The sequence below is a fragment of the Panthera leo genome, chromosome C1, assembly GCF_018350215.1.
Source record: "Panthera leo isolate Ple1 chromosome C1, P.leo_Ple1_pat1.1, whole genome shotgun sequence".
NCBI lineage: Eukaryota > Metazoa > Chordata > Mammalia > Carnivora > Felidae > Panthera > Panthera leo.
Genome location: NC_056686.1, coordinates 152,696,406 through 152,762,986, shown reverse-complemented (window position 1 = coordinate 152,762,986; position 66,581 = coordinate 152,696,406). Strand labels below are relative to the sequence as shown.

Below are 66,581 nucleotides of genomic sequence, written 5' to 3'. Positions count from 1 at the left end.
ATGACTTTTATTAGGTTTTTAAATCATTAACTAGCCTATAATACTTAACACTGGTATTGTACCTATTAGTGGCACATTATTGATTGTGTTTTATTTCATTCACTTAAATACTAACTGGAGCTATCTTTTTAAAGAAAATGATCAGGATATGGAAGGGATTTATATAATTAGCACATGCTTTTGTGGCCTGTCATCAAATCTGGTGAGATCAAAGATTCAAAATCTATAAAGATCCTAATAGGCAAATTCGTCCTATTCTCTGTCTGCTCTCTTTTCAGTTGGCAACATCATTATGGAAACCAAAGACTTTGGAAACTTGAAACACTTACCTCCCTTATCGCCTCTCTGAGGCCATCTGGGAAGTTTTTGTTGGGATTCTGTGATTCTTTTCTTCCCACTTTTTGTGGATGGCTATTCATTGTTCACGAAAAGAAAAGAAAAGAAAAACACCAAGTTAAAATCATTCAAAATGTGCCATCTCCTCTGATCCTATAACAACACTGTAAGAAAGTTAGGATGATTGTTTTAAAACATTTCAAAAATGCATACTTTGGTTTTAAATATAGGCTATATATTTTTGGCAACAAAGCATCTGAAGACATTTATGAAATGGTAATAAGCCAATTATTACTGAAAAAAATGCTGGAATATAGAAAATATTCAGTTTACTTTCAGCCCAGGCAAACCTAATTCTTAAAGCACTGAAACTTAGAACATGAATCTGATGTTATAAAATAGCCATCTGGTGGTGTCCATGGGGCTTAGAAGACACACAGGATCTCTACGTGGAAGAGTGAGAGGTCAACACCCTGGCCCTTTCAACCTTTCAGAAGAGTCCTGTGTATTTCTGACTTATTTCCAATTTATAAAAATAGTTTGTGTTTTGAATTGAAATGCATTTTCTCATTTTGCACCCAGTTAAAATTTACAGTATCAGAGAATGTCCTATTTTAAAGACTAGACTCTCAGAAATTGACCAATCTATGCTTGTCTTTGTTATTTGTGTCTCTGACTTCATTCATAATCTAAATTTATTGTGGAGCCCAGATGTTGTATGTAATTGCTTACTTTGATCTTAAAGCATGAGTCCAGAAAAATTACTGAGGAAAGGTAGACATTATCTTTCGTGATTCCTTCTGATAAATAGGGTTTTAAATGTGTATGTTTGTGTGTACATGTGTGTAAATCTAATACGAAATTAAATCCAAAAATATCAGACACATTCAGAGTTAGTACAGTATTAAAATGGATTTCCACGAGAAATGTGAATTATCTTTGGATTATTTTTCATTTGATTCAGCCAAGTTTTATTATCTTACACCATTTCGGATAAGGATTGGGACAAATCAGCTCTATTTTCTTCTTTTTTCTTTTCATATGTTGGAATGAGTATGCTTCACTCTCCTAGAAAGAAACTCTGCAGACTGTGTTGTTTTTATTTTCTTTTATGGAAGAATTAAGTAATCATTGTGAAGCATTCAGGAAACCCAGTGAAACAAGATAAAAATTATTAGGAGTCTTTCCCAGAAAAGCTACTCGCTTCACGTGTATAATGGTGTAATCCCTGACTGATTGAGTATATTAGATGGAGATTTTTGTGTTAACTTTATTACGGTGGTCAACATCAGTTAATCAGTGTCCCTGTGGGGTCACTGGCTTTTGATCACCAGCAATGCCAACTCTACATGGTAGTTGTATTATGATAATGACATTAGACTATTCCCTGGATTATGGCTTCTCTGAAAAGGAAAGTTTGTCCTTGGTAATGGTTACAACTTGGTGGTTCAAGCTGGCTCCTCTATTTACAAAGCTGTTCTCTCTGTTGCCCAGCATTATTAAGATTTCCTATGCCTTGGATCTGTCTAGCAGCCTGATGAAACGTATGGACCCCCTTCCCAGAATGTCTTTTCATGTATAAAATAAAATAGAATTTCGAAGTAAACTAATTATAGAAACATAGCTACAGTTTTATATGTACCCCAGTTGGAAACGGTGCTGTAGTATGGCCTGCGGTGTCTTCTGGCTTTGTTGACTTCTGCTCATGGAAGGTCTCCAGTTTTCTGTCTCGTATTCTCCAGAGAACACAGTGGGTGATTCGCAGTCAGTGTTACCCACCCCCCCACCTCCCCACCCCCCCCACCCCCCCCACCCCCCCACCCCCCCACCCCCGCCGGGGAGGCATAGAATAGTTTGCTTGAGATGCAGGGTTGTTGTAACATTTATTGAACATTCAGCCAAACTGTCATACCTGCCTCTTGTGGGATGGATCAACTCCTGCCTGACCTGCTCCCAGATTTTTGCTGTCTGTGACATTAGGCATGCTTGGAACCCAGACACTGTTTGTGTTGTCTTTAATCACATATACCATAGGCCACAAATTGTAGATGTGAACCAGAGAAAAGCAAGACTCTTGGCTAAGCACATAACTATACTCACCCCAAAGTTCATGGCAGAGATCCCCCACCTTGAGAAAGGGCATCCAAGAGAATGTCTAACCAGCATCAGTATTTGCTTCTGCAGTTGGAGTATCAGGTGGCTAGCCCTTTCCAAGTCAATTTCCTTTATAATTATAAAAAATTCACCACTTCTTTTTTTTTTTTTAAGTTTATTTTGAGAGAGCAAGCAAGGAAGGGGCAGAGAGAAAAGGAGAGAGGGAGAGAGAGAGAATCCCAAACAGGCTCCATGCTGTCAGCACAGAGCTGGACATAGGACTAGATCCCACCAACCATGGGATCATGACCTGAGCTGAAACCAGGAGTCAGATGCTTAACTGACTGAGCCACTCAGTTCCTCCCAAACAATCACCACTTCTTAATTCAATCCCCCATAATACACAAGGCATTAGAAACTAGAGTTAAGATTATAGCCATGAAGTCATACGTTTTGGATTTGAATTCCAGCCCCTTTCATAGTAGCTATGTAGCCTTGGTCAAATCAGTTTCATTTCTAGAGAAGGGATCACCATCATCATTATCAGCACTTTTTAAAGACATTTTTTTAATGTTTATTTATTTTTGAAAGAGACAGAGACTGAATGCGAGTGGGTTAGGGGCTGAGAGAGAGGGAGACACAGAATCGGAAGCAGGCTCCAGGCTCTGAGCTGTCAGCACAGAGCCCCACGCGGGGCTCAAACTCACGAGCTGTGAGATCATGACCTGAGCCGAAGTCAGATGCTCAACCAACTGAGCCACTCAGGCGCCCCAATCACCACTTTTTTAAAAAAAAATTTAAATGTTTATTTATTTTTCGAGGCAGAGAGCATGAGCAGGGGAGGGGCAGAGACGGAGACATAGAATCTGAAGCAGGCTCCAGACTCTGAGCCGTCAGCACAGAGCCCAACGCCGGGCTCGAACTCGTCAACTGGTGAGATCATGACTTGAGCCGAAGTCAGACGTTCAACTGACTGAGCCACCCAGGCGCCCCTTATTGTCACCACTTCTTAAATTGTTGGGGCGGTTAAATAAAATCATTCATGTAAAGTGCATAGCTATCCGATTCTATCTAAGATATTGATATATATTTTTTATTACATTAGTGATTGTACTTTTAGGTATTCTACCTCCCTGGAGTTTTGTCCTTTCCACCACTGAGTGCCTTTGCTATGCTACCACTTGATTGTCCTTCCTGCCAAGAAGGCACATTATGCATATATTATACATTGTGCCTCTGCACTGGTTTTAGTCCTTCATGTGAGACTTTGTTAATGGAAGTAGCCATGGTTACAGTACAGTAGGGGTGTGGGTGACCAGTCCATCTACAGGGACTCTGTGGGCTGTCCCTGCCTGCACCAGAACTCACAGATTCCCATGCTTTCTTCCACTTGGCTGATTAACAATATAAAGTGATATTCCATCTCTCTTCTCTCAAATGAAAGTGATTGGTAGGATGGGAAGTATAGAAGATGGAAAACTTGCTTTAGAGGTCCTGCCTGGACAGCACAGGAAATGGGCTAATGCACATCTGAGTGGAGGAAGATGAAAAGACTCCTAGGTCATCGGTGCATCCTTGAGAGATTAATAACGTTTCACCGAATGGATGTGTCCCTATTTGTACACGCATGGATTCTGCTACCCTCAGAAGCTCTTGTCATGTTAGCAATCTGATTAAAGGCTGAAAACGGTGTTCTTACCTCGTGTGCTTGTCAAGTTCACTTCAGTATGTACAGAGTGCCTATTATGTGAAAGACACTTTTGAGATGCAAAACTGAGTAGGGTATAGATAGACAAACATCTGTCCTGGAAGCCAGGCTGGGTAAGTATTATACAGTTAATACACTGGGAGAGAAACATTGATTATACTTGCCGGAAGATGGGAGGAGTAAGATGGGTCCTGAGGCTGCAGGAGTTAACATTTACAAAACCTTGGAGAAAGGAGTGTGTGGTGCCATCAAAGAGGGAATGGCCGTGCCAGGTAGCATGAGATTGAATTTAAGAGTTTTCCTTTTTGTCTTTTGTTAAGATTTTATTGTTCTGTAATCTCTACACCCAAATTGGGGCTCAAACTTACAAATCCGAGATCAAAGGTCACATGTTCTACCAACTGAGCCAGCCAGGGGCCCCTGAATTTAAAAGTTTTTCAGCAAATGATAGCTTCATTGTAACTGAAGTATACACAGTATTGTGACCGAGAGGGAAGTCATGGCAAATAGGACTAGAAAGGCAAACTGTTACAGCATTAGGGAGAGCTTCGGTGCCCAGCAAAATGGTTTACATTTTAGTTATAGAAAGGTATAGTCAGGTACCTTAACGTATCACCCTATTAAATTTTTACCTGGTTGAAATCAGGAATGGGCTCCATTCATCCTTTTACTTTGCCTTGTGTATTGGAAATTCCCAGAAATGTTTGTTAAATAAATGAATAATTAGAGGATAGAAGTACCCTGATGATGTCTGGATTACAGGAGCAGCTGTGTTTAAGATGACTAAGATGGGGCAGGGTACCAAAGAATGATGACCCTTTGCAATGATCTTGGCAATAATCATAAAGCCTACTCGAGAGTCATGGCCATGAAAAAAAATTATTTTATGGAGGAGGAATGATCAATGATGTCAGTGATGGGATGAAAAGGATGGGGAAGAAGTAAAGAGAGGAGTCAAAACATGCTTAGTAGGTTTAGGGCCGAGGAGAGTAGGAAGACGGTGACAATTACGATGGTGAAAAAGTTATAATTTTAACAGATGTCATCAAAATTCTTAGAGAAGGATTTGTCTTTATTTAGAACATCTTCTTTTATAGGAAGGTAGGCCTGAAGCTTTGATGTTGAAGGAAACAGTTAAATACCAAGAACTTCATTTTGCACAGGAAATTAAGAATTTGGGCATGAAAGCCAAGACAGGAGGTGGTAAGAGAATGAATCCAGGGACCTAACGGACAGTGGGAGGCTGGAAGCTGAAGAGGAAAATGGTCACTGAGGAAGTCCAGAGGCCAGGTGGCAAAAAGAGCTTAAGAACATGGATACAGAGTACATATTTTCCAGGATGCTTGCTCTGTGGATCTACAATTTAACAACTTCCGTCTTCCCAAACCTGGTGTGAAGTCTCCATACGTACAATAGACTTGGAAGAGTGTTGTAGAAAGTCCAGAGAAATGACTACACTACACATCAAGTTTTAGGTGGCTTATAAAGGTGGACCACCACTAAAATTGGGGCAGAAACAGGAAATTCAAACTATAGGACCGAATGTCAGAAACTTTGAGTTGGGCATTGGTGGCCTTTTGAGGGGAGGTAGTTTGTTATAGAAAAATGAAAAGGCAGGCTACCCTCAGCTAACAGATAGTTTGAACTTTTTATAATCTTTTTTTAAGTCACCCCTTGGTTGCTTTAGTATGAACCCTAACTCACTCCCTGGCCTTGTCTTTTATAATATACCTTCTTGCACATCACCATTTCTTCACTTGCTATTATTCAAAATCACTGACCTCTCTCTACCTCACTGAAACCGCAGGACCACTGAAAGGGGAACTTTTCAGGCCGTTCTTACGTGTTCTTTCACCAACATTGGTGCTATCATTCTCTCCTTGAATCACTCCCTTCTTTTGGTTTCCATGTCCACAGAATTCTTATATTCTTCCTATCCTTCTGGGTACCTCTTTTTGGTCTTCTTTACAACTCATTTTCCTTTTTGCTCACCCTTAAATTTTGCTATGCTTAGCTAGATCCTAGGCTTAACCCCCTCCCTTCTTATTTTACCCTGTCCCTGAAGACTCTTTCCTTTAATGTCATGACTTCACATACTAAGTGGCTTTAAAACCTGTGCCTTCTTTCTGAAATTTAGATCCATATATTCAGCTGTGGTAGGGTCCCTTCCCTTAAGGAAAGGGAAAAAAAAAACAACCTCAAGGCAACCTGGCTATACGTGTACGTGACAACATCCCTCATGACCTTGTAACATGAGACCACTTAATCAGACCACGTATTTGTGTGTCGCCATATATGGAAGACAAGGAAGTAGAGACATATTTAAAAACTACACCACATGGCATTCGGAAACCCAGTTGTTCGGGTATGAACCCAGCTGAGCAGTGCTGGCACAAATAAAGATGCTTCCTGGAAAGAAAAGCCTCAGTGTCATGACTCTCTGTGCAAGAATCCTGCTACACAGCTACCCATTCAACATCTCCCTTTACACATCTTATAGTTACATCAAACTCCACATTTCCATGGATCTCTTTATCTTCCCCCAAGACCTGGTCCCTACCAGAGCCTCACAGCTCAGTAAACATGGTGCCATCATTCAGTTTCCCAAACAATAACCTAGAAGATATTGAGAAACTGTCACCTTCCACATCCAAAGAACACCAAGTGTATTTCTCTCCACTTCCATTGCCATTACACAAATCTAGACTACTTTCTTTCCTAGACTACCAGAGCAGACTCATGAATCGTGTTTCTTCCTCTGATTTTTCTCCACACCTACTCTCCCTCCCCAAGTTCATTCTGCACTCTACTGTCAGTCATCTCTCAAAAATACTGGTCATAGAACTCTTCTACTTAAAAGCTTCACTCGCTTCTTATTGCCCTTGGATAAAGAATCCTAACAACTATGAGGCTCTCATATTTTCACCTTTGTATTTCTAGCATAATCTTTAGCCACTCTCCCTTGCATTCTATTTTCCAGACAGTCTGTTCCCTGAAATAGACTCTATTCTGAAATGTTCTCTTTAACTTCAGGTTTTTGCACGTACCATTCCCTTTATGTTAAACACATTCTTTTACCCTTCTCTCCAATTCAAGTAACTGTTTTGCCCTTTTAGAGCTCCTGTGACAATATTACTTTCTTCAGGACAATTTTCTTGACTATGGATTAGATTAAATTATCCAACAATATAGTCCTTCAACTTTTCCATCTTAACACTCATCACTCTCTGTTGAATTATTCATTGATTTTTTTTCCCTATTAAGTGTAAGTTCCTGGCAAGGAAGGACTATGTTCCTCTTGGTTGTAGCCTCAGAATTTAGCAAAGTGTCTAAGGCTGATATTAAGTGCTCAGTAGAGACTTGTTGAATGAACTCAGTACAATCATGAGGAGGAATTGAATATGAGATCAGTTTCGGAACTCTTAGATCCTGAGTTCCTGTAACACATCATGAGAAAATGATTCCAGACCTTTGAAAAAAATATATAGATATAGATATAGATAGATATATCTACATATCTATATCTATCTATATCTATATGTATCTATCTGTATCTATCTATCTATCTATCTATCATCTATCTACTTTAACTCTGGAAGAATAAGCATACAAGATATAGCCAGGAACACTTAGAAAATGGTGACGTGTTAGTTACTACAACAGATATTAAACCATAAAGTAACAGTGATTGAATAATTTTTAAATAGACTGATGTGATCATTGTATAATTTAGTTAATCCCACTTATTTTTGTTGTCTTTGCTGAAGCCTCACCAGAGAAGAAGAAAGCTACTAATTTTCCTATTATTAGTTCGGGAAGCAGAGACCAACCTTGTAAGTGTAAACATCTAAGCTACTCTTATACATTGTATCCTACACATCTGGAAAAAAAAAAAGGTGCTAACATCTTGACTATTGAAGGGTAGTAAAAATAGATTATCCAAAGAGGAGAAAAGGAATTTCTATGTTGCAAGAAGTAGAAATGGCCTAACCAAAGGAGAGAGAAATATAGGTTAGCTTAAATTAGGAAGGAGATGATTGTTTGGGGTTTTCCTTGAGGAGCAGAAATGTGTGTTCCTTTTACAGCTCCATGGATGGGTGGGTGAGTCGAGGATGCCTAGGACACTAGACTGAAGCATTTTACCTCTGACAGCAGAGATGAGGGCTTTTGTGGCAGAACCTGTAGTTGGGAATAGACTTCTCAGAGCACCAAGGGGCCTTTTTTCTGATGTCAGAAGATCCATTTCACAGCAACATTTTTAGCTAGAGGATCAAATGGCACTAACCACCAGATCAAGCCACAACCCTCATTGCCTAGAACCATGCCTTGAATTTCTATGAAGATGAGGTTTGTTGCACTCAGGTATCATTGAGCAAATTTGTATCTCTTTGATAAGAAACCAGAAAAAGAATCAAGAATATGCATGGAAACAGATATCAATGAGGGAACAGTTGCTTTTTTAGGTTTAATGGGACAACTAGCATCTCATGGCTCCTTACTGCTCTCTTTATGCCATAATAAATTTCAGATAGTTCAAAAACCTTTAAACATAAAATATGAAATCATAAAACATTAGAAAAATTATGGGGGAATATTTTTGTAAAGTCATGGTTGTATTTAATCATGGTATTAAAGCCAGAAATAAAAAAAGGCACTGACACATACAAAATGAAAACCTATATAAAAGAAAAGGATACCACTCTATGTAGGGCATGGTAACAAAAGAAAATTTGGATAAAATATTGATACTGTTGTCATATATCAATAAGTAAGACATACATTCCAATGGGACAAAAAACAAAGAAATGAAATGGCAGTTAACAAATAGATAGGCATCCTGGTACCCTATGTCTTTTGACTGGAGCATTTAATCCATCTACATTCAGAGTTGTTATTGATAGATAAGAATTTAGTGCCATTGTATTACCTGTAAAGTTGGTGTTTCTAGAGATTTTTTCTAGTTCCTTTTTTAAGCCTTTGTTGCTGTCACTCTTTCTTTTCCACTCAGAGTCCCCTTTAATATTTCTTGCAGGGCTGGTTTAGTGGTCACGGACTCCTTTAGTTTTTGTTTACTGGGAAAGTCTTTATCTCTTCTATTCTGAATGACAGACTTGCTGGATAAAGGTTCTTGGCTGCAGATTTTTCCCATTGGGCACATTCGATGTTTCCTGTCTCTCCCTCTGGCCTGCCAAGTTTCTGGGCTGCTGCTAACCTTGTTTTCCTTTGTAGGTTAGGGATTTCTTCTCCTTTGCTGCTTTCAGGATTCTTTCCTTATCTCTGTATTTCGCAATTTTTACTGTGATATGTCTTGGTGTTGATCTGCTTTTGTTGATTTTGATGGGAGTTCTGTGTGCCTCTGGGATTTGGATGTCTGTTTTCTTCCCCAGATTAGGGAAGTTTTCAGTTGTAATTTGCTCAAATAAGACTTTTGCCCCTTTTCCCCTCCCTTCTTCTGGGACTCCTATGATATGAATGTTATTAGGGAGGTAAGGAAGGGATGGGCTAAATGGTGATGTGTATTAAGGAGAGCACTTGTTGTGATGAGCTCTGGGTGGTATATGTAAGTGATGAATCACTAAATTCTACTCCTGCAACAAATATTACACTATATGTTAACTAACTAGAATTTAAATAAAAACAAAATAATAATAAAAATAAAATTTTGAAAATTATATAAAATGTCATGAAAAATTAAATATAAAAAGACAGGAAAAATACAACATTTAGAAAAATAAGTTTCACAGTGTTAGAGATTAATATAGTTAAGAAGTGAAGGATGTGGATATTGGAATCAAAAAATAATAATTTTGCTTCTCTTATTGAATGGTCAAGTGGTCGTTATGAAAAATAGACAGCCAGTAAACATATAAAAAGATGTTCAGTCTCATTAGCATTCAGCAACTAAAATTTACATTTTAATCGGTTATTTCTTTTCCTAACAGATTGGTATCGAGTGTTGTCAAGGATGTGGGGGAAGTTAAACATTCCTGTCGTGTTACTGGTGGAAATTTTGAGGACTCCATACTTTAGTAGAAGAGTTAGGCAATATATATATATATATATATATATATATATATATATATATATAGTGATTAAAAAATTGAGATATAATTGACATAGAGCATTTTATTAGTTTTACGTGTGTACAACATCATGGTTTGCTATATTTATATTTTGTGACATGATAATCACGATTAACTTAGTTAACATTCATCATCACACATAGTTACAATTTTTTTCTTGTAATGTGAACTTTTAAGATCTACTCATTACTATAGTCACCATGCTGTACATTACATTCTCAGGACTTACATATATTTTATAACTGAAAGTTTGTACTTTTTGATCACCTTTACCCATTTCACCCATCCCTCACCCCCCACCTCTGGCAATCATCAATCTGTTCTCTGTATCTAGGAGTTCAGTTTGTGTGTGTGTGTGTGTGTGTGTGTGTGTGTGTGTGTGGGTGTGTGTTTTAGATTTCACATAGAAGTGAGATCATACAGTATTTGTCTTTCTCTGTCTGACTTATTTTGTTTAGCATAATGTCCTCAAGGTTCACGCATGTTGTCACAAATATCCTTCTTTTTTTATAGATGAATAATATTTTGCAATATTTATAAAAAAATAGAAAATGTTCATTCCCCTTTATCTGGAAATTCTATTTCTAGAAACTTACTCTAAGGAGAAAATTTGTCAAGTAGAGCATCAACATGTACTCATCAATCCATTTGTTCACTTATTCATTCATGTGATACACTTTGTTAGTGTCTACTATATGCTTGATTATGAATTGATGTACATGAAAGACACAACCACTGATCTTGTCGAGTTTCTGTTCTCTTTGAGAATACAGACAAAAACAGGAAAGCAAATTTTAAAAATGTTTTCAAGATACTTGGAAGGAGCTCCTAACAAGAACAAGAGGATGGGTACTGTACGTTTAATAAGATAGGTAGAGAAGATCTCTGTAGGGAAGTTATCACTTAAGGAGAGACAAACAGTTTAAAAAGTAACCATGTAAAAATCCTGTGGAGAAGAGCTTTCCAAGCAGTGAAAAGAATATGTGTGAAAGCCCAAAGCAAAATATAATACAACATGCTGAGGAGCACAATGATTGAACATGGTGTGTAACAGGGGAGATAGCAGAGAGACAGGTACCGTTTAGACCACCCAGGCCCTTTGAAGCCAAGGAGAAGGATTTGGGTTTTATTCTAAGGGTATGTAGACAATGGATTGGAAGGTGGGCAAGAGTAATTGTTTATTGCAGCATCATTTATAATTGTGAAAAACTGGAAACAAGAAATACCTAGGGGATTGTTCATAATGATCATAATGAATGATCATTTATCTATATTCACTGATATGGAAAAAAAAAACCTCCACAATTTTTGAGAAAAAAAAGTGTGTGTGTGTGTGTGTGTGTGTGTGTGTATGTGTGTGCGCGCACGTGCACATGCTGAAAGGAAGTTCACAAAATGGTAGTACAAGTAGTTGACCCTGCTCTGCCTACAATATAACATTGGTGAGATTTTGGGGTGACTTTACATTTGGCTTTATTTTTTTTCTTTATAATTTTTTTATGCATGGGTATACTTTTTATAATAAGAAAGATAAATCTCTTTTAATTTTAGAGTCAAAAGGCATGTCATTTTATACTATTTTTTTCAGTTTGCTTAAATGTGAACTGGCATTTTTGTCTATACAGTAAGATACACGTGTGGATAATTGGGTGTCATGTCCATCCAGTGTTTCGATCTGAGCATGTTACTCTTCTGTCAAAACATGTGGGATGCCTGCCTGCCAATTTCTGAAGGAAAGAAGAGAAATCTACATTTCGGCTCTCTCCGTAGGCTCTGGTCTTTGTAACTCAAAGAACTAGAGAATTTTCATTAAAAGAGACCTGTTTGGGGGTGCCTGGATGGCTCAGTCGGTTAAGTGTCTGACTTCAGCTCAGGTCATGATCTTACATTTCGTGGGTTCAAAGCCTGCGTCGGGCTCTGTGCTGACAGCTCAGAGCCTGGAGCCTGCTTCCGATTCTGTGTCTCCCATTCCCTGCCCTTCCTCTGCTCATCCTCTCTCTCTGTCACTCAAAAATAAATAAACGTTAAAATTTTTTTTTTGAAAAGAGACCTATTTGTATCTTCCAAGTCTAGGCTAACTTTCAGGTTTTATCCTGAAGGACTAGTAAAGATTCCAAAGCAGCTTTAGCATCAAACTTCTCAGTCCTCTTACAGCAACATTATCCCAAACACACAGGAGTCCTACCCAGGGCCTTGGGAGCCTGCAGGTTTTTGAGCATGTTTTCTGAAAGGACATTCCTTTTTTCGGTGTTGCTATACATTGTAACATTGTGACATTTTACTACAGTAAAAAGAAATAACTTACCCAGAATTGCAAGCTCCCTGGTTAATTTTCAGTCTCTTCCCCAAATGGAAAATAATAGTTTTCTTCCTTTTAACTAAGTACTAGATGCTGTCTCTCCTGCTAGTACTAGATGCTAAGTACAAGATGCTGTCTCTCCTGCTCGTACCATTTTATAACCCCGTGTCTCTAATACCTTTTCCTGGGTTTTCATAGAAAACAGCTTAGCCTTCGCCTTTCTTGCCCTTACATCTCTTAACTTCTTGGTCTTTCTCAAAACTGTTCTTTACCCCAAGTCACAATTATTAACTTAAAGTTATTAAATTATAGCTTCCAAGTAAATAGACAAACTCTTTGTGCACTAATTCAATTCTTAAAATCATCCTCAAAGCTTCTGATTGATTGAAGGTTTAGTCATGGGATTTAGGGGGACGATGATGAAAATAATGGTGATGAGGACGATTGATTAAATATCATAGGACTGCTGAATTTGCCCCGACTCCTTCCTGCACAACCATAATTTCCCCAGAACATGTAAGGGATGTTTACCTAAACTTAAAAGAAATATCATAAATAACACATCTTCATTAAAGGAAAATCAGATGACAGTAGGGGAAAAAAAGAGAAAAATCACCTATAATTTTACCACCACTAATATAGTACTGCTAACACATTGATATGTATCGTGAGTATAAATTATGCATTGCCTTTGAGTGTTTCACACTAGTTATCCTCCACCCATTTAACCTCATTTTTTCTGGGCATCTGACTTTTATTTGTATATAATCATAAGTGATTTCTGTCTTATATGCCCTGCCTGACAATTTGAAGAAATTAAAAAATAATAATTTTTTAATGGTTTGATGATCACATTTTAGAAAGTAACAGAATACAAAAAAAAAATTTACAGAATTTGTTCCAGGGGTGCCTCGGTGATTGGTTGAGTGTCTGACTCTTGATTTGGACTCAGTTCATGATCCCAGGGTTGTGGGGTCAAGCCCCGGCGCTGGGCTCCCTACTGTTTGTGGAGCCTGCTCAAGATTCTCTCTCTTTTCCTCTGTCCCTCTACTCTGCTCATGCTCTCCCTTTCTCTATAAAATAAAAATAATTTAAAAAAAAGAATTTGTTCCACTGACAAAGTTGAACCTCTTTTCTGTGTTGCCCCCAATAGGATGACCAAAATAGTACATGATCTGCGTGCTGTATCGAATTGGAGCATTAGGAATAAGACAGTCTCTCTCTTAGTGCAGTGTTCTTCAAAGTGCGGTTTTGAACAAACTGCATTAGAAACTTCTCAAAGATTCTGATGCAGTTCTGCAGTGGAGTCCAGAAATCTACATCTGTAATAAGCAATCCAGATTCTGATGCTTATTACCCGTTCAGAGCCTCTATGTTAATGCACTTGACCATTCCTCCCTAGTGCTCATCTTTGTCAAATGTTTCACTGCTTTCAAAATTACAGCAAGGCAATTTACCAAATTCTTTGCAGTATAAAATGACAATATTGATATTTACCGATCATATAACAGGTGAAGATATTTTCTCCTGTCACTATGTTTTAGTTTGTCTTCTTTCAAACTCACAGAGGTAAGGAGCTTCATCATTGTCCTCTAACTCAAAATATACAGAGTGATTCTCATGGATTATTGAATTTCAAGCTTTTAAAAATTATAACCCATGATGTCCTAAATGTAACGGACATATTAATCCAAATAATGTGAACACTAAAGAAAGGCATAAGTATGTAAAACCCACAGATTTTCACCCCCAGTCTTAGACTAAAAATCCAAAGAATCTGGACAATGTCAAAGGACAGCCAGTGGATGTCACCAGTGCGCCATGAATTTGTGGAACCAAGAGCTCTTTTGCTGTCCCCTCTTAGAAATAACTGCAGCTGGTGGTCTTATACCTTCGTAACATCCAATATTTTTTTTCCCTTTCCTTATAAATTATTGACTGATTCTGTACCAATTAGTTCTACCAGTTGGTAGGTTTGTTACCAAGTTAAGCTTCAAGACAAGAACCTGGACTCAAATGATTAAAAATTTAGAGGCAGTTGATTAAATATGCAGATAGTCTGTGAAGCTACTTCTTGAAACCATTATATTGTCTTTTAATACTAATGATTTGTATAATTAATAAAAAAACAAGCTTGAAAGCATTAAAGAAAGAAGTGAAACATTAAAGGGAATGGGGTTAAATGCCAAGAAGTAAGAATATAATTCGATCAGGACACATTTACCCTATAAGTTAATTCTGGCTGTTTTGTTTTAATAATATGGTTCCATTTTTAGCGAAGACTATGTATAGAATTGTGCAATTGTTTGGGAAGTTATGTGTTGGATCAGTAAGTGGTCCGAGGGCTAATTATATACATTTTGCAAATTGTATACTTTTTCTTCCAATTAAAAATCTTAATTACTTCAGTGAATTTTCCAATTTGAAGGTTTGTTGTGAAGTATAAGCAGTGAAGCGTAGATGTCCGGATCAAATTGGGACTGCTGTTGAGATCCCCTGGCATATAATAAAGCTATTTTTAGTTAATTATAAAATTATGAAATTGCCCTAGCAACTCTGACCCCTAAATTCATGTTTTTAAAATGCATTTTTCTCCAGATCATAGATTCTTCTCAGCTATGAACACAAATTTGGAGTCAGTCCAGGTCTTTTCACTGTACGATAGCAGAAAAGACATTTAAACTCTTCATGCTTCTGCTTTCTTAGCTATGTTACAAGGCAAATCAAACAATATCAGGAATAACTATTATTTGCAGGGGCTCTGCTAAGTATCAGGTACAATCATAAGCTCTTTCATGGTTTACCTCATTGAAATCATTGAAAAAAACCCAGATGGGAACTTCTGCTAGTCTGATGTCATAGAAGAGAAGGAGGAGAAATAAAGTACTGGAACTTGCTTTCAAATCATAGAGCATCTGATTCAGAGGCCTAAGATCTTTTTCAACATGGCTCTTTCAGCAGATGCTCCTGCCGCCATGCTTTCTAAGGCCAGGCGTTGCCCAGGCATTGCATCGAATATGTTCCATGGGTTGATTAAAGGACTGGCAGTGTGAACACACACCACTGATGCCAAAGTACTATGTTCCTCAGCAGAAAGTACCTGCCAAGCCTCTTCCAGTGCCCCATAGGATTGAATCTAGTTACTTACTTTTTGGAGACTATGGAGTCAGATTCCCATAGAACATTCATGTTTATTGTTTAATTTTGGTGCATTATCATAAAAGACAGGAAACTGAAGAAGAGATTTTGGACCTTAAGTTAGAGATGGAAAAATCATGGTGAATGCAAACATTAGGCTGAAGACCATGTCAAGAGTCTGGATTTAACTCTGGGATTGATCAGTTCTTCTTATGGTAGGTCCTGGACACCACCTGTTTGAGGGCGATTATCAGTCCTGCGTCTGTTGGAGAGATTTTTCTGAAGATTACTCACATAACTCCAATTTTCGCTGAGTTATGTGCTCTAACATCATCCCAAACTCAGCATGACACAATTATATCTGTGGGTAAACATTGTAAGTGAATAAAATAGCAGTTGTCAGATGATTCAAAATAGCTTAAATGATTAAGAAACTGAGATTCTGGATTTGTAGATATATGTATGGATGTATGGATGTGTAAGTTTGTTGGTGAAATAATTTGTTTCCTGTTTCTCCAGCATTCTTTTGCATGTTTGTTTTGCCCAGGAGTTTGATTAAACTCTTCCATTTTGCAATTGCCTCTGTGTCTTGCTTTTTCACTTGCTATTTAATGGTCCTATTTCCCTTTGTCTCCCTCTCTCTCTCTCTCTCTCTCTCTCTCTGTCTTTTATGTCAGACTATAAGGGGCAGGGGATCGGGAATGAAAAGACCATAGGTATTTGGCACAGAAAGATTCAAGTACACTTAATAGATCTGTGACTTTGGGACAGATAACTTCACTGTACTTCACTTTCCTTTTGCGAAAGGAATTACCATAAAGCTTGAGATAATATATGCAAATCACTGGGCCTGGCACAAAATAGCTCAACAAGTGCCATTTAAAAAAATACTATTTCTAAAATCCTTTTCTTTCCCCTTCTCTATGTGAACATAAAAATCATTCAGTAAAGTTTGGTCGAAAGGGTAAATGACTGTTATTGTTTGAATCACCTGGAAGCCCATTTCCTGATTATTATTTCACTCTTTATCATAATCTCCTAATGTCATACGTTCCAAATTGTCTTAAATGGGAACCTGTTGTCTCCAAAACCTTTCTGGGTTCTACTTTTGCTGATCATAGTTTGTTTGGGGCAGGCTCTCATGGCCTCCTTTTCATATCTACTCCCCTAGAAGCAGACTTTTATTTTCGCCCAAGGCCTCCTTCACTTATTCACCATCTTGCTACACTTCAAAGCGCAACTTGAAATACGCTTTTTCCATGAACTCTTCCAAGAGAAAAATATTCGATTCTCACAGCACGCAGTTCTCTCAAAATTTTACACTTCTGAGGATATGTTGAAATGGGCTTTGTAAAATTAGCATGCATTTGAAACAAATGATATGTCCTCATGAGTAGGGAATGTATTTCATATATTACTTTCTATCATCTTGATGCTACCTAGTAAGGTAGACATTCAAATATTTGCTGATTTGAATAAGGGATACATTTCCAACCAAACCATATCAGAAAGAAAGATGATAAAATAATCTTTCAGGATTTTAGAAAACACATTTCTGTCTCTATCTTCATCAGTACCGCCTTTATTTTTAGGAATACGAAAATAATTTTAAATGAATTTGTATGTAAGGAAATTTCCAAAGTTGTTTTTTGGCCATAATTGTTTTCTATATTTTTAATTCATCTACTTAACATTTACTGATCACCTCTGATGTGTTAGATACTTTTCTAGGTTCTAAGGAAATGAAACCTGAAAAAAGGCAAGGTCATTGACCCCAAAGAACTCATGAAAAGTGAGAAGGGCAAATCAGTAATGAATAAGTATAAAGATGTGGTTGGTGCAGAGACAGAAGTCAAAGGTACTATGGGAACACCCCAAATTCAACCTGATTTGGACTGTCATTCCTTTCAAAATAGAATATTCTTACCCCACAGCTTGCTCATGAAGATTTTAATGGGTCCACACTCTTTCTGTTGTTGCCACACCTCTCATTCTTATTGCATTGAACATTTTCATATTCCATGTTGGAAATTACATATATCACATAAGTTTGTGGGGGTGTGTATATGGACACATGGATATTTCATGTGCAGGCCTATACACATGTATATTTCATGTGCAGGCCTCCTCCATTCTGTGCATAAAATTACTCTCTAGACTTCCTCCTATGGCAGTATTGATAATATATGATATATTCCTATGGCATTTACCTATTACCTTTCAAAATCATCAAGAGTTTGGCAAGATCTATTCTGACTGTCAACATCTGTAAAGATAATATCATAATATATTTCTATGTCATTGTACACTTTTCAAAGCATTTTTTTTATGGGGAGCTGAGCCTTGGGAGTGATGTTCTCCAGGAAAGATGAACTGCGTTTGTAGCAGAGTACAATGGACAGAATATTTGGCAAATGCCACACGTGGCAATTCTTTCCATTCAAAAACAGTCCAAAATGTTGAAGTAATTCTTGTCATGTCAGAGAGTGCAAATGTTCTTCGGGTATGGTTGGTTGATTTTATAAATGAGTTTTTCCACTTTCCAAAATTACGTCAACAGACATTTCATTAAATTATATTTAAAGATTCGACAAGACAGGTCCTGTGGAAAGCACGTTAGCTCTCGTCACACTATGATTGGTCTAAGTGTGGTAGAGCCTGAAAGGGTGGGCTTTAATCAGCATGAACATTTGCAGAAAGTAATGAAATTTAATAATAAATAATTCCAAGAGGCCTCGTTAAGCTGGAACATTATTATCAAACTGAATATACATGTTGACAGCTATGCCAATAAATTTGAGAGCTGTGAACATTTACCACATAAAATAATGAAGGTTCTTGAAAAGGCTCTGCTGCTCTTGTTCTAAGAGAAGGATTACTCGCTGACTCTGTTTTCTTTCTTTGTCAAAAAAAAGGGAAAGATGAGGGGGGGGAAACAACTTCTGGCTTTGCTATCAGAGACATGCCTGCAAAGAAATGCAGTAGGTCTAAATGAACTGTAGGAAAAAAAAAATCATACAGAAGTTTATCATATTATCTCTACCATCAAAATTAGAACTACAGATCTGGCTGACCATAGCAATTTCCTTGAGGTTTTACATCTTATCAAATGGAGATAGTGCTTTTGGATTTTGGTTATGAATACGAATGTAAGAAGATTACTTAATCCCTAGATCTTGATTCTGAATGCAGAATTGAACACAAACTCATTATAGTTGCTGCATTGAACTTAATAATATTATGAGCCAATAATTAAATACTATGCTTGAGGAAGATTATGTTATTTTTTGCAACTACCGATAGTTTTTACAAAAGATAAAAGAAGCAGACAAGCTCTGTAAGATTTGTTTAGAATTTCTTGTTACAGAACATGGATACATTTTGGCATTAAATTGCCTTGGACATAAAAAAATATCTAGTATACAACTTCACTTAGAGAACTGCCAGCACAGATAATTACAATTAAATGATGGCCAGAAGAGAATCAAATATATTAGGGAGGCCATAGTATAATAAATAAATTTGGTAAAGACACTCATCCTAATGAGATTAATTTTAGGTGTAATTGCACAAAGCTCTAGCTTCATTGAAGATAATAAAATGCCCTTAAAACATTTTTAAAGATCAGCTCAAAGTATTTCTGGAACGTCAACAAATTTTCATTTTCTTATGTTGGATCCAATCCACAGAAGTAAAAGAATGAGAATGAACTACTCCTCTTTGCTTATTGTGTTTTCTCACAAGCATATTAAATCATTAAAGACCTAGCACCTATTTGTCAATTGCAGGCATCGGCAAAATAGAAGAGACCTTGCTTGAATTGTCTCTAAACACGGAAAAGTCCTGAATGAGCCCGTCTTGTGTTTCTGATTCAGGGCATCTTGCACATATTACACTCAGGTCTACATTAAAAGCATTAGGCTAAAACTACCCCCCCCCCCCCAATTTCTATGTGTCAAACAACTATTTGGATCTATTAAGAGATACTTTTAGGTAGGGATTGGGAGTCTACTTCTCTGTACCTCTCACCCCTCCTTCCAACCTTGCATTGACTGTCCTTTCTGACTGTCCTCTTTAGGCCCCAGCCTTAATGGTGGCCTACGCCTTGGTAGGTTTTACTAAGTGGTCACCAACATTCCATTTTCTCCCCGTCCAGCAAATGAAAAACAAATCCCTGGGGTTCCTGGACCCTGTAACTTTTCCTGAACAATGATGGTGAAAAGCTTGTGTGCCTTTATTTGCTGTTGACCCAACAATGGTACCGAGAAGGTAACGTCTTCCAGATAGTTCAGCGAAGAACTATCGAGACTTTTGAAGTTGTTTTTGAGTTGTTCTCCACTAATCCAAACTTAGTCCAAATTAATTAGTAAATGCTCTGACACAGGGTATTTCTCATTCCCATTCTTCTTATCAAAACTTTCTGCATCTTAGCTGGATGTCCTGTTAGATTAGAAAGGTGTTAAAAATTCCATGTATATTAAAATATTAATAGGTATAGCTACCCCTTGATAGTAGAAAAGAAGGCAATGAGAGGACAAGAATGAGAGTGGTCAGGAGGAAATAACGGTTGGTGGAATATCAGAGCTCTGTGGCTGACTGGGAGGGGAAGGAGGATTCCAAGGGAGAGCCCCTCCTGATTTCTGCCTGCAGTTCTAATAAAACTGTTAGTGATTCCAAATACCTAAATCTTCCCTACCAGTTTATGTCTGTGTAAGCTCAGGAGTCAGTTGCTTCTTAAATGTAGATATTTTAAGTTGTTTAAAGTAAAATTTATTCCAATATTAATGTGAAAAATAACCATAACTCAAGTTCAGGAAGGTAAACTTGTGTGAAATGAGATATGACATTAACTCTTTGAGTGTGTAGGAAGCAGAAATATTACATAGCCCCTCCTTATAGCTTTATTTTTCCATGGCAGACAACACTCCCATCCCGAATTAATGAATAATATTTTGTCATATTTGCTTCATACTTTTTAAATAAATAAAACATTATAGTCCCTCCCTTTTGTCCCCAAAGGTAATTACATTCACAAATTGTACATGTATTTTTTATACTTTTACTGCATATATAATCATAAACAAGATATGCTATTTTCAGCTTATGTGTTTGAAAAAATTACATAATGCTATCATCCTATACATATTGTTCTATAGCTTTCTTTAAAAAAAAAACCTACACGTTATATTTTGAGATCGATCCATGTTAATCTATCTATTGATCTATCTATCATCATGGTATATATCATTTTATCTAGCTATGTGTATGTGTATTTCACTTTTACTGCTTTTAAAGTTTATACCAAAATGTATCCATTTCTCTACATGCTATTTTTTTTGGTTGTTTCAAAGTTTTCACTATTACAAATAATGCTGCAAAAATATTTTAATTTGTGTCCCCTTATGAGAGTTTTGTTTGTGTGGTTTATGTTGTTGTTAGATATATACCCAGGAATTGAACTGCAGGATTTTAAATGTTGTACGTTTTCTTTATTACAAGGTACTGTCACAATGCTTTCATAATTGATCCTGATGATTTATACCCCCAGCAGCAATTAATGGGTTACCTAAATCCTCACCAACACTTAGTGTTACAGACTTAATTTTTGTTTTTGCCACACTGATTGGTATGAAATAGTATTTTAATAATACTGGTATGTGTCAACATTTTTCCAAATGGTTGTGTTAATTGGCAATTCAAGTTTTCTTTTTTTGGTATTTGTTCACATCTTTAGCTCATTTTACTATTTGGTTGTGTTTTTATCACATGTGAGAGGTTTTTTTTTTTTCTTTTTTCTTCTTTCTTTTTGTTAATTTTCTGGATTCTCATGCCTTTTGATATGTATTTCAAATGTCTTCCCCCACTGTGTGGTTTCTTTTTATCCTTTGTTTATGATGTCTTTAGTACACAGAGGTATTAATTTTGATCTGGCAAAACTAATTCATCTATTCTTTTATAACTCCTGATTGTTTAACATCTTAAGGACACAAGATGTTATTTTTTATGTCCTATTTTTTTCTATGTAAGTTTTAATTCTCTTGGAATTTATGTCTGAGTATGTTTTTTTGTTAAGAGTCTGATTTTATTTTTTTTATTATTGTTTAATAAGTGAAGCTAATGTTCAGATATCATTTTTTGGAATAGTTTGTTTTTGATGATGTGTTTTCAATGCATATTTTACCATTTAACAAATTCACCTGTATGCACACTTCTGATTCTGGGATTCTTATTCAGTTCCATTGATCAATTTGCCCTTTTCTACCCTGTGACCTCATTATATTAATTGCCATGACTTTATATAAAAATATTTATTTTTAGTTGAACAAGACCTCTTTGTTCTTTGCTTTTCTCCCCCAAACACGTTTAGCTAGGTTTAGAGCTTGATTCCCATATATGAATTTAAAAATCATTTTGCCAAAGTGTATGAAAAATTCTACTGTGCTTTTGATCGGAATTGCATTGAATTTATAGATGCCCAGGGCATTTTGACTATGTCTACATAATACTAATATAGAATAACGAACTAGTACCTACCCTAGCCTTTAATGCTGAGCCACTAACAGCACGTATATATCACTTCCAAATCTAATGGGACTCTCAAGAGATGTGAACCTGTTTTGGAGGTACTTTAGAAAGAAGAGCAGGTGGTGTTTAAAAATGGAAAAGAATTCGGAGAGGATTCAATTTTAAAAACAGAAATAGGGAATGAGCAAAAAAATGTAACCATGGCAAGGAATGAAATGACATCTTATCAGTTATGTGGATGGGGGGAAGGGGGTATTGGGAGGAAATCACATGAGAATGCTAGTTGCAGTGTTTGACTCTTCCATGTCCTGAAATTGGAAACTTTTCAAGTATGTTTCAAAGTGGTAACCCTTTCCCGCAAATAACAAATAAATTAGTTTCAAAAACCACTGCCAGGTTCAACCTCTAGAATCTGCCAGTTTAAATAGTCTGTGCCAATGCATTCTTACACACCCCACTTCCCCCTGCCAGCTTCCTTGCTGATTGGATCCTGATGGATGGTAACACTCTATTCCACAGCGGCACTTTATAAATAACATAATGCTGTGATCTACAGAACAATGGCAATTCCTATTTATGCAGCTATTGGACTGACTGGAAACAAATGATTTCCCTAATAGCAGACCTTTGGATGGATATTGGGCTCTGGAGCCATCTCCAAAAAATGTATCAAGAAGGTATTAAAAAGCAAGATGTATATGTTTTTAGGAATGTGGACGTTTTAGGCACAAAACATATATACTACTCAAATGCACTTATGCTACCATAAGTGAAAAAAAAATAACTAAGTAAGAAACACTGATACCATAGGAAATGTCAAGCATGCTGCATACATTTGTTAGATAAATATTGCTGTGTGGCATTAACGAATGTTACTATTTTGTGTCCCTAGTGTTTCTCTATGTTATTCTTTCTGAAGATTTATATATTTTTTCATAGACTTGTTTATTAAAAAAAAAAAAAAAAGAAAGAAAGATTCCATGAAAGGATTGATACTATCTAGGTAAGAAGTTTAAATTAATCCAAAATTTGACCAAAATACACAAATTACCAAAATTTCAAGATTGCCTATTTACAGGGATATGGGCACCACTAAACTTGATGGCATTAAACGTAAGTCAGGAATTTACATCAGCTGATAAGGATTCTGTTTTAAGAATGTCAGGTGGCTAGCTAGATTAAAAAAAAAAAAAGCAAGAATGAATTCCACAAGAACTTCAAAATGGTATTGTAAGAATTGGTAATTATTATGGCTGCAAAGGGTTACATTTCGTCAAATTCTTCCATTTTACCAAAGAGAACCGAATACAAGTTCTTCTCTCATTCAAATACTACATACAAGATCATTTTAATGTCATGGCGCATGCCTCCCTCTCCTGTCATGTGATGATGCCTCCTTCCCGCACACATGGAAGTTCTAAGCGACAGAGCCCTCAAAATGCTTTGACTCTGTCACACTGTTTTGCTTATAGGTCTTTGTTGCTTATAGGTCTTTGCACATGTTCCTTCAGCTTAAAATGCTCTCTCTTCCACCACCTGAACCACACTGATAACCTCCTACGTTTTCTTTGAGAAAAATAAGAATTAGAAACATTTGGTGCACGCTTACTGTTTGTCCAACGCTGTTCTAGCCACATTGAACCACTTTGCTCATTAAACCCTCCTACTGACCTGATAAAGTATGTAGTATTATCATCCCCATGTAACAGATGGGGAAACCGAGACACTGAAATCTTAAATAACTGAAACAAGAACACAAGAAGCAGATTAAAAGTCAGGCAATGTATCTCCAGGGAATGATATTATAATCTCTGTATTATACTGGCAACACAGATTCAGGGTACACTTCATTTACTCTTAAAACTCGACTTCTACTTTTTTTCTGAGTACCCACAGTACCACTACAAACAACACTTTCCAAGGTGAATATTAATAGATTTTGTTTTGGGTCTCCTACTGTAAGATTCTTAGTGGCACTAAATAGCATTACATAGAATTGAGAGTTTAGACCTGGAATTGGACAGACCAGGATTTGGATCGTAGGTCTGTCACTTACTCAAAATGTGACCTTGGCAAATTATTTACCTACTGGAACTCAGTTTTTCTAATCTGTAAAATGGGTATAATAACAGTTGCTTTGTCATAATGATACATTAGGAGGATTAAATATGTTAAACACATAGTTGCTCAAAATAAATGAGCTGTTACGATAATTATTAGCTGTGTCTTCTAAATGTATCACCATCATAGTGGTAGATGCATATTTGTTGCATAAATAGGGCTTTGAGGGCACAAATGAGCCAGATCGTATTCTGAATTTACCAACTAGTGACACATTTATTTTGTGAACTCCAGAGCTTAACCTTCAATACAGAGAAGTAACCCTTCTTGAGGGATATGGGCTTTGATATCTTCAGTTTAGGGTCCTTCTTGGTAATGCGTTTGTCATCATATCTCTGTTCACATATCAAGTCAGGCTACCTAGGATATTATTTAGGGCACAGAGAATAGATATGTTTTTTAATGCACCGGTGTTTTCTGAACTGAAGGAAGGATGGACATCGAGAGAATTGAGTCCTTTAAATAGTTTCCTGAAGCAGAGGGAAGGAGCTATTGTAGAGTGGTGATCTGAACCACTGAGTTGCTACATGACCTTCAAGGTATTATTCTACTTTTGTCCTAGAAAAAAGGAAAACAAAACTACAAAACTCTTGGTTCCCTTCATCCATCACCCCTAGTGGGTCTGTGTGTGTGTCTGCGTGTGCAGAGATATGGCCCAGGCAGCATCTTTGTCAATAAGGTTTGGGAGAGCTGGCTTAGCACTACAGTGGGAGGTAGGAGTCATAGTTCTCAAGTTTCTGCCTTTAAAAATATGACCTTTAGAGGTCGCCTGGGTGGCTCAGTCGGTTAAGCAGCCGACTTCGGCTCAGGTCATGATCTCGCGGTCCGTGAGTTCTAGCCCCGCGTCGGGCTCTGTGCTGACAGCTCAGAGCCTGGAGCCTGTTTCAGATTCCGTGTCTCCCTCTCTCTGACCCTCCCCTGTTCATGCTGTGTCTCTCCCTGTCTCAGAAATAAATAAACGTTAAAAAAAATTTTAAAAAATATGACCTTTAGTTATATAACTAGAACCTATGTAAACAAACAAACATGCGAGCAAGCAAGCCAAAAAGGAATGACCTCTTCTCAACAGAATGAAGTTGTTCCCAAGGAAACCCATTACAGCTCCAGTGTCAAAGCACAAGGACTCCCCAATATTCCCAGCATCAGTGTCCCGGGGTACTAACATGTTATGATGAGTATGATGGTGAGATCCGATACCCAGATAAGTGAGACACAGCAGGAGGAATTTTCTGAGAGTACTGGGTGAGGTCCTGTTAGTTAAGGCAAGATTTTGTCAGACAATTTTACCACGTGAGGGAGAGACACTTATAAGTGTCCAACCGATCTTTTCCCACATATCGGTCAGAATAATATTTTAAAATGAGAATACAGCCCATCATGCTTCTATTTGAACCCCTTCAATAGCTTTCCATTGTCCAATGCACTGTGAGAGTTATTGCTGTGACCTACAAGGTCCTCCATGATGCAGACACTGCTTCCCTTCAAAATGTCATCCACTCCTCTTCTCAGTATGTTCCCAGGCCCAGGGGCCTCTTTAAGTTCCTCAGTGCTCCTGGTTTCCCCACATCAGGGTTGCAGCACATGCTGTTCTCTCTACCCAGAACACTTTTCCTCCAGATGTGTGCATGAACGCTTTCTTGTCATCTTGAAGTTGTCCTTTTAAGTAGCATCTCAGAGAGGGCTTCCCCACCATCTTCCCTAAAACCAAAGGCCAAGAGGGACCTTAATCTACTTTGTGTGTCTGCACAGGCAGCACTCAGCTGACTGTCTAGAAGAGAGTGTGTGGGTAGGTCTCCCAGAGCACTTGTTGAATGAAGAATGAGTGAATGGAGGAGTCAACAGCTCTCCTCTAGTCTCCTAGAGATCGATTAAACCACCCAGTCACACAAATTGGAGCCCCAAACCAATAACTTCATATGTTTATGAGGATCTCTCAATTTAAGACTCACTTTTTTCTCCTTGCTATGGCAGAATACTGAGTGTCGGAAGCGTGGTAGAGAGATCAGCACTGTGTATTAAGTGCTATTGTACTACTGTGTGCTAAGTGCTATGAGGAGTACGGGTAGTATTTGGCTTTTCCTTAAAATAACTTTTTAACGTTTATTTATTATTGAGAGACAGAGCATGAGCATGGGAGCGGCAGAGACAGGAGGAGACACAGAACCTGTAGCAGGCTCCAGGCTCTGAGCTGTTAGCACAGAGCCCGACATGGGGCTCAAACTCAGAAACCGCGAGATCATGACCCGAGCCACACTTAACTGACTGAGCCACCCAGCGCCCCTAGTTGGCTTTTTAAAATAGCACTTTGAAGGCAGTGATTCTAGGCTTTCTAATTTAACCTGTTCTGTATAAACAATGGGCTTTGTGTATATTTAGGTCTGCATGCCATTGCAAAAATCTAGAGTAGGGCTGGTAAATCTACCTGTCTGCTGTTCACTCATTGATTAAGTCAGGAAGTTTTCTTTGATCTCCAGAAAGAAATGGGCACTGTGCCTAGTGTGCTGGCACTAGGGATATTGCTTTGAATAAAAGAGACAAACTCCCGACTCTCACAAAGCCCTTATATACATGCAAGAAAGACAGCCACTAAGCAAGAACTGCAATGTCAGATTTGGAAAAGCATAATAATAGAAGGAGAGTGATGAGATGTAGACCCACTGGGGGTTGGGGCTGGCTTCCTGAAGCATGTGACATTTGATCTGAGGTCTAGAGGAATGGTGATGAGTTGCCCACCACAGAGTTGGAAGAAGAGCGTTCCATTCAGAGAGAGGTTAGAGTAGGACTCCAGGTAGCACAGAGCTGTGTGTGAGAGACTGAGGGAAACCAGTGTGGCCGGCCCGGTGAGGAGGCGAGTGAGAGCAGGCCACAAAGACAGATCATAGAGGGTCTTATGGGCCGTGCAAAAGAGTTTGAATTGTATTCTAAGAAAAAGCAAGGGAATCGCTGGAGTGTTGTTAAGTGCAGGACTGACGGGATCTGATTTATACCTTTAAAGGGTTATCGCTAGAAAAAGAAGGGGTTGTAAGAGGACTATGAGTAAAATAAAGGACTCAGTGATCTTCGAGATCATTATTAGACGTACATTTCCGTGTAAGATAACACAACCCAACTCAGCAAAAGTGTGCTGCGTAGCTTCCGTGTGCCAGGTGCTGGGCACAAATAAAAAGGTGATGTTGAAGGATTCCTTCAGCAACGTTCCTGGGTCTTTGCAGAGAGACACAACTCCATATTTTTCAAAATTGATTTCCTCATTCATTTTCAATTTCCTCTTCTTGATTAGCTAAATCGAAAGCAAATGTTTGGGGTCCTTTTAACCTGCTCACCTCAAACCCTCTTTCTCTTTTCGAACAGGTCTGTAATTTCCCAAAGTAGCGCGTGGCTGTGGCGTGTAGTACTTATCCCAAAGAAGCAGGTTCTGCTGGGGGTTCATGCTTGAGTCCATTTTTCTTATCTTTCTCAAATGGCCGAAGTTAACTGATTTGAAAGGGCCTCATTTTAAATTACATTCATTCAGTGAAAACAGAAATTAACACTTAGAGACATCTATATGCTAATGATTGTAGCTCAGGGAATTCACTTCTAACCTTTTCAAAAGGCGCTGGTAAAGAGCCATTTCACTTGAAAGCAACTTAGTAAAACTGGTAGATTAATTAAATACCATAAAATTTCTTTAAAAATCTTTATTTCATTTATCATTTATGCCATTATTTTTTCTTTTTTATGTGGGCTACCTTGACTCGGATCGTGCCTTCTAGGACATATTATTTAGCAGATTATTTGACATGAATAATGCAAAATCCAGAGCGGTAATATAATGCCATGAGTTCGGAAGAGAGTAAAAGAACAAAAGACAAACAAAGGAAATCTGTTTATCAAGGCCACTCTTAACTCATGTTGCAGCTTTGTGTAAATGTTTTTGAAAGTCCCTTTCCTCTGTCAGTGAAGCCCTGGTGAGGACACAAGCCCAGGCTTGGTGAATGAAGTCGGGGTGCAAATTCCCATTTACCTCTTCAGCCACATGCCTTTGTACAGTGAACAAACTGCGCAGCTGTACATGAAATCCTTCAGTGGTTCTAGGTCTCCTCTGTATCTTACTAATCTGTATTTACTTATCTCTACTTCTCTTCATTCACTATTTCATAGATCATTAAATTCTGTTATCAGGGAGAAGCAAGCTTTTCCCCAGTCTACCCATGCCCTGAAGTGTCAACTCTGCTAAGGATTTTAGAGTAGGATATATTTTGTTGAACTGTGTGAAGAAGAGATCGTAAACTTGAGCGAGGTAGCCCTTCAAGGGTATAGGTTAATTAAGTCAAAATAACTCGATGTTATTTTCACACCCAACATCCCCCTCCTATCTTTTGTATAAGCAACAACTTTTTAGGGCGTGAGGTTTTATAATCGACTTGCTTCTGAATCCTGGTTCCGCCAAACATTTACTGGTTGTATAACTTTGAGCCTGTTATTTAACTACTCAAGCCCCAGTTTCCTCATCTGTGGAATGGGTACAGTAACACTTGCTGGGAGGGTTAAATGAGAAAATTCATGTAAAGTGCTTGGTAAAATGCAAGTGGAGGGTAATGCTTAAGTGGTGAGGATAAATTAAAGAAAGAAACAATTGGAGGGGCATCTGGCTGGCTCAGTAGGTTGAGCTTCCAACTTTGGCCCAGGTCATGTTCTTGTGGTTCGTGAGTTTGAGCCCCACATTAGGCTTGCTGCTGTCAGCATGGAGCCTGCTTCAGATCCTCTGTCCCCCTTTCTCCGCCCCTCCCCTGCTTACAGTATCTCAAAAATAAATAAAACACAAAAAAGGAAAGAAAATTAAAAATAAAAAAGAAATGAACAGTTGGAAAGATTGCTGCCTTCAGAAGCTGCATTTCCCAAATTAAGCTGAAATAAGGGACCTCAGATACCTAAACTGGTGATATTACATGACCCTTACACTCAAGATTCTTTAGCCTTGTTTCCTTCATACATTTCTTCTTGACTCATGTGTTCAAAAGTGGCATTCTATAATCATTAAAGGGAATCATATCAATACATTTGTCCATGGTAGATTTATTTTTATTACTCCTCCTTTTTAACAACTGTAAAATTAGATGCATTTTGAGATTTGTTTACACTCATAAAACCTTCATCACAATCAGAATAATAAGCATATCCATCACCCCCAAAAGTTTCCTTGTGCCCTTTTGTATTCCCTTCCATTACCCTCCCACCCTCTACCCCCACCAAACTTCCTCCCCATCCCCAACAGCCACTGATCTGCTGTTTGTCACTACAGATCAATTTGCATTTTCTAGGATCTTATATAAATGGAATCATACAATAGGTACTCTTTCTTTTTTGGTGTTGTTTTGATCAGGTTTCTTTCACTCAATATAAGTATTTTAAGTCTTATTGCAACAGAAGCATTTTGACCCCAATGAAGATATTTTTCTCCCCGGACAGCATCCACCTTAGTGTATGCATCAGTAATTTATTCTTTTTTCTTGCTGAGTAATATTCTTTTTTACAGATATAACACAATTTTTGAAAATCCATTCACCTGTCGATGAACACTTGGATTGTTTCCAGTTTGGGCTATTACAAAGACATTTGTTATGACCATTAAAAAATATAAGTCTTTGTACGGACATATGCTTTCTTTTCTCTTGGGGGAAATATCAAGGAGTACAATGGCTAGATCTTATGGTAAAGGTATGTTCAACTTTTAAGCTAATTACCAAATTGTTTCCTTAGAGGTTGTGCCATTTCATATTATCTTTATCAGTATATGAGACTATATGCTCTATATTTTTACTAGCACTGGGTATGGTCAATGTTTTTTCATTTCAGCCATTTAAAGAGTGATATAGTGGTACCTCATTCTGATTTCAATTTCTCTAATGATTGTCATGTGCTTCTCTGACATCCTTAATAATCTCTTTGATGAAGTGGCTATGTAAATATTTTGCTCCCCTTTTTATATTGAACTGTTTTCTTGTTATTGAATCTTGAGAGTGATTTAGATATTTTGAAACAAATCCTGTATCAGAAATGTGCTTTGTAAATATTTTTTCCCTGTCTGTGGTTGTCTTTTCATTCCCTTTACAGCATCTTAAAGGGAAGCTCTTAATTTTAATGAAGTCCAATTTGTCAATTTTATCTTTTATGGATCTTTGCCTGACTCAAGTTTTCAAACTGTTCCCTGTGTTTCTGTCTAGAAATTTTATAGGTTTAGGTCTTTGGTCTATGATCTGTTTTGCGTAAAAATTTTTATGTGGTGAAAGATTGAGATCAACGTTCATCTTTTGGGATATGAATATTTGGTTGCCCCAGTACCATCTGTTGAAAACACTCCTTTTTTCTGCACTGAATTGCCTTTGCACCTTTGCCAGAAATCAATTGATCATATATGTATGGGTTTATTTCTGGACTCTCCATTCTGCTCCATTGATCCATTTATCTACTTTTAAGACAATGGCATATTTCATAACCTTTTAATCTCTAAGCAGTTTGCTGAGCTCCATTCCATCAGTGTCGCCTCCTTCCATGTAGTTCAAATGGACAACTCAGTTTAGTTTTCTTTTAGTGAAATATAGCCAAAATGAATTTCACCAATGACCTAAAATGAGTCTAAAGCCCCTCTCTACCCTTTGCTAATGTTGTATCCCAGTTTACATTTTTTTTGGCGGGGTGGGGGGGACGGATGTATGTGCTGAAAATACGTTGACAAACTTTTCTATTTCATACAAACCTATAGAAATTAGTATAAATCATCAAATTGCTCATGGTGGGGTGAGGAGTGGCAGCAGAAAAATGAAATGAAGAACCCAAAACAAACACCAAACCCTCTCTAAAGAATTCCTGTTAACGACTGTGTCCATTCCTAAATTATATCTAACTTTTCTCTGCTCTCTGTTGTATACACAGAGGGTGAGTGTTCACTTTTTTTTTCTTTCTTTCTTTCTTTCTTGCTTTCTTTTTTTTTCACTTTAGACTGACATTAGGGGTTCTCGAAAGCAGAGGCAGGCCAGAAATCCCAGGGCAAGATCCAGTTGAGCCTGCTTGAGAACAGGGCTTTCTCAGGTAGGATTCCACTTGTAAATCCCAGCTGTCAAACTGTGACGAACAGAGCCTCAGAAGAGGGAAAAGCCAAGACTAAGCAAGGAGTGAGGAGAGCACGTGTGCTGCAAACAGGGAGACAGGAAAGGTGGTTATCAGCCTTTTCATAGGTCCAAGCTGATTGGCGAGCTTCTTGTTGATGCTAATGAAGCTATTTTTACACTGATAGCTACATTACTCCCAGCAATTGTCATGGTTACACGGACAAAAGAGAAGGCGAATGGTAAACTTTCTGAATAAAGGAGATATTAAACTGGAATCACTGAATCACTTATCCTAACAACAAAAATAAGTCCTTTCTAAGATAGTTAATGAACTCTGTTTTACCCTGAGGCTATAATCCTCCACTAACATCAGTCTCCTCATCTGTTAAAATGATGGGGGTTGGACTGGATGATCTCTGAGGTCCCTGCCAGCCCTGAAAATTCTATGATTCTAGGATTATTTAATCTATTTGTTTCTCAGTGACTGGCGGTTTTGCATTTACTATATGTTGAAACAAGGGGGACTTTTAACTTGGAAATTTTGAAATGTTATTTGTCTCACAAGCTGGATTTCAAAAGACAGAGTTTGAACTAAAGGCATTGATCTCTAATATATTTTGGACCATATACAGTAACCTGCCCATTTAATGACACACCGTGTGGGGGTTGGCAGGAAAGCAGTAAAAAAAAAAAAATCCTGCTGCTCTGTGCAATTTCAAATCCGTGATAAGTTCGTTCTTCTCTGAAGGAGAACAACCTGATATCTGTGCTAACTCCAATCCCCTTTCAAAATGGTTCTCAAACACAGTTTGGCAGAAGGCATCAGCTAACTGTGGTAGATGTGTTCTCACTTACCACTTGTCAAAGCTGGGCCTGATCAAACCGGGATGCTCATCTCCTGGCATTAAAAGAATGCATCAGAATTCTCAGACAGGAATCTGTAAGAGGATGATAAAGTTGTGATATATCTGGGCCCAAAATGGATAGGACCTTACTTAATTCTATAGCTTTTTCATAATATAGAATCTACAGAGAATGCCGGAACCAACTACCTGAATGTGTTAGCTCATTAATCCCCATTTTCCATTCAGAAAATTACCTAAATGTCTTCTAGTCTACATGCCTACTGTTTCAGGAAAAAGGTCCCCAAATTACAGTTTATGTAGACTGTGTTAGCCTTAGCATAAACTTCTGTAGCCTGGTTCTCAAGGAACTTACAGTCTACTTGACAGAGAAGATGGGATTAGGAAATATTTGTATGTCAGAGGCATACTGTACCAGGCACTGGGCATAACTCTTATTGTGAGAAAGAGTCTATGATTTCTGTTCTATGGATTAAAACACTGAGTCTCAAGGCATTAAAAAAAAAAAAAAAAAAAAAAAAAGGATACCATTGTTGCATATCTAGCAAAGCTCCTATCAGAGGTTTGAATCCTGGTTCATCTGACACAAGGTCTGTCCTATTTTCTCAGCACCAGGGATGGCAAATAGGTTTCATCTCACCTGCTGATGCTGAGGAATTGACGGAGCTAATTGGAGTGTCGATTAAGAGAGTTTCTGGGGTGCCTGGGTGGCTCAGTAGGTTGAGCGTCCGACTTCAGCTCAGGTCATGATCTTTCGGTCTGTGGTTCAAGCCCCGTGTGGGGCTCTGTGCTGACAGCGCAGAGCATGGAGCCTACTTCAGATTCTGTCTCCCTCTCTCTCTGCCCCTCCCTCGCTCACGCTCTGTCTCTCTCTCTCTCTCTCTCTCTCTCTCTCAAAAATAGATACACATTTAAAAAAAACTTAAAAAAAGAGAGAGAGTTTCTGAGAGAGGACATATTGGATCAGAGGAATGGAGTGCCTTGGTTTTTTTTGTGATGCAGCATACGTTCTTGAAATTTCCCATATTTGCCCCAGCACCTGCTGGCACACACCTAAGTTAATGGAGGAGTGAGAAGAAAGGAAAACTCAGCCGAGTCTGCATGTTCAGGGAAAGTTTCTTAGAAATCTGGGAGACAAGCCAGCCCTGATAGATGGGTAGAACTTGGACAAGTGGCCGGAAAGCAAATCAGTACTCCAAAAAAGAGTTTGAGATGAGAAGCAACGAGAGAGCAGGCCTTTAAGGCAACGATGGGGGTAATTTTTAGGGGACTGAGACCCTTGCCTTCACGCCTGCGTTAACCATGGGGCGATGGAACACAAGCAGATCGTTTAAACTGGTTCAAAGGCTTCTCGCATTTACCCTGCTCGAACAATCTCTCTGTGTTTCATTAGTTGCCAATAAGTTACCTCTTTGTTTCTGTGTTTGGTTTTATGGATTCTATTGTTGGCATGATGAGAGCACAGGGAAGCCATGTAATGACAGGGGGAAGCACTGGCTGGGGGAAAGAAAAAACACTTTGAAGCCGTGGGGCTCCCAGGCTGTGTCTGGGCACAATGCCAGCTTTTCTGTAGCTGAAGAACTTGCCGTGGAAACAGCTGGCAATGGCTACAATTCACCTGTAATAAAGACAAGCGATACCGACCACTCAGCACACTAATCAATGATTTAATAATTGTGTCAATGAAACAGATGATTTGATGGGCTCCGGGGGATTCAAGCCCCCTCTGCAGCTACATGCTGCCTTCGAGAATGGCCTAGTCTTCCTCAACAGACTTCCACGTTTCCCTCCAGCACTCTTATTTTAAGACTCTTCTGGTTACAACTTTTATACCAGAATATATTGGAACATCATCTACTCCTCAGACTGGTGTTTATTGACATTTATGGAAGTGTCAGGAAAGTCCACTGAGCAAATAGAGCCTTTCCCCACTCTGTCTATCTAGGTTTGTAGAATCTGTCCCTAGTGGCAGTACTGTCCCCTTCGGGGTCGTAGAACATCTCTTCCAAGGAGCTGCTGCTTCTCAGGATGCATCGCAGCTCGGTCTGACTGAAGCGGGGGAGGGGGGGGGGTTGCCAGAAAGAATATGTGTTAGGTTCCATTGCATTTTGGATTTTCTCTACCCCCTCCTTTTTACTCTGTGACATTATGAGGTGTTTCAAATCTGGCTGAGGTGTTATCCAATCATAAGTACAGTTTCCTAGGATCTGGGTGACCCTTTCCTCCCTACTTAACAGTCGTTAAATGAACAGATGCCATAAAACGAAAGGGCGCTGATTTTCGGCTTGTCCTGGAAAGCACAGTGGACTGGCGTGTGTGGGGCAGTGTGGGATGGCTGGTGGTCACAGCCGCTCTCGTGAGCACGTTGCTGCCGGTCCCCCCTCGGGGGGTTGTCATAGTGTTTTTCCACCTTCCCTTCTTAATCTCACAGAAAATTATTTAACTGACTATCATCTAAGCTCTTACATGTTAGTTACACCGAGTAGACTTTAGGAAACTGAGCATCAATGATACTGAGTCAGTTAGAATTAGGTCTTCCCTGGTGGTGAATCTATCATGACATTGACTTTTATGAGGAGAAAAAAAAAAGGAAAAAAGGGAGGGGGGTTACACCATTGTGTAAGCAGCTTTTGTAACTTGTTGGTAGGTATGCAATATCTCAGACCTAAGGTAAGTTTTCAAAAACCCAGGACCTTCCCCCCACCAGTAAGGTAAACAGGCTTAAAATTTTATAAGGGATCTGCTCTGGGTCCCCTTCTAAAAGCCAGGTTCCAGTTATTTGTTAAGCGTGCCAAACTCTTGCAGCGCTGGGATCAGACTCCCTGGCCCCGATTGTTGGTGATTCCCTTTACAATTTGAGCATTTTTTGTCTGTTATTTTGAACTGTGGACCCGAGTGCCCATTTGGAGGCAAACAGAAAAGTCCCACTCAACATTCTGATATGTATAATGGCCCCGGGCAAGTTTTCCATATCTGGAAATACATTTGTGTTGTATTATTTTAAAAACACTCCTCTACTGTCACTCTCCTTATCCCTGGCTTACCCTGAGCTCCATTAATTAAGGGCCTAATCTGTGCGAATATTGTGGCCCTTTTAAGAGTATATGCATTTTAATGGGTTTGCTTAAGGCCTGAAAAAGATTCAAGACACAAAGGACTGAGTCGATAATGGTGGAATTTCAGGCAGTATGACAAGCATTGAGGGATATACTTTTGGCCAGAGGCCCTGCCTGACTCCATTCAAATTTCACAAAATAGACAGTTGTCTCTCCATAAGCAAATGAACAATATCCTTTTCTTTCCTTTTCCCTTCATAATTTTGACATAAGCTATGCAGTGGAAAGCAGGTACTGGCTGGTAGTATCCATTATGCATGGGGGCCAATTCTATTAAGGATCTAGGAAATCCCTCCCTTGGTGGCATATTTAGAAAGTACTATTGGCATCCCGTCCCTCTGTGTTACCAGTGAATGACATGTCAATGTCTTGATGCCTGATCTTAATTATTCACTCTCTGCCATTTCCACAGACCCGAGACGGCTTTCGTCAGTGCTGACACACGGAATATAGCAAGGAGCATTAGTGGAGTCCAAATATGACTGTAAGAACAGTGAAGAGAAATTATATGCATCTATATGTATCCGTATATAAATATATATATTATACATACATGTATATGTATATATACACATACTTATATGCATGTGTGTGTATGTCTATAGATAGATATAGATGTATCTATAGCCACAAAAGATATAAAAGTTGATCCACAAAACTAATTTAGTGGCTTCCAGCATGTATGGCGAAAGAACCATCTCATTCATACATGTAAGAAACCACAGTGACTTCTCTCTCCTGACCATTCTGCAAGGAGCTCATGGGAGTATTCAAATGTTATCTATTAATATTCATGCAATGTTTCCTATTATATAATTTGTACAATGTTCCTTTGAGGATAAAATGAGACAGTAGATACGAAAATACTTTGAAGATTATAAATTGTAAACTAAACAAATATATTTCATCATAATTATGACTATGTTTATTTTCATGTTATCTATTTGGTTTCAAGTTTTGGATTACAACTTCCTTTGTGGCACAGCTGACGTTAGTTGATTTTCCTTGTGAGTGCCAGAATGGCACAATCATCAAAAAGGTACAAACACAGCAAGGCAGAAGGAACAACGAATGCCAAGAAGATGGAGTTTTATTCCCAGCTTGCTGGTAACAAATCTTACGCCTTGGGCAAATCATTTAATCTCACCAAGTCTTTCCACCCTTATCTTTAAAATAAAGGGGTGGCTCAGCCAATATTCCATCCAGATCCAATTTTCAGGGATCCTTGGGTAACCCTTTTAAAAAAAAAAAACATATGAAACCTCTCATCAGGGAAAGTTACAACGTCTTTCCTTCCACCACAAAAAATTAGCTTTGGTCCAGGTTCCATAACGTGTTAGGTTGTAAGAATTTGGCAAAAACTGAAATATATTCCAGAAATTGTTTTAATGCCAACAGGCTGTTATCAGCTATATTGCTGCCAGGACATTATAATGTGTGAGATGAACCATTGAAAAAAAAGGATAAGAGCACAAACAAAAACAAAAGTGTGGGTGAAATCTTTGAATTTTTGGCATCAGTCTGATTTGTCTGATTACAAAGTAGTCAATGAGAATATCTTTCTTTCTTTTACTTTTTGCATTCCTTTCCTTCTTCCTTCAAGAGCCCTGTTCCATATAGAAAAACAGGCTCAATAGAATCAATGTTCGAAGCTAATTTAGATGGTCTAAGCCATTTCAATTGGTAGTCAATAACCTTGTGGGACCCCTTCTTAGGCATCCTCACCTTCCGTAGAAGATAAAGGGATGAGATACAAAGAAACTACAGTGGGAAATGCATTTTCAGTGGTCCCCTGGCAGAAAGCCACGGCATTCCTCCATTACGTGCCCACATCATGCACCCAAACTGTGCCAGTGTTTGATTTTCCCCTGCGACGATGATATTCCATCAACAGTTTGCAATCTTTGTAATTTCTCCACTTTAAAACTGCCTTGATAAATTAACTGGGTTAAACTAGTTGTAGATTTAAACCTCTCTGAAGGTCTTAATAGGGCAGTGTCATATGGACTGCAATCTGAAGAAAGTGAGCAAGGTCCTGTTCCCATCTCTGTTGGCGCAAAGTAATTCAGGCTGAAGGAGGAGTAGCTGCAGGGCATTTCTTGAGGCTGGAGAGTGCCTGGTTGGAGAAAGAGCAAGAATGCCAAAATGCCTGGTGACAGCCAGGGAGCGGAGGGTTGTGGAGGATGAGATGAAAGTTGAGGAGGGGCAGGCAGACGCTGTAGGATTTGGTAGTCCATTGTAATGAAATCAGGAATCATTGGAGGGTGTGGGCAAACGACTTGAACCAAATGACGTTGAACAGAATATCTCTGGTGGTAAACAGAGCTGCCGGGGGCAAATAGAATAATCTAGGGCATAGGTGATGGCGTCTTGGAAGAGGTGGTAGTGGTGGAGACGGTGAGCGATGGTCTGGATCTGTTCCGACAGAAGAGCTGACACATTCTGTTGATGGATCAAATAAGGAGTGTGAGAGAAAGAGAGAAGCCCAGGATGACTCCGAGGTGATGCCTGAGAAACTGACACTAAGGAATCACTGGCAACTGAGATGAAGTTTGTGGACTTAAGTCTTTGATGCCCATATGAGGAAGAAATTTCTGTAGACCTTTAATCAGTACACTAGTATTGGGTAGCTACTTTCATTCATATTTAAATTTAAGAGCCAGGGTGGCTCAGTCAGTTAAGCCTCTGACTTTGGCCAGGTTATGATCTCACGGTTTGTGAGTTCAAGCCCTGCGTCGGGCTCTCTCTGCTGTCGGTGCAGAGACCACATTGGAAACTCTGTACCTCTGTCTCTGCTCCTCCCCTTTCTCAAAAATTAATAAACATTAAATAAATAAATAAATAAATAAATAAATAAATTTAAGAAAGAACTTTAGGAAATGGAAAAAAATCCAGGAGTAGTGCATTCTCTTGGTTTCATCGACTCATTCATTTGGTTAGTTAATTAATATGTACTGTAATCTCTCACACATTAAAAGGTACCAAAGTGCTGTGAAGGATAGAAAAATGTTTACATGTGAATTATATTACCAGAATGCATATAACCTAATAGAGGGTGAAAGTATGTGTCATTAACACAAATAAGGTACCACGGTGCTTGGGTATACCAGAGCGATTATGAGGTGTTCTCACATGAGACAGCCTTAAAAATTGGTTGGCTCTTTACATTCCAAAAGGAAAGTCATTACACCATCAAAGCCAGAAAGACTGGAAGAGGAAAAGAATTGTCTTATTAGACCTTGTGAGCTTACTGTGGGTAATCTGGAAAACCAATCTTGACCAGTCTTTCTCAAGAAGTTTTGAGAATTAAGCTCTAATGCTCATTGTATGTAATTAATTTGCTTATCTCACATGCATCTAGGATGCACCTAGCCATGTAACATTGGTGGGAGAATTGAGAAAATTGTCCCGTGGTTGAAAAAGACTGAATTGTAAATTCAGGATTACATTTAATTAGTGTTAGATATCTCAGCTTCTGGTCAAATTCTCATATCTAACCCAGAAAGCAAATAAGATGAGTGGTATACCTGATGTCTGCTGAGCTGGACGTCAGGTAAAAGGCTATGCAGGTAAGTGAAAATAGCAAAAGAAATAAAAGAAATTGCTCTTACCCTTGAGGCTCATGTAATCTAATTGGGAAGACAAACACAAGGACAAGTACATGAGAACAGTTTTACAGCAGAGTCTAAATATTGACCAGTGACATCATAGTCATGAGTGTGGACAAAGGGTAGGGTGGTAATTTGTGTTAAGGAATAATCAAGGTTGGCTGGGTTGAAGCAGAGAGGACATCCTTGAGGGTCTGAATCTTAAGAAAATATTGGCAAGTCATCGATCAGTCAATTTAAAAAAAAAACACAAAACCTGACATTTGGGCATGGATTTTATGAGCTAAGCAACGGACACTGTATAGGAATGCTGATATTCAGATGGCTTTCCTTCATTTTAAGAATAAATCTTCATGTACAAAAATCTTTGCTGCACTCACATTTGTGCTTCTCAAGCCTGTTGGATTCTCCTCTCCTGAAGACTGACACCTGTCTAATGCTTGAGTTGTGAACAACGTCCCCTCTGATGGGCTCTTCTGTTGACAGTTATAAGATTTCCTTGTGGTGATCACTGAGGGCTGCCTTCTCAAAATGAGCACTCTACTATGATGAAAACGTGGAAAGAGATGCAAGTCCCATAAAAAAGGCAAATCTCTCACCTCACACATCCTCCGGTGTGTGGATAACTGACTGATAAAGCCTTCTCTCTTAGGATGTAGGACTTGGTCAAGTCCCACTTGGTGGGGTACCACTGTTTGGACTCAGCAGGGTGCATCATCCTCAGAGCACTCTGTGCCAGTCTAGAAATACCCCGAACACATTGGAGAGAGAGCAGGAAATCTCAGTGCATTTTCCCAGTACCCCATCTGTGTGGCATGTCGCCGAAACCCACAACTTGTAATGGTAACATGTTGAGGTGAGAGGCGAGAGGGCAGGCGCTGTCGCAGGTGGAGAAGGAAAGGTTGTTAGGCTTTCTGAAGGCATGTCGAGGGAGGCTGCAGTAACGTGACAGTGCCCCGTGCTACCTGAGCACAGCACATTGAAATCTCACATAAGTGATGCAGAGCATTTAATGAGTCGGGACTGAAAACTTTAATTAGCTTGTAGGGCTTTTTATTATTTTATTTTTTGTTCATTATATTTTCTGCTCAGTCTCTGTGGATGTTCTGCATTTTCATCATCAAATGACTGGCTGGCTATTTTTGTCAAACAAGAAGCCTGAAACCATCAAGTCTGAGTGCGGAGACGGTCTGCCCGCTCTGTCAACAGGATGAAAGTGAGTCTCGGGCTTTTTTAATTACAAGGATAACATGTTCGCTCATCTAATAATGAAGATGGTTAGCAATTTTAAATTTTAATAATCAATTACTGAAAGTAATTCTCCATTAAACCACAAGAGAGCCATTAAATCTCAAAAGATGGAACATGCTGTATGTAACAGTAGCAAATTTTCTATTTTTAAATATCATTAGGGAATATCTGATTGTTTCATTTCTCTGCATTTCTTTTACCTTTTTCCTCATGCAGACCATCTCATTTTCCGCAGGAAGACAGCACATGATCTTATAAATAATAAAAGAAAACCCTTGCAAGACTTGATCCAGGGGTGTGAAAGATGTGCTAAGAATGTAATTTATTTCAGTCTGGGATATTTTGACTGAATAATAAGGAAGGTGACTAATTAATATTATACTGCGCTGTGGGCAAGGCATGGCTAATCCATGCTGCCTCCACCTCTGGAGACCTGCATTCAAGCCTTAGAGGAGTCACAGCTGCAGAACACGGGTTGGGGGATGGGAGGGGAAGGAGTCAGATGTCTTTCCCTGGCTGTGGAGACCCCTGTCCATATTCTAAAACCACCCTGAACATCAGCCTCTGCTCCGAGGAGACGAGGGAAAAGACAGATGATTGCTACTTGGCTGTGGCAATTTGGCCGACTTATATGTCAGGGGGAGATAGCTCTGTGACAGCCTGAGCTGTCCCAGCCCCAGCCTGGTTTAGCCAGCACACTTTCATCCCACTTAAACACTTGGAGATAGATGGAGTAAAAGAAAAGGGTGAGTGTGTGTGTGTGTGCGAGTGTGTGTGTGCGCATGTGTGCTCAGGTAAGATACTAGATAGGGGTGGGAGCACAATAACGAGATGGCCAGAATCAAATCAGCCCAAGTCTCCATCAAAGCAGCTGACTCCATATCTGCAGTATCTGAAGCTTAAAGAGCAGAAGGACACGGTGCTTTATTTCTAAGGCATTCGATTAGCCTTCAGTTAGTGGGAAGACCACTTAGAGTCTAACCAGTAAATAGTGCACTCAGCATTATAGTGCTGGTCCCCCAAACACCATGCGGTGTGTGGAAGGCAGGGAAGCCCGCTGACCTGAACACCAGGAACCACATGGCCGGAGGTGGGCTTCTCATTGTCCTGCTTGTGTTTCTGTTGGGAACTGTCCCTGTGTTTCTGAACTGTGCTGGCCTTTCCAGGGAGCAGTCCCGGGCTCCCCCAGGAAGGGATAAAGCAGAAACTCTGCCAAGCCAAGCAGGTTGGGGGGTGGATAAGGGGGATTTCATGCCATGGATAATTAAGATGCAGTTCTTTTGTACTTCTTCACTGAAAATGTCAAGTTTCTGGATATTGTGGGGTTTCTGTTTCTGTCTCACTCTGCTACCTGGACTTTAATCATCCTTAGAGCCATGAGCAGGGAGAAGCTGACTTGGTGGATATAATGGAATGTTGGTTCTCAACCTCAGGAGTTCCCCAGGTGAAATTCAGAGCTGGCCCCTGAAATTCGGAATGTGGAGAGCAAGGCAAGGACGAAGACAGAGGCAGGCCCCTCTGGATTGATAGGTGGCAGTTTTAAGAAGGGAACTTCCATTTGATGCTTGCCTTGGGCTGTGCAAAATGAGATCTTTGTACCTACCTTGCAGAATCATAATTTATTTTTATAGAGGCCTTAATGGGATTCAGTCATGTACACAGTCCAGATGGTCTCAATAACACATTACTCTCAAGGCTGCATCCTTGTAGTGGCTCCTAGTGTGGGAACAGTGGGTGGAACATACCTTCCAAGGAAAGGGGGGGGGGGGCTCTGCTCTTATTGCCTGGATCCAGGTCAAACGTCAGCCAGGGGTCATGCCTTCTCAATGACCTCCTCCAACAGGAAAATGTGATCCACATTGGACAATTTTGGTCTTTGTTAGCACATCTGAGAAGTGACTTAGAGAAACAGATAAGAAACTGTTAATGTTTAGGTTCTGATGTGAACCCCAATTATCTAGCTATGGTGATACAGCCATGTTCTGCCTATCCACTATTGGTATGTGTAATGGGCATGAAAGTGATGATATATTATTTAACTTTGGAACATGCTTACTCTCCCGGATCACCAATCATGGGTTATTATGAATGAACTACCATGAACTTTTATGATTATAGGAGTGGCTACATCTTATATTTCCTCAGAAAAACAGCACTATTTAATGACTATGGCATCCTATGGAGACCTTCAACCTTTAGTCATAGAGTTAAGAGCTCTTGGTTTCACAGCTCCAAAAGCCCTCTTTGAAATGATCTCTATATAAACCGGGGCAGAAAGACCCCTCACCTTTGCATGACATAGGCAGAATTTGAGAATCAGAAATCCTATTGGCAGTCACATTTGTATATTCTGTGGAATGAAATCCACTTTAGTGGGCAGTTCTGTTTGATATCTTCGTCCATTCTTACATGTTCTTCTGTATCTCATTTTCTGCAGAAACAAATCTGGTCCTTCAAAAGGGCATATAATAGGAAGCATTGTTTCTTTTATTTCAAATCTATTTTTAGAGACAAATTACAGCTCCTGATACTGTGGTTTAGTGAAGCTGCTATTTTGGGGGCATGTGTGTTACTTCTGTAATGGGTGTGAAAATACAGTGACCCAGGGCATGGAGAATCTAGCTTCTTGCTGCTTGCTAGCTTTGTTTGGGCTGTTTCAGATTGGTCTCTGGGGTGCATGAAGGTAAGTGAGCAACATACATTGGGTCTTCAGCAATTTGGTTTGGAGGTCAGACTGCAGATTCCCTCCCCTAGGAATCTTTACTACTTCAGAGTGGGAGAGAGTCAACTCTCAGTGGCTTCCCTAAGGAATGTCTGATGCTCCACAGACAGTTGGAGGAAAAGGGCAATACCAAATCCTCCTTACCTCCCCAGTGGTGTTTGGGTTCTTGTGTAGAGGTGGAAAATGTCATCCATGGCATCAGTGGAGGCAGGACTCTATCCGCAAAGAAGATGGCGATGTCAGCAGGGGTCACTCCAGGGAATTCTCTTTACTGAGAAGCAGAGAACAGGATAAAGGCAAAGCCTAAGGGAGGCTAAACTAACACCCAGTGGAGAGATAGAGAGTCAGTCAGGCCACCTTGCTAGAAGGCTCAGGGCTAGAATCATATAAAGTTAGGGGAAGCATTTAGAAAAACTCTAGGTGTGGGCTCTCCGATTGTGGATAAGAATTGGAATGACTGGTGAAGATCAATGAGATAGAGAGCAGCCTTATCTACACCCAAACCGAGGACCTCCAGACGTCTGATTCAAAGCACTGCGACATTGTGTACGATGAGGCAAATGATTTTCCAACGAGCTACAGTGCAGCAAGAGTGTGACGTGGTGGTGAGGGTGTGGGTTTTGGTGTCAAACAGTGCTGGCTTTGAGTCCCACCTCAGCCACTTATTGGCTTATTTGGCAACTTATTTAACCCCTTTAAGCCTCCTTTTTCTCATCTGTCAAGAGGAGATGAAAGTAGGGCAGGGTTTCTCAACTTTGGCACTATTGACACGTTGGACTGCATAATTCTTTGTTGTGGGTGCTGCTGTGCATGGAAGGCTATTTAGATCACTAGATGCTAATATCACAACCCCTCCCCTTCAAGTGCTGACAACCAAAAATGACTCCAGACATTGCAAAATGTCCCATGGGATCAAAATATTTCCAGTGGAAAACCACTGCCACGTGTAATAGTGGGAACAAAGAAGTTCTAAGTAAAGTACTTGGCATTGGTGTCTGGAATGTAACAGTTGCTCAATAGATATTAGATATTATTTTTACCCATTGAAAAAAATGTGGGCAGTATTTTTATTAGATATTAAATAATATCATTGTTAGGGCATACCATTTACTCTCTCGGGCCATGTGTATATTCTTAGTTCAGAGTTTCAACTGGCTTTGCTGTTGTTACTTTGAACAAGGGAAAGAGGGTTTTGTTTGTTGGTTTTTTTTTTAAGGCGTTTCTTTTTCCTGTGTTCACATTCTTAGTTCATGTACACTATGCAGATACACTCACAGCTCACCTGGCAGAAGCTTTGCAAAACAGTAGCTGCATGATTAATTGATTAAACATTGCAGTGTTCGTAGCATATTCTGAGAGAACAATTACAAGTTTCCCAATGTAATGCACATCTCGATGTTGAGTAGCTGCCCACAGTATTCTTATTTGGAAAGACACTCATGACAGTTATATGTAGGTTTCTATTAAAAATGTGTTTATATTGTTTCTGAACCATGGAATAGTCACTTGTTTTGTTGACATAATCCAAAGAAGAAGGATGATGTTCATTTATGTTTATCATGCACATTAATGTCCTCTCTTGTTTGGCTATTATTTGATAGCATGTACAACAATGTAATCAGTCAAAATGAAATTCTAGCTTCTCCTTGAATTCAGTGATTAAAAAACAAACCATACAACATGATCCATTGAGTCTTGGTTTCACATCAAACTCCCTCTACTTTCTTCAAGCAAAAGCAAACAGTCAGCCAATAAGAATAGGCATGGCTCATCAAGGTAATTTTTCATGCATTAAACTTAAACTCTTCAAAAGTCATCAAGATTTTATTTCTTTGGCTCCAGACTGAATTGCTGAATTTTGCAGAAGGCATTACAAGTTACACAAGGGGCATTAGACACAACTGCCACTAAGACATTAAAGGGAGGTGGAAGAAAATCTAAAGAATATAGATGTATATTTTTTAAAAGAAAATTTGGGGGGCGCCTGGGTGGCTCAGTCGGTTAAGCGTCTGACTTCAGCTCAGGTCATGATCCCGCGGTTTGTGAGTTCAAGCCCCACATCAGGCTCTGTGCTGACAGCTCAGAGCCTGAACCTGCTTTAGATTCTGTGTCTCCTTCTCCCTCTGCCCCTCCCTCACTCATGCTCTGTCTCTTTCTCCCAAAAATAAATAGACATTAAAAAATTTAAAAAAAAAAGAAAAAAATTTGGGACTAAGAACAACCACCTTTCAACTTGCATTGGAAATATTTGAGTTTGGTTTTCTCATTTGCTTTGTTTAGAGTGAAACTCATAGAGTAATTTATGGAATAAAATTTGGAATTTATGGAATAAAAGATCTGATTTGACAGATCTTTTAGGCAAACACTTTGGGCAAAGAGTATATTAGCATTAGAATTTTTGTTTTCCAAATTGCAAAAGCAATATGAAGAAACACATCAAAACAAAGTTGTTTTTATTTTCATTTGAATCCGTGTTGTATGATCTTTGAGGCCATCTGTCAAACACCCTCCCTCAACTTTCCGGTTATTGTTTCTACTACAACCTTATCAGCTTCAGATATACATTCTTGTGCTTTCCTACATTTTCTCTCTGGACATCCATCTTCATCACTTCTTTGATGTTCTGGGTCAAAACCCATCCTTTCAATTGTCTTTCTAGTTATACCTGTGCACATGGATCGTGCCTTTATTCCACATCTCCTCATTACTTATGTGAATGATTTTTCTATATTATTTTGCACTGGTTTTATATTGCTTAGCAATTTTGTGCTGGTTACATGTGTTTCATATCTTTTCAAGTAGATTGTTATATCATGGAAAGCATAGACTGCCTTTGACTTTTGTTTTTCTCCAATGACCAAAGTGTTTTAAATGTATAACAAGTATGTGTTGGATGAATTAATGAACACTTTCCAAGTAGATTGTTATATCATGGAAAGCAGACTGCCTTTGACTTTTATTTTTCTCCAACGACCAAAGTGTTTTAAATGTATAACAAGTATGTGTTCGATGAATTAATGAACACTGTACCGAACTATTTAAAAGTGAGTTTTTATGGAGGGTCTCTTGTTTAAATACTTAACAGTATATGATGAATCACATTATATGATGAACCAATAACAACATCAAAAATACCACTTGTTCAGAATGATGTAATGGTTTAATCTAGTCTAATTCTCATTTTACAGATGGAAAAACTGAGTAGATAACTGGCTCAATTGTTGTAAACTCAATGAGCAGGCAGAAGGGTAACTGGATATTCGCACACACAGTCCCCCGTTTTCACCTCTTAGTGCCATCTCCTCCATTAGTTACATATTGCCAATGAAAAGATATACTGATCTAAAATAAATATAATGGTGTCAGGTCACCTTGCCCGTTGCTATCAGGCAATATAGAGCATACTGGAGTTAAGCTCATGCTTGAGAAGCATACAGGTTGTAGATCGAGGTCTGGCTTCACCATTCCTTAGTCCAAAGAACTCAGGTGAGTAATTTAAATTCCAAGTTTGTTTATTCATCTGTAAAATTGGACTAATAATTGTATTTACCTAATAGTTCTTAACACATTTGATATATTTTATGTGGCATATAAAAAGCTGTCAGTGATTGCTATCTATAATTATTCATACTTTAGTGCTATATGGTTTATTTTTTATTGTTTTTTGAATTTATTTTGAGAGAGACAGAGAGAGAGCATGACAAGTTGGGGGCAAGGGTCAGAGAGAGAGAGAAAGAGAGAGAGAGAGAGAGAGAGAGAGAGAGAGAAAACCCCAAGCAGGCTCCACGCTCTCAGTGCAGAGCCTGACCTGAGGCTCAGTCTCATGAACAGTGAGGTCATGACCTGAGCCAAAACCAAGAGTCAGATGCTAACAGACTGAGCCACCCAGGTGCCACAAGAGGCTGTATAGTTTAAAAAGAATTTCTAATTACATGAATTTCATGTACTTTATAGATTTGCAAATGGATATCAATCCATATATTTAATGGTATACCACTTTAAGAAATGTATGTCTTTCTACTCTACTTTGTCAGTATCTCCAGGAAATCTTCTCATAGTTTTCTCTAAATTACCTCAGAAATTTTTCTGAGTTTCAGTTTAGGTAATTTTGTTTTATTATTATTATTTTTTTAAGTTTATTTTTGAGACAGACAGAGAGACAGAGAGAGAGGGAGACACAGAATCTGAAGCAGATTCCAGGCTCTGAGCTGTCAGCACAGAGCCCGATGTAGGGCTCAAACCCACGAGCTGTGAGATCACGACCTGAGCTGAAGTCAGACACTCCACCGACTGAGCCACCCAGGAACCCCTAGTTTAGGTAATTTTGGTGTTATACATACTTTTGTTTCCATTTTCAGGAGAACTCTCCTAATCTTTATTTTAAAAATAGCTGTCAACATTCTTAAATTCCCTAATAGTTTAGTCATATATTTCCTTCAAGAGCTACCTTTTTTATTCAAAGAGTGAAATGATAAAAAATAATACTGAGATAAAATTGCTTATTTTATTTTTATGTAGTGCAATATTTTATAGCTACTTCTTTTAAAACCATAGGTTGAATATGAAATTCACAGGAGGACAAAACTGTAGATTTCTTTTATTAATTTCATATTTTATCTGTTTTAATTTCAGCCCACACCCCTTTTCTCAGATGATTGGAAAAAATAACTTTCTGGAAAATGTGTTACATACCATTAATTTTTTAAAGCATTTGCTATTATCTAAAATCAAACTAGCACAAATGTCTTTTCTTGGTCACAAGCAGGTTTGAAGTATGGCTGTACCAGGGCAAACTCCAAGTACCTACTCTACATAAATTGATCTCCCAAAGGAAAATGCATTATGCTTATAATTGAAGTTATCATTTCTAATACCACCATTAATGCTGATTGAATCTTGAATTTGTGTTGGGATCATTTATTTGAAGACACTATATCTCTTAAAAATTCATGTCAAGTACACCCTATAAAGGTTAATCTACAGTCTTGGAGCTATTTCTTAGGCTTTGGCAACCTGGAGAAGGTCAGATTATGAATCTATGCAAAAATAAGAGCCTATTTTTTTTAATGGGTTGAGAGCAGTATCTATTTTACAGAAAGATAGGGATTGCGAAGTTAGATTAAGGTTTTATTTCTTAAATATAAGTATTGGTAGATCTGTTCGCAAGATCATCCTTTTTTAACTCCTCATTTTCATTTTGTTAAAATTAGAATTTTTATTTTAAGCCATGTCTTCTACTTTCTGCACGGTGCGTTCTGGGAATAAGTAACTTCTTCCAACGGATCCATTTCTTTGTCTCTCTCTTCCAGTTCTGTTCACCCCTTTTCCTAGATAGACAGATGCACCATCATTATCTATTCAGTTGCTATATTTAGAAACTTTGGGGGAGGGTCACTCTTGATGCCTCTCCTTCTCCCTTTTTGCCATATCTGATCAATCTGCAGATGTTAAATTTTTTTTTTTTTAACATTTATTTGTTTTTGAGACAGAGAGAGAGCATGAATAGGGGAGGGTCAGAGAAAGAGGGAGACACAGAATCCGAAACAGGCTCCAGGCTCTGAGCTGTCAGCACAGAGCCTGATGCGGGGCTTGAACCCACAGGCTGTGAGATCATGACCTGAGCCGAAGTCGGATGCTCAACCGACTGAGCCACCCAGGTGCCCCAATCTGCAGATGTTATATTCGTCTTCTCAAAAATAGCTACAGAAGGTAAGGAAAGTGTCTACATTTTTCTATGCTCTCTCTCATTGCTTTGGTGCAAATAACATCTGCCTAACCATTAGGCTGAACCATAGGAAATTGGCATTTTTGTTAGACAAAAAAACAAAACAAAACAAAACAACACCTTCATATATTCGTAATTCATGTATTTCAACCTAAATAATTTCCCTTTATTTTTTCCTAATTCATTGGTTTCCACTGCAGTAAGAGAAATCTTTCAGAAACACAAATCTGATCATATATCACACTTATTAGCCCTCTTTAATGGTTTTCCATTGTCCCCACGATAATGTCCAAATTCCTTTCCATGGCCTCCAATGTCCTACATGAGCCAGTCTCCATTGATTTCTTTAGTATCATTTTTTTGCAGCTTTCCACCCCTTACAATTTTGTTTATCTTATCTCTGGTCTTGTGTAGATATCATTTTTTTACATGGTCTGTCTTCACTGTCGTCTTCCTTGGCTGAGTCCAATTCATCTTTTACATTTCAATGTATCCGCCAGTTTCTCTAACCCCCAGATCTTTGTTAGGTGTTCTGTTGCACACCCCACACGGTATTTAATTTCATATTTGTTTTTTCATCCCCTCTACACAATAGCTCCAGAAGGAGAGGGGCCATATCTTCTGGTTGATAGCTGGGTTTCTACTGGTAATGCACTGCAGGTATTCAATACATTCTTGGGCAAATTACTTATTCTCTCAAGTTAGCCTCTGTTTCCATGTATCAAACGTGAGGGTAACTTCATCTTAGATACATGGGGGTGGTGGTGAGGACTTCCTGACAATACTTGTGTAATAGCACTTTTTGGCAGGCTATTTTTATTTTATTGTAGTTCCCTTTCCCGTTTACTTCCTTAGTATTTATTTGTTTCCTTTCATTTGGGAGCTTTATTTTCTTACTGGTAAAGGGGAGATTTCGTGTGTGACATAGGGAGGATGGAGGAGGATGGAAAATGAAATGGAGTCACATTTCTAATCCACCTGCCAACTCACATCCCTGGGACTGGGTTTAGGGAACTATATAGAGAGAAGCAGAAGTGGCAGGATTCTTCAGGACTGTGTTGTCTTTAGGTAATAAAGTGGGCACAGAGTTTGGAAGGAGACCCTTTGCCCTCTTGCATGGGATCCAATATTTTGTGACTCTCAGAGGATTGGGACCTTGAGTCTGCCAGGCTCAGGTTATGGGGATTTATTGTGAGACTACACCTGGCAGTAAGGAAGGTAGCGTGTATCTCATGGGAATAAAGAACAGTAAACATAACATGGCAGCCTTTGCAGAGATTAGAACTAGATTCAAGAATCTCTAAGGAACCTTTCTTTTATGGATCTTCACTTTTGTGTTCCTCTATTAATGGTACTCCCAAGACATTCCCAGGGCTGTTTTTGTTTTTGTCTTGTCTTCTTCCTTCTCCCCTTGCTGCTAGCTGTTTTACTTATCCTCTACTCTGTATGCCCTTTTGTCAAAGCTTTTATCTATTCAGAACACCTGTTCATAGCTGAAATTATCTTCACTATATCTTGGAAGATAACACTAAATAGGAAACCAGCTCATTTGACTTCGAACTTCATTTCTGATCCCGTGCCTCTGCAAGCATCACTGTGTTTACTCGTTTATTCATTCAGTTAATTTGTTCCACAGATACTCAGTGAGCATCTCTTGTATTTTAGGCATTTTTCTTGGTATGCGTAATAATACCTAGATACTATACACATAGACGCCCCTACCCTCAAAGCAATCACATTCCAGCAACATTCAAACTATTGCAATTTAATATTGGAAATGGAAAAGAGACTGAGGCCGGGGCAGATTTCTAGCAGTTACCAGTGAGATACTATATTGCAAATGATCAGCAAAGTAACAGATGAAGACACTGAGGTCTTGCTTCCAGGGCTCCTTGAGGCAGCTCCACGCTTTCATTCTCTTCATTGATTGCACACAGCCCTCCCTTTTACCTCTAAGTACACTATACATGTTTTGTACCTTTCCTCCCATCAGACTGCTCCCTCCTGTGTCCCATAGAACAGACTGCTCCCTCCTGTGTCATATAGAACCCTCTGTTTCCCTAGGCCAGGGGTGGTTTACCTATGAAGTTAACTCAGGGGCTGGAGAGCACTCATGGATTAATGCACATTATCTCCAGATACTGTGTTTGTAATTTAGGAAGGATTTTCCATCATCTTAACCACCCTACAAACCACCTCTAAAGATAATTTCAAACCTTTTTATTATTTTTTTTTTTTCAGGCTAATGGGGAAGCAATTGGCTGACAGGCAATTTTTGATTGCTTCCTAAATCTCACCATCTATGTGGCCAATTGGTAAATACTCTCTTAAAACCCCAACCAAAAGAGAAGTAAGTCAGAATCATTTGTTTTTATGCCAACTGTTGCATATGTCCTTCATTCTTTTTTAAAAAAGAAAACATTGTGAGTCTAAAGTATGAGGAAATGATTTCCACATTATGCTCATTAAAAACTTAGCGAGGTTTTCCTTGTCTTTGACATTATAAAGAAGGAATCTCAGGTAAGATCTTGAAGTGGGAGGAGCTGTCATCAGTGAATAGCTGCGTACAGAGATGCAACCCAATTACAGTACTACATTATCAACCATCAGGCCTTTACTGCTGTTCCCTTTAGCATTGTTTTGCCTAAAATACAGGTGCATTTATTGCCTTGGACCCCAAGATTCACCACCCTGAGAGTTATTGGTTGCTTTGAGGACAGAGTTGCTTTCAGAAGCAATAGCGGCCTTAGATCTTAGTATTTCCCAGCTGTCATTCTCTTGTCATACCCTCTTTAAAAGGGTTTGGGGTTCTCCTCTCATTACATATGCATAGCTTCCATTAGTGTTAATCACATGCTCCATTTTAGAGCTGTTTTGGCCCCTCCGGTTAAATGGGCGTTTAAGCAGTTTTTAATGCATTATATGTACTTATTTTTTAAATGAGTATTATATGCCCAATTGACTGGAATGAATACAAAGTCCATCAGGTGAATACAGATTTATAATTGTTTTTAAAGCATGTATTATTTACTCGACCAACCATGACAGCCCTTTTGGAGTCATTCCAGCTGAGAGGGGAAATACATGTATATGTCAATACCGAATAAACCTTCATGAATTCTTTTAGTACTGTTCCCTCTTAAGCTTAAAGCTTATTTGGCTAATCGTTTACTCTCAGCTTCTGTCTCCCTTCTCAAACAAATTCTCAACATATTGTTCACTATTTTTAGCTTGCATCACCATCATCTGTGAGCTGGATGAGAGCTACACAAAGCCCCATTCAACTCAAATAAAGTCAACGGTATTCAACGAGATACAGAGCATCTGCATGACATGAGGACTTGATACTGAAAAAGACAAGATACGCTCAGTTCTCAAGTCACACATAACTGGCCTACATAAATCGTAGTATTTCATAAATTATTTCATTTTACAAATTATCCAATCTGTCTAAAAATTACTGTAACTAGCAAATTGAAAAGAAACTAAATATATTCCTTGTTCTCTTTTCAGACATACAATTAAACACGACTCTGCTGTTCTTTCATAGCATTAAGCCAGTTTCATATCTTTTCTCCCTTCCCTGCATTGCTAAGATTATTCCAAAATTGTTTCTCAAGCCTTTAACGTACTTTTTATTTTTTGTAGTATCTTCACTTTTTTACCATAATAATAAATTGACTGTATAAGAGGACACTGGAATTGATTTTTATTCGCTTGTAAAACTTAAAACAGATACAACATACAGTTTTAGGCAATGCATTCAGAACCTATGCCAAATGAAAGATGGCTGTTCTAGAGCATAAAGTAAAGCATGTAGTATGGTTGGTAGGATTGAAATCCATGTCAGCTTTGGGAAGAGAATGGATTGCTTACCACTACAGAAGTACAACACATAGGACTCCAATTTCGGACAATGAAATCAAAGTTTTAAAATTTCAAAAGTACTTTAGGAAGAGCCTGCCATTCTTTGTAGTTCAAAAACGAATGCATGAGCACGACCGCATTCACTGAAGTAACGAAGAGTAATCCTCTCTGTAGTGCATACGTGTGAAAATTGTTCTTGGAGAGCGTGCTATGGCCTCTGTTTGCAGAAACTGGCCACGTTTGCAACTTTCCCTCAGACTAGAGGTTGTTCTGAGACTTGTTGTAGAGTCTTCCCAGGTAGCAGGATTCTGAGCACAGGTGTGTGGCTGGCTGCTGCTGTTGTCCAGTGGTTTTTAACAGGGCCATTTTTGATGGTTCATTAGAATACCCTTGGGTGTTCTTGTGTGGCTGTCACAGAGGGCAGCTTAGTTATGACAATGTGGTGCAGAAACAAGGCAGCAATGGGTGGAATGTTGTCTCTTTATTTGAGACAAAAACAAACTCACCTTCACAAAAGCTGTCCTTGGAGAATCATAATGAAGTAAGGTGACTTTACATACTAAAAAAAAAATCCACGTTGAAATTCTCAATAATGGATTGTCAGCCTGGCAACCATATTTATGTCTGTGTTACTTAATTACGGATTAATGCTGTTCCATGTCAGATAACAGAGGCTGCTTAACTAAATATTATTACATATTTTATACCATTCATTTTCTTTTGGGTTTTCCTACTATTTAGCTTTCTTATTCAAGTCTGTCCATCCTTCCATATTTTTCCCTTTCTTTTTTTTTTCCTATTCTTTTTTCCCCCACAAATACTCATTGCAAATTTGCTACTTGAATTTGGCTTTGAATGAAATAAGGTTCGAGTCTTTTTTTTTTTTTTTTAGGGCTCAAGTCTTTAAGACCATTAGAGTTTACAAGGACTATATACATGCAAAAAAGGTAATAATTTAATATAAGTATATAAGGAGAGTGTTAGCAAAAATATCAGTAGGATGCTGTTCATTGGGATTCACTGGTGAATTTTTTTTTTATTTGTTTGTTACGTTCATTTCTATATTGGTGAACCATAAGTCTTTCTCAAAGTGAAGCAAGGCATTTCTAGGGTACCTGGATAGCTCAGTTGGTTAAGCATCTGACTTTTCATCTCGCTCAAGTCATGATCTCCCAGTTCTGTTGGTGGGATTGAGCCCTACGTGGGGCTCCATGCTGACAGTGTGGAGCCAGCTTGGGATTCTCTCTTTCTCTCTGCTCCTCCCGCAGGCAATCTCTTTCTCTCTCAAAATAAATAAAAAATAAACAAACAAACAAACTTAAAAAAAAAGAAAGAAAATCATTTCCCTGCAAGAATCAAAATCATTCTATTAAAAATTACAAAAATATTCCCCAATGCCCTTTTGCATATCTTGGTTAACTATATGCATTTTTAAGAATATAAAATATGTAGTTGATATATTCCATACAATAAAAGTATTATATGTAAAAGTAATAACTTGACTTCCAGTTGGGAAGTGTTATCATTATAATACCTCACTAATCCAAAGTATAATTTACAAAAGAATAAAATAAAACTTTACATGATATGGTAAAAATATGGTAAAAAAATCTTTGCATTGAATTTCCTCCCCTCTTTTTAAAAAATAAGCCTTTTAAAATTGTTCATAATTTAGGGGAAATAACTCTAGGGAAGAGATATCTGTCTGTTTCGACCTCCCTCATCATCAAAATATTTTCTTTATAAGCAACCAACTTCCATTTGTATGTCCTCATTCCACAGTGCAAAGTCCTTTGTGAATGGGCCACCTTCCCTTACACATACAGGTCCCTGCAGCACAATTGCATAGATTGACTGACCTGGGTCATTAATTGTTACACTTGAAGAACTCTATAAACTTGAGCAGAGCAGTGAGTAGTAATGTGACACTGACCATAGAGATTGCATTTTCTTTTTTTGTTGTTTGCCTGTATTTTAAAATTGTTTTTATCCCCTGGTTATTTCCCACTTGAAAGCAATATTATTGAAATGTTTTATTAAAATAAACGGTTTCCACATTTAGTAATGTCTCAGAATTCCCAAGCATTTCCTTGGTTGGAATAAACTCTAGATTTCACTGCACTCTTTCATTAGTAAGGCAGCAACGTGATAGCTTCTCCTAGGTAAGTTCTATGCCGCTGTTCAAGTGGAAATAGTTAAGTAAAAAAGCATCAACATCGAGGTGGTGCGGCTATTGCGTTTCAGAAAAAGAATGGAGATGAGATTGTGATTTTGCTTATTGATATTAATACCTGGAGCTTCGCTTTCCTCTGTTGTGCAGATGATGGCGTCAATGAGAGCTTTGCTTGCAACAGAACAGAACAAAGCAAATAAAACCGAACCAACCCAAAGTGTGTTTTACAAAAGAATAAAATAAAACTTCACATGATATATGACTGTAAAAAAATATTCCCGCTGCATTTTCTCACCGCTTTTTTTTTAAGGCCAGGTGTTAAAATACGCCTATTCCTATGTTGTTTTTTGAAAGCATGTATCTTTTGAATATCTTACTTTATTCTTAACCCTTTCTAAATGTTTGTTAAAATATCACAAGCCTACCAAGCCCAACTCCAACAAAAAGCAACCAGTTTGATATGGCAGATAACGTCCTCAAAACGTCACTTCTCTGAGAACTAAGAAAACATATTCAGGTTTTCAGAGAAGAGGAATAGCAGATGAATTTCAAGGAGTTGAGGTATTCTTGCTCTCGGTCTCTTTCAAAACCCCTGAAATCGACTCTGAAGCTGAGCTGATTTCACGTTAGAAAGCTGTCCTAAATACACACTGACAGAGGGACCGTGTGAATGGACACAGAGCTGTCTGCTCCCTCACACATGCCACCAAGCACACTCTCAAGTTCTGACTTGTTTAAGAAGACTGCAGACTCCTTAAGCTCATTTTTAAGATACAGTCCAGCTAAGATGAATACAGACTCGTGCACCCCTACACATATGTGTCTTGAGGCCGAAAACAGTCCACCCTATATTCAGGTGAATGTGTATTAGAAAATTATGGCATCACTGTTAGCATCTTTATTGGTTGACTAAACCTCCTGGTGAATATTGTGATTGATCAAGGGGGAAAAATAGTGTAAAAAGAGACTGGATACATTTTAACTTGGTATGGTTGGTTCGAAAGGGGCTTTCTTAATTTCCTTGCATGGTACAACAAAGCACTGAGAAGAATCTACAGTGATATAAAGAAATAGAATTCCTATACATCTTTATTGAATGTGACACGATATAATCAAAGAATGCACATAATTAAGTACTCAAGCTCAGAGCATCTTTGAAGCAGGAATTCTGCTGATTTTTTATTTTATGTGATTGCTTACAGATTAGTTCTCTATTTGCTCCTAAAGAATATACTTAAACACTCAATCAATGAATAACCTACAGCAGTTTGTTGTAGATTCAATAATGGGGAATGGTGCATTGTACCAGGATAGTCAGATATACCCATAGGGAGTGTCAGTGGTCAAAATGCTTCCATTGCCAGAAGGTAGTCTGAAAATGGTCTGGAAATTCAATACAGCATTGACCCTACATTGTATACATGATCCACAGTCAGTTTCTCAAGCATACTTGAAGTTTTAAAAAGAACCATTAGAAAAAAAGCTGGAATTGAAAAAAAAAACTGTTTTAAATGAGGGGTTTTTTTTTGTGGAATGGTTGATTTTAAATGTATTAGTTTAAACGAGGTAAGTAGAAAATCTAACCATTTTCACTGTAGGTTACATGTGTCTAAAATTATTTTTAAAATAACTTAACATAATATTTTAAGGCTTTAAAAATAACCTAACGTTTTAAAGTTATGTACTAGTATTTCTATTTGTGTGAGTATTAAATGCTCTCCTATCCATCCTTCTAAAATCTCCTGATGTTAAACAACAAACAGCCACGTGTAAACGCACACCTTGTGATGTCTGTCTGATTTCTTCATTAAATCATTTTTTTTCCTTTATTTTATCAGTAGATTAAGAATCAGTGACAAGATTTCTAGGCAAACAGACCAGAGCCTTCCACCAAATATACTGATATGTTTGCTTTTTCCTACATTGTGACAATTGCCAGTATATGTTCATTAAAATGCGTGTTAACTTTGATTCTCTAATTATTAGGTGCCTTCCTTTGTGTAGTTATTCCAAACTGCTTCAAGATGGTACCTTTGTTATTCTGAAATCAGGAGAAGATTAGGAATTAGGACTCCACCAGCAGAAAAAAGATAAGAACTTATTTTGGAATACACTTACTTTGGGAACACAGAAATTTCTTGTCTTTTTCACACACGCACTGAGTTACTTTTCACAGTGTTAGTAAATTGAGAACACACATTCTCACATCACATACACCCTAGCACGTATTTTGTAAGTTTTAGACTTCTCATTTTCCAATTAGAAGGAGAGCTACAATTGCACGTTAAGAACTGCAAATGTATGTATAATAGTAAATACTGCATGTGTATATATATATATATATATATATATATATATATATAATGTCTGCATGCACATAACACATGCATAAACATATGCTTTTAGTATTTCACTTAGGGTTATTAAATGTATAAATTAAGACATAAATTCCATGTGCTCTAGAAGCTGGTACTAAAAACTTAGTTTGACTTTTATGGTTATTTGGCCAAATGGCATGGACAATCATAGAATCATCCTGTGATGTTTCTGAGAATAAAATTCTTTAATAAACTGTATACTTGCATCCTATTGATTTTTGTCATGCAGATTTTATGTTAAACTTCAATAGTGCTTTGATGATGGTGACGATAATTCGAATGTTATTTTTCCCCCCACATTGACAGGTTTACCTTTTTTCACTCTAAAAGTTACTTTTTTAGGAACTTGCGTTACATCTTATGGCTTATCAATTAGTACAACTTCTGTGTAAGACGAGAGTGCTATTTCTCTAATTAACAGATGGAGAAGTAATATTATAAGTTGATTATTGCACACAATGAAATAGGAGTTCGTTGTAATGATTGGTGGGTTTTTCTATTTCACTTTCTTCCGTTTTAAGGTAACAACTATACTCTTCTATAAAAGGATTTACCTGATCTTCTGTTGATGAAAGATGTGAATACATCTTTGTGGTAAAAATCCGCAAAGTTCCTGGAATTGGGCTGGGCTCACCGTTGTTGTGTAACAATTGCTAACTCTCTGAATTCTGCCCTGTATTCTGTATTCATCACAAGAATTCTAATGTTTTGTGCCTTTTTGTGAGAGAAGACTATATTTTCTAATTTGGGCAGATCAGCTGGGAAGTTATAGTGTACCTTGAAAATAACACAGGCTATAGAACAAAATTTGCATAAGGACTGAGCTCCAGAGGGTTAAGAACTAAAAGTACCAGAGAAACTTCGCTTTTACTCTGACTCATAATCACAACCTAACAGTAATAATCCAGAAGCTGGTTTTCTAGTTTAAAACTAAATTACAGGCTGCCAGAGTACAGGGCTGTGAGTTTGCCTTTTCGTAGCTGTTTGTTTAGGTCCAGGCATACAGGAGGTGCTCGGTAAATAGTGTTTACATGACAGAGCAAAAGGGTGCAATTTTTCCTCATTTCCATCTTTATAAAGGCACGTAAGTTAAGTAAAATTGATTTGATGTTCTTGTGATTTTTTAAAAACTAGAACATTCTATTTCAACACTGACTAATTTTTCCGATTACTATTTTTCCTAAGATTGAAGCAAAAGCAGTTCCATTCGGATCCTAATCCAGCCTCCTTATACCGAGAGATCTCTGATCTTCATTTATTTTCTACTTCCCCTGCTAAATGGTATTATACCTAGCACAATAATCCTACCTCAATTGCAGGATTTATAAGAGCTTAATGATCTTGGTTTATGGGTCATCATTTTTTAAGTAGCTCTTTTCTTAAACTCAGACCTTTACCATTATGCTTCTGGGTGGGACCATCAAAAAGTCTTTTCTCATACGTAGAAATTAGTCCATGCTCTGCTTTCACAAATGCAAATATTTACTGAGAAGAGAGAGAAAGAAAATAATCTTTCACGCTCCCCCCACCCCCCCTTCTGAAACCTAAAAGCATTTTGTTTTCTAGAGCTCTATAAAAGTTCAGCACATAAAAGGTTAGGAGCCTGACTTTTTTCTGTCGTGTATATCTTTGAAAAATTGGTTTATGAAGAGTCATACATCATGTAGCCAGACATATGGGAATAGTTAAAGATTAAGGTAAATAGACAAATTGAACTGCTTTAAATCATTTTCCTGGTTTCAGTTTTATGAAAGAGCTTATGAACAAAAGCTGACATTAAGCAATCACAATAGGCTCTTCTATATGTTTTAGACAGTGGTAAAGACTTTAGTGTCACAGACTGTTGCATCACGGAGAGTTACATCAATTTGATTGGTGTCCAGATTTCAAAAATGTTACCTTGTCAAACCGTAACCTTTTCTAAGTTTTTCATTTGTCATTGTTTTGTAGATTATATCATTTATTTTACATTACCTGTATCAGAAAGCATGGATCACGGATTATAAGATTTTTTTTATTATATATTGGTTGTTTTTGTTTTTTAAATAAAATTAATACTGTAGGCATTTGTGTTCGAAAGGGACTAATCAAATATTTTGGAAGGAAGTTTGATTTCATGTAACAAACATTACTGTAACTCTGCCTAAGGAGACCTTTGATTCCTTTTTACAAAAAAAAAAAAAAAAAAGAGAGAGAGAGAAAGAGAGATTTTCAGAACCATTAGGATAACATTTCTAATAAATTGAATAAATATACTGAACTTTTGCAGGGTACCTAATACTCTAATATCCTGTGGAGAGAACCTGGCTGTTGGACTTTAAGGTAGGTCCCAGGAATTTTCCCACTGGCATGGTGACAAGCCCCTACTCTTATGAAAAGTATTATGGGATCTTTAATGTCCACACAGGAGAGTAAGGATTTAAGATTTTGTGGTCTCATTTGAAAGACCCCTACATAGTAAACTGCATGGAACTCAATTTATCTACCTCAGAAAGGAGAGAAGGCTTTGTAGCCCCTGTACCTATAAATCTAAGAAATGCTGTGAATATATGCCTTCATATTCATGCAGCACCAATCCCCTTCTTAAAAAAAATAATAAAAATAACAAGGTCTATGATCATCAGGTTGATATAGATAAAAATCTATTAACTTTTCATCATTATCACAGCTCTCGTATCAAAGTGCAGACATTCGTGGGGCTAGCTCACCTCCCCTGGTAGCTGTGCAAAGAGATAGATGAAGATCTTTTACATACTTTGTTGGTTGGCCTTTTATGGTGTGTGTGCTCGATTTAGGAACTGCTGATGGTAAAGTGTAATTTAAGAAGATTACAAATATTTGCACAGCTATGTGAGCCCAGTTTAGAAGACATCCAGCTAACAAGGTTTCTCATATTCTGAGTGAATGTGAATGATAGGAAAAAGAGTAAATTCTGGAAAATATTGACCAAGTTTACTACAGAATTTGATTGATTCTATGTGGTAACACATATGTTTATGCCCAGCCTGAAGACTGATATATATTAGGCACTGCATAAATGGTAGTTTTTTTTCTTTTAAAATATTCTAATTATCGCTAGAAATATGTGTAAGAAATAATCCTGTAAAGTTTGCTGAAGTACCTCAGGACGTAAATGTATGAACAGTTTCTTAATAAGGAATTTGGACATAGAGGAAAAACACCATCATGCATATTTTGATAAAATTCTAGCGTTTTTGTGGTTGGGAATCTTTCTGGGATTGAGTGCTTCTAGCAATTGTGTCCTCAGTCTCTCCTTATCATATTTCCAAGCGTGCGCACGCGTGCGTGCGCGCGCGCACACACACGCACGCACACACACACACACACAGAGTTTTAACTCACTTAAAAAGTGAGGTGTTGTGTGTGTGTGTGTGTGTGTGTGCGTGCGTGTGTGTGTGTTTAGGTCAGGTTAGCTAAGTGATTTGTTTATAAGAATAAGGTTTATGCCTGCATAAAATATTAGTATAAATTCATGAGTTCTAATTCCTTCTCTATGCATTTAGCTTATCAACTCAGAAAGCTATATCCATTCTTTCAAATGGAATACACATATCTTCCCTGTATCTGTTCTTCATGACCATGAAATTCTATTTCAGAATAGAAACCTCCATTTTGCAGATATTCTTTCATTTTTCCAGCAGTCCAGTGTACTTATAACTATAATGGGATTTATTTGTGAAATGAAGGGGCTTAAAACTAAGACAAAACAAAATGATTATTTAATTTTTGATGGGATCTTTATTGCTCGGCCTCAAAATTAGCTATTTTTAAAAACAAGTCATATTCATTAAACATTTGGATTCAGAGCAATATAAAGTTTTTTTCTCCCCACTGTTACTGGAAACAATGGAAGTTCAATATTTCATTGAACATTTATGGCATCGAGTGTGAAACAACCTTTCTCTTTAAGGTGTTGTCATTAGTTAAGTCAGTTATCCCAGCAATTTAAACAATTAAAACATATCCCGAAATATCCATAAAACCTGACAATGTATCACTGAAGCAATATTCTAATAAAGTTAATGCACTATTATAACTTAAAAAAAATCTTAGATCATTTTAAATTTCTCTGGTATGCTTGATCACGGAATTATATTAAAACATTTTTAAGTTTAAGAGCACATCTAGGTCACTTGTGATGATGGATATACTTTTTAAAGTTTCTTAATATTGGCTATAAAGCAAGTGTCAATGAGCTTGAACTGCAGGAGAATGGTTTTTCCTCTTTCCACAAGGTTCTTCCAAACGCTGGGCACTAGAGGGAGCTGTTGTAACTGATTGTAACAATAAGACACCTGAACTTGTTCCTTGAATCAATACTATCAGGATCCCAAAATGTTTCTAATGAGCTACTATATTGTTATTAGTTTTTAACACTGGGCTCTGTGAATATCATCAGCACAACTCGCAAGGCAAATCACAAAAGCGTAATTAAAGCGAAAAGCTCCCTAACTTGATAATTATTTGTTGTTGTTGAAATGAAATCAAGATTCTGCTCTCCCACCCTTTTTAATACTCTCCCAGTCTTTCTCCAGGATGCATAGGTTGGTGATACATTTGTATAAATGGCAAGGAAAACGGGCTTGTCAGGCAATTACATATTCTTTGGACTTTAAACGTACATAGCCACAAAAGGTTGTTTCTTAAAACAAGCGCATCAAGAGGCTGCCCGTCCAACTTTTCTCCTGGTGTTTGAGGAAAATTGTAGCCATTCGAGGATGTCTGCACATGAGGATACACCATCTTTATGTCAGAAAACGTTGCTTTATATGAAAATTGAAGGATCGTCTCCTCCCCCTGCCCCCACCCTCCTGGTGGTTATTTATAAAGGCGTCATTGGTAGTTGCCTTTCTTAGACCTTCCCTGCAGGCATGATCAGACTCAAGCAGGCAGCTATTTCCCTTTAATTTTCCACAGCAAGCCAGTAATGCTTATGATTATTGTGAAGTCAGGAAAAGTTTAGTTTCATCAAGTGACATGTAGTGATACAATTAGTTACTTAAGCACTTCTCATAAAATGTTCCACCATGGAACCTAGTTTGTCAGACGCAGCTAAATATTAGCATCTCATATTAAACACAAGAGTAAAACTGCCTCGTGGAAAGCGCAGCTGACAGCTCTCAACATGAGCTGAATGATCACTCTCAATTGTAATCGATTCTGTAAGTACTGAACACAAACCCCCAGGCAATTGAAGAAAATAGGATGATGAAGGACTGCAAACTAATATGTTACACATCTTCATTGATTAGACATTGATTAACCATTATTTTCCTGAATGACAAACAGCTAGTGGTAAAGTAACTGAGGCTTGTGATTTATTTACATCTTAGACAGAGATGACTTCTTTATTCAGCTGATTGTGGGCTAATGCTAAACCCAGAGACAGCAATAGTTTAAGAAACCAGCTACTGTTTTCTTTCTTTATTTAAAAAAACAAAAATCCTTGCCAGGCAGTCTTAGATTTATGGCACGTTTCTATTAGAAACAAATTTAACTAGATTTAAAAATGGTCAGCTGAATTCCAAAATACAGAACATGTAGCTGTGGTATAACTACATTTAAAAGGAAGATCATTTTATAGACTTGGTATTTACAAGCATATTGATCGGTGTTTATTGAACTTTTAATTTAATTCTCTCTTTTCTTCAGTGCCTTATTGGCAATTATACACAATTCTAGAATGAGCCGACTAAGAGTGTGTTAGTGTCTGTTGCTTATTTTTCTTCTGTGAAGCCTATTGCTTTACAGCTATGGGAATCTATTGAGATATGATACATAACACATGTAGGAAGGCAAATATTTCACAGTTTAAATAATTCTTGGTTCACATAAAACTGGGATATTATAGACAATCTTGGATTTATGTAGCAAAATCTTGTGGCAGTACAGTAAAATTTCTTAGATCTATTTCAGTAGATCTCAAACAACACGCCCAATGAAAAAAATCTGCTCTTGAACTTGTACACAATCTCTTCTATTATGATGAAGAAAAGAGAGCAAATATATGTTGAAATGAATTGAATTAGCACAAAGTTAAAACCAAATTATAATGAGACTAATTGTTGGTGGTGGGGTTTTTTTTTTGTTTTTTTGTTTTTGTTTTTGCTTTCTAGAGCATTCCTGTGCATTTTGAAGATTTGTGGAAAACATTATTTGTAAGCAGGAATAATTAAGATGCTCCGGCATTCTTCATCATAATGGTCATGATAAAGACTTTTGATGTTCAAGAAAGCATAATTTGCTACTCCATTGGAATTTGATTGTAAATTAGCACTAATTAATGTTCACTTAAGTGTTACAGATGTGTGATATATCTAGTTAGTCACCAAAGGAGTAACAGTGGAAAATTTGTTCTGTGAAAGTATATGAATTTAGAGTAATGATTAGAATGTCATTTTTAAAAATAAGAGAAATTCATTACCATTTTCAGTATTACAAGTCAATTTTAGCCTGTATGTAACCTAGGAAAAAGAAATTAGTAAACCATACACTTCAGTTAATTAATACAGAGATGCATTCAATACCCCCCTTATTAGTTATTAAATTATTGGACATGTAATTGTGAAACTTCATTGTCTTTTGCCCTTTAATGCGACTGTAACTTCAGGTTCAGAAATCAAATCTCTTCTTCATGGACATTGCCATCTTTATCACGATAAATATGTGAACATGCTTTTCCCCAAGCAACTTTTGGTAGCCTCACCTAAAACCCTGGGCCCTTGCGTATAGGTCTTTCAACTCGAGGCTTTTAGTTAAAGATTTGTTGCACAGTTTCAGGATTTTAATACTGGGGCAGAGAGAAAAAGATGTGAAATTTATTTCTATAGTTTTAATTTTAACAATTGGAAACCAGTCTCTTCGTTAAAGACATCCAGCTGTACTCTAAGGGAAACAGACTCGTTAAGTTTTAATACAGGAGGACTATCTAGTCGGGATAACATGCAGTGCTCAAACTTTTACAAAGGGAACCGAGGGTGAGCTTTGACTCCCCAGTTGCCCTCAGTTTAAAGTACATCAGCGGACCCATGCTAATTATAAATTACCTCCTTAGTAGTATTTTTGAGGGTTAGATTCCCCCTTCGCTTTATAAGGTGCTCAGAACATAAGGAAGGGAAGGTGCTGATTGGCTAGTGGAGCATGAAGACAGAACAAATGGAAAACCATCCAACAGCCATATCCTAGAGGGAGCTCAGAACCCCAGAAAGAAGTCTAATAGTGTGTCATTTCCCGGTCCATCTGTGGGCAGGTGAGAGCCCCACTGCAGGGGTCTGCGGGCAAAGGCCAGAATCAGAAACCCGGAATTTCACAGAAACAACAATGATGCGCTATTTGCACAGCAAGTCCTTTCTGGGGAAAATAAAATGCACCTCCTTTGGTGTCGGCTGTGTCCTTTTGTGTGTGTGTGTGTGTGTGTGTGTGTGTGGTGTTTACGCGCGTGTGTGTGCGTGTGTGTGTGCACCCGCACACATACACACCTGTGCACAGAGGCTTGTGTGGAGCTGAGTATGCTTCAGTTTCTTCAAGCATATTTAATATCTTTAAAATTTTAAATGAAAATGTAGCTGTCAATTTTAAACTAATTTGGATGGACAGCAATAAAATGCAAACCTCACTTCAAATTAGAATTTTCAGTGAGGATTTCTAATGGAAAGTAATTGCTGACAATAGGAAATGACAAATTACTAATTACTTAGTTCAATTAGACTTTTGTGCCTTTGGTCCTAAGTGGCAAGCATACAGCAAATCTTGCACTTTTATAACAATTAATGACACTAAAACTATTTAAACTGCCAACAGATGTGAGTAAGAAGACATGAATTGAAACTTACTTAATTTACATACTATCCCTATTTTATATCAAGTAAATGGTGTTTAATTTTTATGCTACAATTAAATATTACTAGTACAGTGCAATTTTCACAGACCTTCATAGGGAAAAATATCACTGCTCAAAAGCTGGTCAGTGTTAATGCTTCCTTTTCTCTTATCACAGCAGTATTTCTCTTGAAAAGATTCTTAGAGTATGAATTTCTATCTACACTGTATTCATGGCTATACATCAGTCTTAATTAAATAGCAGCATCCCTGCTTTTTGCTTTTCTTCTCTTCATTTTCCCTCTATCCTGTTCATTTTTAATTTCATAATCACCTATTTAGAATCCGTATATTTTTTACACTCCTGTTTTCCCCCCAAGACTAATTCAGGCATGGTTTTGCGAAAGGATTTTGTATAGAAGTTCAGTTCCATTACATGCCTCTGTACTGTCAACTTCTGGCTGTCGCTTACAGGGAACTTAATTTGGTATTCCTAGTACTATCATTTTGATAATTTTAATTTTGCAAATATAGGATTTTCGTAATGTTTCCAGTTATAATCAGAAATTTTTTCTCTATAGGTCAGCAGCTCAGGAGACCTATTGCAGATGCATGTGAAGTAAAACAGAAAGGCAAGCGATCCAATTACATTTGTAATGATCAATTTCTCTGTAAGACTTTACCTATATTTATTCTTTTCTCAGTGCATGTAAAAAAGTATTTACTCATGAATTGCAAATAAAAATGCTGATCCGCACTGGGGCAAATTCACCTGGCATCTTGTGCCTACAGAGTAAGGGCAATGATTTTTGGCAACTAAACTAGTCATAAAAATAAACGTGAAAGGATGTTAGAGGAAAAAAATGCATAAAAAACACTGGTGAAATGAAGGACTTTAAAATCACTGCATAACTAAGCAAAGGAGTGATTCAAATGTAGAAGGCCAAACTGGCGATTATAGTCTACAATTTTCCTTCGGGAATTTCTTTAGCTTGGGATATTCTCTGCATGCTGCTAAGAGCTGGGCATCAGGAACTAGATTGCCTTCCTCAGTGTTTTGGATAATACTGCAAACCTCCTACTCAAATCAAATGTATATTCTTACACTCACCACTTACAGTTTAAGATGGAGTGTATTCCGTGCCATATTATTATTGAGAGTTCATTGTAGCTGGGTGAACAGAAGAACCTGTTTGGTCCAGTTCTGAGTAAACAAGGGGAAAATGCAGATATGTCTTGTTTCATCATACAGATGCAGGGGCAGGGAGAAGTAGAGGGCCCTAAGACTTGAGAGCAAACAGATGACAAACGCTTTTTCCAAGGCTTTGGCTTGATTTTTGCAAGATTTTTTCCCCCTCCAAAATTCCTGCAATTAAGCTGTTGTTTGGAGGCAACACTGTAAACTAGATCTAAATAACCAAGGGTAGTTTTGGACAAACCTCTGTTGTTTCACCACAGCTGTAGTTTTCTTTTCTCATGAGCCCTGTGAACTTTAAGGGCTAGAAATATAACAGAGAGTATAGTAGATAATAAAGGAAAAAGGAAAAGCTTAGGCAGGGGGTAGGAGGCCTGGGCAGGGACAGAGGAAAGAAAGACTTTCACAAATCACAAGAAAAATGGCACTGGCATTGTGCCTAAAAAAAG

General features: G+C 38.0%; 1 non-coding gene across 1 annotated transcript; it reads right to left on the bottom strand.

The window, feature by feature from the left end:
• Positions 1-42,362: 42,362 nt before the first annotated feature.
• LOC122229061 lies at positions 42,363-42,489 on the bottom strand. The gene has a single exon (XR_006206921.1). It is a non-coding gene; the product is annotated as a small nucleolar RNA SNORA25 (small nucleolar RNA).
• Positions 42,490-66,581: the final 24,092 nt, after the last annotated feature.